The sequence below is a fragment of the Camelus dromedarius genome, unplaced genomic scaffold (genome assembly GCF_036321535.1).
Source record: "Camelus dromedarius isolate mCamDro1 unplaced genomic scaffold, mCamDro1.pat HAP1_SCAFFOLD_97, whole genome shotgun sequence".
Classification (NCBI taxonomy): domain Eukaryota; kingdom Metazoa; phylum Chordata; class Mammalia; order Artiodactyla; family Camelidae; genus Camelus; species Camelus dromedarius.
In genome coordinates, this window is record NW_026989812.1 from 18581 (window position 1) to 90669 (window position 72089).

The following is a 72089-nucleotide window of genomic DNA, read 5'->3' on the forward strand; positions in this document are numbered from 1 at the left end:
CCATGAACCAAGCCCTGGTAAGACTTCGCCCAGGGATGGGCCTTGCTATCAAGCACTTTCTCTTCCCTCCCCACCACTCAGGCATCCATTTCAAAGGATCAGCAGCTGAGCTGTATTGAAGCCAGTAAGAGCACAGCAAGCCCTTCGTAGAATCAGTTCATCCACCTTCGCATTCTGTGCACAACTGTCATCTCATCCAAGGTCAACTTCTCTCGACTTAAATAGATGGGGATTGAATTCGTAGCTCAAACCACGAAATGATGACTTTCCCCTAGATTCAGCAAATGCTGGGGTTATGTCTTCTTTCTGGTGAAGGTGGTGTGGTGAACGAGGGTTATCTCTGACTGAACTTGAATATGTATTAGGCCTCAGGTTTTCAAGACAGTATAGGTAAGTATTATAAGCCAGTTATTGAAATGAACTGTTAAATTCGCCATAGACATGTAGTGACACATGTTTTGTGGATGGTCTTTTCCTTTCAGTCAAGTCCCGGGTGCAGGATGTCATGGGGGTGCTGTCTTGGGTGGGTTAAATTGCTTTACCAAACATGATTGGATGATTAAACATTCTCATAGTTGATAGAAGAGCACCTGGTTCTCCATAGTCTAGCAAAGCTGCAGCAGTGTTCTCATGGCTATAATGCGTCTAGTTGCTATTGGAACCAAGCCTACATGTAAATATGTTGTTTGGGTTTCCTTCTTTTTTCCTAGAGAGAAAAGTTGCCCCTCGAATCACCAACATTGGCCAGTACATGTCATTGGGGGGAAAGGGCACCACATGCAGTGGGAAACCCAGAGTGTAGTTATTTCATGGTTCCAATATTTATATCATGGTTCCTCTTGTTGTTGAAGGCGTCGACAGTAAAGTGTTCACCTGTCCCCTTCATCACTTTGGACTGCTATTTTACATTGTTTCTGCCTATTTTTCTCTTAGAGCTGACAAACTGGTACCTGAAAATGGCAAGTCTGGTTTGTAGCTTGATTCAGTATGTTTCAAAAATTAACTTCATTTTCATACAAATCCCAAGATATGTAAATCAATTCCATTAACCATTTGAAAGACTGCAACTGAGGTATCAACACAATTTCAATACTGGAGTCTTTGTACAAACCCTCCCACCATGGCTGTACAGATAAAAGAGCTAAACAAGAATCACATATCTGTGAGTTATGTCTGGAAAGCTTTGATTTGTAGATGTCCAGTTGGCAGAGAACCAGTGCAAACTTCGCTCACTCGCTGCCATGTACACAGCAAGATAAACGTCGACTCACCCAGGCCTTGGCTCAGGACACATGACGATGAGTGGTCTGTTATTTCCAAAGACAGAAAGAGGCCTCACAAAACCTGAAAGGAGGAGAAGGCAAAGTAGAAAATGGAAATCAGTGCAGACCTGACCTCTGGTGAAGGAGCAGCAAAGGTGAAACTCTGTTTTACTTGGACACACACTCTCAAGCGGACAGGATACATGGGATTGAAAGCACTGCACTGAGTGTTAGGAGAGTGCACAGCAGATGCTTGGCTGACAGAACTCAAAAATTCAGCACAAAATATCCCAATTGATTCCCAGACCAAGAACTGAGCTATCAAATTTGAGCTAGCAGAGTCTTCAAAAGATGTGGGACAGGGGTATGGATGATGGCACACACTGTGTCTCAGTGATCTGGAAAGTTTTGTGGATTGCGGTTGGTCCTATCAAGAGACCAAACTGGCCTGGTACCCCAATGAGAAAGCAACAACACTGGCGTTCGATGTTGAGTTTATCGAAAGGTCCCTTGGCCTCATCCACTGCATCTGCACGCCCAGGGAACAATTTCACATTTTGCCAATTGAGCACGTGTGGGGCTCAATCAAAGCCATCATGCATCAGGTCTGAGGGTTCCAGGGGGCCTTGTGGTTGAAATCAGTATCCAAAGCCATAGGATCTGCCACTTTCATAGGCAGGACTGGGATTTGGGTTCTGGGGTGGAGGGTCTCCCCCAAGTGTCTGGACTTGACTCTGGGTGAGTTGGGCAGGTGGACAGTGGCTCAGTGTGAGTCCAAGTCCAGTGGAGGAGTTAGTGGGTTAGATCTAGAAGGATTCCTTCTGGGGTGGGAGGGCACACAAGGGAGGCAGGAGGCCAAGTCCAGGTGTCTGAGAACAGGGCATATCCTGCATAGTCCTGCAGGGCAGGTGAAAGCATCCAGTCTACAGAAGGTGGAAACACGGTCCATACAAGGGCTCAGCTCAGATGTCACCCCCTCAGAGGAGCCTTCCCTGCCTGCACAGTCTACAGGGACAGCCTCCTCCACGCATATCTCCCCAGCAGACACCTGCTCCATTTCCTGCATAGCATTCAGGACCCGTGCCCCTGCTCCACACTCAGCTGTGGTTCCACTGTCCAGAGGGAAAGCCCTCACAGGAGCCATCAAGCCCTGCACGACCTGGGCCCCACATCTCTGTCTCCGCTGCCACCACTGTCTCCACCTCGCCCTCTTCTCCTCCACTCCTGCACTCCTGACTTCCCCCAGCCCTGTGTGCTCTCCAGAGCACGTGTCCCTCCTGACATGTTGTGTGCTCACTGTGTCTCATCCACTGTATGCCCCCCACCCAGGTCAGTATCCAGCACACAGTAGGGCTCAGTAAGTAGAGAATGAATGACTCTTACCATCACTGCTGGGAAGACCTTTGTCTGTGGCCTACAGTGATCACACACCCGTCACACATTCGTTGAGGTCGTACTGTGTGTTGGGCGGGTTCCAGATACTGGGCACAGCAGGCAGTGAAGCAGGCAGGTCTCCATTCTCATGCAGCAGACAGCCTGGTGGGAGACACAGAGAAAATTAAGTAAAATATACACAATGTCCGACGGTGATATGTTCCATGGAGAAAAATAAGGTCAGGGAGGACATTTGAGCAGATTCCTGGAGGTGTTTAAGACGCAGGAGGAGAGAGATCCTGGCTGAAAGAGCAGCCAGCGCAAAGGCCCTGAGGCCACAGTGGGATGCAAGTGGAGGGTCTTAGTTGTCCGTGTGAGTTCTTAGTCCTGCCTTGAGTATGTGTGTTGCTTTTACTTGTAAACCTTGATTTCACCTTTATAGCAAATTAACCTGCATCATCAATCTGCATAATTTAGCCAATTCTGTTTCAGGTGTTGTGGGCACAATGGCGGGCTAGTTACTTGGGTTGGTAAAGAACTACCAGCATCTTAGAAGGGTCTAGGAAAGTTTAATAGGGACACTGCTATAGGCAACATCAGGCCACACAGGCAAGAGGTGCCTACACGAGCGCCAAGGCTGAGTGTGTGGGGTCTGTTATTGGGGGGGGTGCTGTGCACACAAGGAGGAGGGGGCTGCATGATCAATTCATGCACAAGCACCTGGTTGGTTGTGAGATCTGTCAGGGGCTTCTCTGAACAACAGGCTTTACCACTTTGATAAGGGCAGGATGTGAGGCCTCTCTTCCTGGGGCAATGAGTTTTCATAGGGTAAACACACAGCAAGAGAAGATGTTTTATAGCTTGTAGAAATGCAGGTGTGCAAAGGGTCCTGCAGTGGGGAGTGGGAGGTAAGGTGCCACTGGGCTCTAGGCACACAGAGAGCCCAGGGGTGAGGGTGTATTTCTCTAAAGAGTGCCAGCTGGCTCCACACCAGGGACTTTATGTGGAAACAGGAGAATCTAGGTTGTCAGCACGTGTCTACTCAGTGACCTCCCTAAGCCCAGCTCTGTCAGGCACCAGGTGGCTGTGAAATGAACATGAAGGTCCCCACCCTGAGGGCCCCAATGAATGAACATCTTGACATCCTCAAGCCCCTTCCCCTGTACCACCGCCCCACCTCATCTGGGTCTCAGGCTCTGACCCTGACATCAGTGGCACCTTCGTTCCCTACATCCAGCTCCTCTGGACGTCTCTGTGATGAGCTGTTCCAGGTCAGTGAGCCTCAAACTGAGCTCTGCCTTTACCCCATGGTTGCTTCCTCCCTGTGAAGCCCCTAGTGAAGGAGCCACCACTAGCAGGATCCTTCAGCCCTGCGGCTCTGCCCTCCCCACCCCTCCGATTTCCCCCAGCCCAAGATCCCCTCTGGAGGTCCCTATTATCCTCTCCCTCCCACTTCAGTCTTGGGCTGCACACCAAATCCCTCTTCACATTCTCCCACAAGACAGGTCCAGGTCCACTTGGGGACACTGAGGTGACACAGGCGGGTGTTGCTGGGAATGAAGAGCAGGATCCTGGAGCAGAGGAGAGGCAAGGGCTCCCAATCCACCAGAACACAGGCTAAAGTGGGGGCAAGACACCCATAAAGGGTGAGGCAGGCATCACACTGCAGCCCCGCCCTCTGCTCCCCCAGGGTGCCCTGTGTTTCCTGCTTTGGCCTGGGGGACTTCCCCCTCACTCTCTGTTAGAGGGGCACCTATTCATTCATTCACAGCCTCATTCACCATGTACATGGGTCCTGCTCAGTGCCAGGCTTCAGCTAGATGACAGCTCATCCTTGGGGACACAGCTCAGATCTCACCTCCTCCATGAAGCACTTCTGGATTCCCACCCCCTCCTGCAGCTCCTCTGGCCTCAGCTGGGACCACTAGGGCTGTGACCACACACTGATTACCTCCCAAGTCTGTGAGCTCTGTGAAAGCCCTGGGCCCAATGTGGAAAGAGACTCAGAAAAATGGGGCCAAAAGGGGCCAAGAAAAATGTTACTAGTTCTCTATTACAGAGAAGGACACTGAGCAGAGAGAGGGTAGTGTCCAACCAAGGCCACAGAGGAGGGTCTCAGTGAGCCCTCCCATGGCCCTGTTACTATTTCTCTGTTACAGATGAGGACACTGAGGCACAGAGAGGGAGCAGGGTCCTGCTATAGCCTTGGCCCCACAGCCTGTGTCCTTTATGACTAGCTCCATGCTGCCAGCAGGGGTGTGGGCCTGGAATGGACGTTGAAAGCAGCCTGACCCCCAGGGCCCCTTCATACACAAACTCAGTCTCAGGAAACACCCCTCAAGACCTACTCTACACCCCTGGGATTGGGACCTGATTGCTGTTCCTGGAAGCTGGCTGGGCTTCCCTGTGAATTGGCCCAGGAGATGCTTGGGACAGCCACGGGGCCCCTGAGGCTCCCTGTCCACAGCTGAGCAGCTCTGGTCCCCTTGACTGTCCCTGGCAGAGGCCTGATGACACGACATGTTGGCCGGGTAGCCAGGTGTGCTGTGGAGATGAGGGAATGGGGGCAACATGCAGGTACATGCAGAGGTTCAGGTATTCACTCAACAATCATTGATTCAGGCCTTGCAGTGTGGCTGGCCTGGGCCCAGGCCTGGGTGTCCAGCAGTGAATACAGTCAACCCCTTGAGACATCTGGGAAAGCAGTGCTCAGAGAGATGGCCCCCAGTGTCCCCACCCTGCTCCCCATGAACAATCACACTGAGATGAGGCTGCGGCCATGGGTCCCAGTAGAGGGTGAAGGGAGGAGGGAAACCCAGAGTGGGCACTGACCATGAGCCTGGACACTGGAACCAGATGGCCTGGGCTCTGTAATCTGGGGTGGTAACCTCACCTGTCCTCTCTGTGCCTCAGCTACTTCTTCTGCAGAAATGGGTGATCATGCCTGTTCCTGCCCCACAGATTTCCAAGAGGAATCAGTGAGCTTCTCTTTCTTAGATGTGTAGGACTATGTCTGGCCATGGGTCAGGATCCCGCTCACCTCACAATAGTCTGTCCCACTTTAAAGATGAGAAAGCCAAGGCTAAGGGGTTATGAGACCAGCATGGGCTAGCCCCCTCCTCATGCTCTGCTGCCCAGCTCTCCTGCTTTCACATCATCCCTCTGCCCCAATATCCACCCCGCAAAGTAGGTGCTGAGAATCTCTGAGCAAATCAGATTATGAACGGAGACACGCCCTCTCCCCATCTTGGGCTCTTGGGGCGGTGGGCAGGATGGGGATATCGGGATCTCCCAGAATGTCCAGGAGGCCCAGCATTTCCGTCACTTCATTTCCACTCAACACGGAGTAGGTGTGTGGCCAAGGGCCAGAGGGCACTGGAATAACCCAGGGTGGGTGCATGCCAGGTAGGTGTGGGAGGCACAGAGTGGCCCCTGGGAGACAGAGTCCAGGCAGCCAAGGTGCAGGGAATGAGGGTGCCCAGAAGGGGCAGAGGACAGAGTCCAGCATGAACACCACCCCCTGCTGGACCCTGAGCTGTGGTGAGAATTGGGACAAGCCAGGGCCCTGCTGGGACTCCTCCTTATCCAGCAAAGAGGCGAAGAAAAGTTAAGGAGACAATGGAGGCTGACCCCACCGTGCTCCTTGTGTGAGGGCACTGCTTCCAGGATCCTGGAGGTTCCTTAGAACCTTGTGAAGTGGCTACTGGTTCCAGCCCCATGTGGGCAGAAGAACTGAGGCAGGGAGGACAGAGTGACTCAGGACAGAGCTAGGATTCGGCCCAGAGCGTGTGCTGGGCCTCTCGCTGAGATCAGCCTCTGGGCATCATGGACTCAGGAAGTGTCTTGTCCTCCCTCTTAAGGCTCCTGGCATGTTAGTCAGGGAAGGTCCCAGTGCCCATACCTGGGCCTCTCTGGGTGATGCTGACATGTGGGATCATGATGGTCCTGGGAAAGGAGAGAGAATGTGGGCTGAGTGTCAGGTCTGCATCAGACCCTAATGATGCCCCTAATGTTGTGTGACCTGGAAACTTTCCCTGACCTCTCTGTGCCTGGCTTTCCAGCCCTGACTCAGATGACTGTTGTGCTTGGCACACAGTAGGACCTCAGTCAGAGGAAAAAGCCAGCCCTCCCCTAGGAACCTCTCCTCTTACATGCCCAAAGCTAAGCCCATGTGCCACACATCTCCAGAGCTGATACTTGACAAGCAGGGCAAGTGAAACACAGCAGCTCCTCCCTCCTGCCTGAGGCCTTTCCTCCTCAGTGACAGTGGCTCAGAGCAGGTCTCTGCATCCCAGAAGTCTGAACTGAGCCTTGTGACCTGGGGGAGTCCTGGTTCCACACAACTTGGTTTCCAGGTCCTTCCAGTAAGACACAAGAGCACCTGCTCAGTGTTTTAGCTGCAAGGTCCTCCCTTTGCAAATTGCCCCATCACATCCGGGCTAGAAGATGTGAGTTCCAGAGCATGTGACCATCTAAATGATGACTTCAGGGAAACATCCCTGCCCACACTGCACTATTCAGAGCCACCTCCTAGAAGAAGGGGTAGTGACCCACGGTTATGCACAGTTTTATCAGAACACAGCCCTCACCCACCCACCATTGGAAACACGTGAGAAGCAGAGATTCCCAAGAGCCTGGACCCCTCTCATCCAGAAAGCAGAGGTCAGGGTAACAGACAGAAGGGGAGAAAGTACTTTCAGACTATATATCTGATAAGGGGTTAACACCCAAAACATATAATAACTCTTACAACTCAACAGCAAAAACAAGCAATCTGATTTAAAAAGTGGGCAGAGGAACTGAATAGACATTTTTCCAAAGAAGGCACACAGATGGCCAACAGGTACATGAAAAGGTGCTCAACACCACTCATCATCAAGGAAATGCAAATCAAAACCACAGTGCGATATCCCCTCCCACCTTTCAGGATGGCTGTAATCAAAATACAAGAGATGACAAGTGCTGGCGGGGTTGTGGAGAAAAGGGAAACTTGTGCAATGTTGGTGGGAATGTAAACTGGTGCCATCACTCTGGAAAAGAGTAAGGAGGTTCCCCCAAAATTTAAAATTAGAACTCTCATATGATCCAGCAAGTCCACTCCTGGGAATATATCCAAAGGAAATGTAATCACTATTTAAAGAGACAATAGTGCCCTCATGTTCACTGCATCATTATTTACAATAACCAAGATACGTAAACAACCTAAGTGTCCATCAACAGGTGAATGGATACAGAAAATGTGATGTGTGTGTGTGTGTATATATATATATATAGCATATATATATGTATATGTATATATGGTTATATATGTGTATATATGTGTATATATGTATATATGCATCATATATATGCATCATATATATGCATCACATACATATATATATGTATATGTGTATATATATGTATAATGGAATCTTATTCAGACATTAAAAAAATGAAATCCTGCCATTTGTGACAACTTGGATGGACCTTCAGGGTATTATGCTAAGTGAAATAAATAAGACAGAGAAAGACTAATTCCCATGATCTCATTTGTATGTGGAATCTACAAAATAAACCGAAACCCATACAAACAGAGATCAGGTTGGTGATTGCCAGAGATGAGGGAGGGGGTGGTTGAAATTGGTGAAGATAATCAAAAGGTACAAACTTCCAGTTATAAGACAAACAAGTCCTGGGGTCATAACGTACTGCAGGGTGACTGTAGTTAACAACACTGTGTTGTGCATTTGATAGTTAAGAGAGTACCTCTTAAAATTTCTCATCACAAGGAAAATAGTGTGTGACTATGGGTGGTGACAGATGTCAACTAAACTTAATGCGGTGATCATTTAACAATATGCACATGTAACAAATCATTATGCTGCACACCTAAAGCTAACAACATTATGTGACAATTGTATCTCAGGAATACACACTCAGGAAGCAGAGGTGCGAGCCTGGACTACCTACTGCAGGAGCTGCCTTTGCCCTGCAACAGCAGAGGGTGGTAGTTGTGACAGGGACTGTAGGTCCCTCAAAGCCTAGAATGTTTACTGTCTGGACCTTCACAGGGAGAGTGTGCAGACCCTGCCCTGGAAGACGGTGGTCATGGCAGCAACAACAATGGCCCGCCTGTGTGTAGGCTCAGCCCAGACAGCTCCTGTGCTCTGCTGTTGCCCCATTTACTCCCCTCCCCACCCTCAGAGAAGGAGGCTTCAAAGTTCCCATTTTACACATGAGAAAACTGAGGCTCATTTGCTTTGAATTATTGACCAAGTGGTGGGGGAAGCTTTGAACCCCAGTGTTCTGATTTCAAAGCCACATCTCAGTCCTGATTTTTAGAAGGTGGAGGTCCAGGCACTGGGGACCCTCCACCTTCCTCAATTGTAGTTGTAGTCTGGGGCCACCACCCCCGAGGCGTCTGGGTGAACACACTTAATCCACTTACTCTGCACCAGCTGAGCCCTTGGCTGCCACTCTGCTGTCGCTGCCTGACACCAGCTGAGGTTTTACAAGTGAACCATCACTCCCCTGCCAGCCCACCTGCCCTGCCATGTGGGGCAGGCCCCTTCAAGCCTGGTCATTCTAAATCCTTAGCTCACACATTTGCACAACTGCATCAAAAGAGCCCCACTCCCTATGTGGAGGTGTTGACAAGGGGAAGGGAGGAGAGTTTGGGGCGGTCCATTACTCTGAAGGTGACACAAGAAAAGGACACATTCACGTCCATAATGGCACTCAGTTTGAAGCTAAGGACGTGGTCCCAGCGAGGTGTAAAAGCTGAGAGACTACAAGTCTGCTTAGAAATGGGCTTGACTATTGGATTGCAAATGTGTAATTTAATTTAAAAATCAGCCCCCTGGATGATGAGAATTTGCCCCTAAGGCCAGAATTGGCCACCTGACCCCTGGATACCCCTCAGTTCCAGGATGTAATCATCTGAGCATGGGGGGGGCTTAACTTGTGGTGCTGTCCTCTCAGTCATGGCACACCTGCCCACGTGTGCACCCATGGACTGCCGTGCTCACACTTCAAGTCACCTTTGATGCCCGGCCAAGGAGGTCCAGGTCATAAGGAAGGAATGACAGACTGTGAGGTCACACGTGTGCCCTTGCAGGGGTGAATGTTGTATAGAGAAGAGCCCACCTCTCCCCTCCCCAACCTCACCTCCAGGAGGAGTGCTGGAGTGAGCAGGACTCCTGAGCCCCTAGGCTTAGCAAGCATCCTGGTTAAGGGTGGGGAGGCTGCCCACTCTGAAGTCATAGGTCAAATGGTAGGTTGGAGTCCCACCCCCACAGCTCACCAGTGAGCCCCTCTAGTCTGTTTTCTCCTCTGTAAACTGGAACCCAGTCACCCTCACCCTCAGACGTGGGAGCAGCCTGTGTAAATTACAACACAAAGCCCTGGGCTGTTTCAGGTGCCCTGGGGTGTCCAGCCCCGAGGCCGGGCAGGTGGGAGAAGAGAGGTGTGGGTTAGCAGGTGTGACAGCAGAGCTGAGACCCGGCTGAGTGTGTGCACTGTAATATCCAGGAACTGGGATCTGCCACTAGCAAATCTGTTCCCTGAGGCCATGTTTACTCTCCCTTGTCAGTTACAATCCCCTGTTTGAACAGAGGCCTCTGGAGTCTATTAGCCACATCATTGCCTGTCACCACACTGTTGCAGTTCCAGGGTCTCCATTTAGCCAGCTTGAAGGAATAGTTAAAAATTGTTCTTAAGTGACAGAAAACCAAAGTGACTTAAAGAAACAAACAGGGCAGGAGAGAATGACTTACCTGAGATGTCCAAAGGGAGATAGCTTCAGGCAGGGCTGTACCTGGTGCTCAGAGACATCAGCAGAAGTCATCCTTCCCCACCTCTGGGCTCTGCCACTGGTGCCATCTTCACATGGCTCTGCCTTTATGAGAGCAAGATAGTCACCAACTGCCACAGGCTGACATCACCACCCCTCAACTCCCAACTGAAATAGAACTTCTCTTCCCCCAGGATTCCAGCACCAAGGCCTGACCTCCATGGACCCTGATTGGGCTGGTGCCCAGCCCTGAGCAAATCACAGTGGCCAGGGAGGATGGACAATGCTGATTGACCAGATCAAGGCCATGTGACCATCCTCTCCAGGAAACCTGTGAGCTGTTCACCTGTTTCCAGGTTGGGAGAGTGTGATATCTCCCAGAGGATCCTGCTATTAGCACAACCTGCAGGTGGCACAATGAGCTGGAATGAGCCTGTCTGCTTGGTGACAAGTGACAGGTCACTTAATGGTTCCCTGCTCCAGGGAGGGAGGCATATCCACACAGTATTGGGGCTTCAGGGCCAGAATATAGCAGAAAAGCCTCCCAGTCTCCCAAAAGGTGGGAAAGTGAGCAGTGACACTGGAAAGGCACTCCTCTCTGTGGCCCTTGGCTTTCTCCTTGTTACAGTGGAGAGTGCACTGCTGCCCCTCACAGCCCACCTCCCTGCTGGGAGGCCTTTGCAACAGGTGGAGAGTGCTTGGAAAAGCCCACTTATTCTGAGGAACTGTTATTGCTTCTGGTGGGATTATTATTTCATGTCATTTGTGAGGTGGGCCCTGAGGGGTCCCTGATCTGGGGGCACAGACACCCATAGAAACTTGGCCCAGTATTACTGTTCATTAAAAAAATGACTTACCGAGCACCTACTGTTTGCCAGATTCCCAGGATAGAGCAGTGATGTTGACAGCACAAGCCCCTGCCTCACCTCATCTCTGCATCCCAGGTGGGGTCACCAATCAGAGTGGGAGTTCAGCAAGCAGAGGACGTGGACAGAGCCTTGTGGGAATCCCTGGGGTTTTCTCTGTGCTGAGGGCACTAGAAGAACACCAATTGTGGGACTCAGTACCCGCAGGACCCAGCATTGATGGGTAAAGGAGAGGGGCATTTCTAGAAGCCCATCCTCACTAACCCCAGGCTCCGGAGGGCAGCTCCACTCTGCTCAACCCCAGGAGGCATCTTCCACCATCCTGATCACCCTCTGGTCTGACTCCCTGCTCAGATGCAATTTTCCCTGTGGCAGCTACACTCAGAAGATGTGTTTGTTTCTCTCCCATGTGGTTAAGTGGACTTCAGATGCGTGATAGTGCTGGAGTGGCTAAGCCTCTGGGCAGATTGCTGGGTGACCCGCGGACCTGGTTGCACACGGTGAGCTCCCTTCTGCCAACCAATGGGCCAGGCCCCGCCCACTATTCTGTCTGTTCTTTCTCACTTAATCTGCACAGACACTCTGTGCAGGATATCCTGTTATCCCCCATCTCTGCTGACCTTGGGTGGACAAAGCTTGGGTTTGAGAAAGTTGCCCAGGTCACATGGTTGACAAGTGGGGAGCTGGGGATTTGCACCCTGGTCCCAGGAGTCTGGATCATGGAAAGGCCTGGGTGGGGCAGCTTATTGCAAAGGGAAGCCCTGCCCCAGCCCCTCCCATGACAGCCCACCCACCCGCACATGTAGCAGAATCAGCATTTCCTGGACCAGGTGGACAGAACCTCAAAACTTCTTTGCAAACAGAGTGTTTTCATGTCCTTTTGCAAACATAGAAAGGCCACAGGCCAGGGAAGGATAAGGCCAAGAGTGTTTTCATTGGGGAGAGTGAAGGACAAGTGTGAAGACATGCAGAACTCCCAGCAACCCTCTCAGCAAAGCCTGCCACTGGGTGAGCATCTACCGTGACTACCTACCATAACCCTGTGAGGTTCATGCCTGTACAACCCTGCCTGTGAGAAGAGCAAAGTGAAGCTCAGAGAGGGGTGGGAACATTCCAAAGACAAACAGATAAGGTGGGATCATCACCACCATGCTGTGCTGGGACAGGCAGTCACCTGTCACACTGCTCATGCACAATCTGCTGGGAGTAGTGAAGGCCTGATAGGAGCACAGAAACACTGTGGTGAAGGTGATGTTTCTACCTGGGACAGCTGGTACCGGGGACTCTAGCTGATTCTTCATTGTGCCTGCTTTGAGTGTCAGCATGCTGCAGCCTCATTCAGGGGAATGGGCTGTCTCCTTTCCACACCGGTGCACAAGGAAGAGCATGTACACACTGGCATCACTATAGACCACCGGCAGGATCAGGATCTGGGGCTCAGAGCAGAAACTGCCAGTACCTCAGGAACTGGTGCTTTAAAAATATATTTGATTAGAGGGGAGTGATAAACAGTTGATCCCTTCAAAACATTCTGTTATCTGAGGAACAATAGCACCTGCGCATTGTAAGAGCATAACTCAGTTAGTCATCAATAACCATCACTATAGGTATGAGAAAACAGAGCTAGGAGTTACAAAAGTGTCTCAAGATCATGCAGGTCAGAACTGAGGACCATCCAAAGCATGGGCTGCATGATAGCCCTTCTAAGCTACCTGAGGCTTGGTCTGCTCCTGACACAGGGCAGATGGTTCTGAGAAAACCACACTCCTCAGGGGACCCAAGGGAGTTGCCAGATTTGAGTTTGGTTTCCTGATCATCTTCTAAGTCAGGAATTTTGAGAGTCTAGGGCACCTGTTCTTACTGCAGAACAGAATCTGATTCAGGCGGGATTCCAAGGACTGAGGCATGTGCCAGGCAAGAGAGCAGGCATGGCTGGATGAGAGCATCACCAGTGCCATCAACAAAGAGGCCAGGGCACTGAGATTTCCAGTGATTTAGCATCCTGGCTGGGAGGGGTCATGGGTTCTACAGTGAGTTCTGAGTATCCTGCACTGGCCTCAAGGATCGGCAGGGGGCGCGCGAAGCCAGCGTGTCTTAGGTAGCGGTGCGCATGCACAGTCCGCGTCAGCAGCCAGCGTCTTCCCTGGGGGCGGAGCTTGTTTTCCTCAGGACGGAGCGGGGGGGGGGCCATGGCGGCTCCGGGACCGCACGGGCCGCGTGTCCGCTGGAGGAGGACGCTCCCCGCCCGCGTCTGAGTTTATGCCGGTTTCCCGCGGCCTGAGCTGGCTTCCTGCCGGGGTGTGTGTGGACCTGACCGAGCTGGGGTCCCGGCCGGCTGGGCAGGAGGGGACGGGTGTGCTGGCGGGCCCGCTTGGACTGTTCTCCTCGCCTGCTGGGAGCGGGTGAGTGTCCGCGTCCATCCGGGCCGCGGGGGTGTTCGCGCCCCTGGTCCTCACCGCCCGGGTCCCCCCTCCCCCGTGTGATCGGAGGTGTGTACACCGCGGGTCGGGAGCGGGGATGTGGGTGTAATGAGAAAGGGGCTGAGAAAGTACCCAAAGAGTTAGAGATGTGTGTAAAAACACATTATGTTAACTTTTATACTTTAAGTGTGTCGAAGTCAGAGTTTATCATGCTTTTACTTTCCTGTCTTTAAAGGAATGCAATCACTTATTTTATACTTAAAATATGCTTCTCAGCTTATCTCGTTTTCAAGTCAAAATACTGCCAGGGTTGACATTTTCTCATAATATAATGACAATCTTAAATATGTGTAAATATAAACTCATTAAAAAAAACTTACAGCATTCCAGGGTGAGTAGTCTTGTTAAAAATAATATCCAGGCCACTACCAAATTATTACAAAAAAACAATTAAAAATTTTTTGAATCACTTTCAGAAGTTCCAAACACAGTGATATTTTAAAAACACCAACCACTGCATAGTGCTTAAGACCATTTAAGATGAAATATATTCAAACCTAAACCTTCAGAATACTGAAAAGGCAGGACAATGGCTGCTTTTTCATTGCAAATACATTTTCTCTTCATAAGTGCAAAATATGAAGGTATTCAGCTTAATTTTGTATATCTTTATTCAAAAGGTGACATTAGAATATAATCCCCTTATTTTTTATTTTAAGCTTATTTCCCATAAAAATTGGTATTTTTATCTGTAGGATCTTAATTGTCCATTCGTTTTTTCCTTTGGTTTATTTTCTTTAACAGAGAGTGCATTCTTGTGTCTTGTTAGAGTTTTTAATTCTCCTAACCTATTCCAAGTGACTTTCTGACACTGATAGTAAATAAGGGAAGAGGCCTTATAGTAAATGTGCATCTTTTCATGTAGTCAGGTTTTTTGTTTTTTTTTTTTTTGGATAACATTTTTTTACAATTTCTACTTGGTTCACAATATTATCCCATTATGATAACTCAATAAAAAATTGTAATCTGTTTACACCAAGACACATGTCAGCACAGTGCTTTTGCTGATACAATTTTACATTAGATTATAATATAATGTTCTACTTGATTTACATATATACTAATACACATTTTATATATGCACACATATATGAATATCTGCTAAATGCCATTAATTTGCATGGGGTGGTAGCTGATTGCATGTGATCTTTCTGACCATTGGCTATTCTTATGTGTGTCTAATGCACTTCTTAGAACAGATATTAGAATATCACACTTCTCATTATACAGTATTTCAAGGTTATATTTTAAATTATAGAAGCAGAAATGTTGTCTGTCAAGTTTATGAAATAATTAAGTCACAATTTGGTGTAATCATTCAGTGGAGGAGTGATGGCTTCTACATCTTCATACATCTGCCACAGTTGCTTCTCTATAGTATCTGTGACCATGAGCATTTTTATGTCAACGTGATCTTTTTCCAATTCTGTTTTTTTTTTCCTTTTATTTTCAGTACAATCAGTAAAGCTTTCCTTTGTGGTGATGGCGTTTTTCTTAACATGAAGATACCTTGTCATCTGACATATTTGTACATGATGGACTACTACTCATGTACAGAGCAAGGAAAAGCATTTTCATATCTCCATCTGTATTCCAGATCTAACCTGATTTGTTCAAAGCATTGTGTAATTATTGTTAGTTATTTTAATTGTACTAAACACAGAGGAACAGACCATTTTTTATCTTCACCTACCTCATCAGCTAAATGGACACGGACATTATAATAACATGAGTTTAACAAAATTGGGAAGCATTCCAGGGCTTGAGCTTCAAGTATTTTTATGTAACTTTCTAATAGATAATTAATTTCTGGCACAAAATGTAGCAACATCTATAATCACTTACAGGATCATCTGCCATTTTGGGTTCTCTGATTTTGTCACTTTCAGCTGTCACCTAGGAACTGGTGAGTTCAAATATTTTTAAAAACACTTCTGATTAGAAAACATCAGGAAGAAACTGAATCTTTGTGTTCAGGATTCTGTTATCATTGTTCTAATGTGCCATTTGTGTTGGCTCATATTTGATTTTGTTCCAGTAGTGTGAAATGTAAGCATGGGAACAAAAATTTTAAAACACATTCTGTGAGCCATTCACAATGAACTATTAGTCATTATATTTTTATTTTATACACAGGCCATTTGAATATGTTCACCCATGAAGTGAAACAGACTCACTGAATTCTGAGTCCTGAGAGACATCTCTGGTGAAATGCTTCTTAGACAGTGACCCAGGACACAGCCCTACCAGTAAGTAACGTGGTGACTTGATACACATATATGTTGTGAGTGATTTTCACAGTAAGGATACTTCCATAAACTCACCTAATTCCCTTTTGTGGTGAGAATTTTTGAGATCTGCTCTCAGCAACTTTCAGATAAATAATACAGCTTTGTTAGCTGTAGTCACCGTGCTGTTCATGAGATTTCCCAGAACTCACTAACCTTAAACCTGGACTTTTGTGCTCTTTGAGCATCTTCTCATTTCCAGACTCCCAGGCCCTGACAACCACCACTCTGTTCTCTGTGTGAATTTGGCTTTTTTAGATTACATGTGTAAGTGAAATCATGCAGTTCTACTTTTTCTTTTTTCACAGTCTGCAGTGTGTTGATTTGATCCACTTACATACAGTGATGTGATCACAAACAGCTTTAACTAACACCTCTCACATGACTCACAAGTATAATTTTCTTTATTTTTTGTGACAAGAACATTCACAAGATAGTATCTTAGCAACTTTGAAGACTGATGTATCACTGTTTTCTGTAATCACTGTGCTGTGCATTTGATTTGCATGACTTATTTATCTTTGGGTTGCAAGTTTGTACCCTTTAATGTCTCCACAGTTCCTCCACCCCAAAACCATTCTACTCTTTGTTTCTAAGAGTTTGTTTTTTTACATGTATACCTGATATCTTACATCCATCTTTCTCTGTCTAGTTCATCTCACTAAGCATAAAGCCCTCAATGTCCATCTGTAATATCACAAATGGCAGAATTTCTTTCTTTCTCAATGCAGAATAATATTCCATTCTGTATAAATGCTACTTCTTCTTTATCTGTTTATCCATTGTTGTACACTCAGGTCATTTCCATATCTTGGCTGTTGTGAATAATATTATAATAAACATGCAAGTGCAGCTATCTTTTCAATACCCTGTTTTCACTCCCTTCAGATGCACACCAGGAGGGAGGACTGCTGGAGCATATGGTAGCTCTGTCTTTAAGTTTTGGGTAACCTCTGTAGCTTTTCCATAGTGGCTGAGCCAGGTTACATCCCCACTGACAGTGCACAGGGGTTTTCTTTTGTCCTCATCCTGGCCAGCACTTGTCTCTTGTCTTCTTGGTGATGATCATTCTGACAGGAGGGAGGGGATATCTCGTTCCAGTTTCGATTTGCATTTCCCTAATTATTAGTGATGTTGCACATCTTTTCATGTACCTTTTGTGTATTTGGGTGTCTTCTTTGGAAAAATATAGATTTAATTTTACTGCCCAATTTTTATTTTGGATGTTTGGCTTTTTTTTTTTTTTTTTTTTGGCTATTGTGTTGTATGAGGTCCACATATATTTTATTAACCCCTCATCCCATATATGATTTGCAGAGATTCTGTCCTACTCTGTATTAGGCTTTATATTTTGCTGATTGTTACTTTTGCTGTGCAGGAGCTTTTTAGTTTGATGTAGTCCCACCTGTTGATATTTGCTTTTCTGACTTGTGTTTTTGGGGTCATGTCCCAAAATTACTGCCCAAACCAGTGTTAAGTAGCTTCTTCTCTATGTTTTCCTCTAGGAGTTTTATAGTGTCAGATCTTACGTCTCAGTCTTTAATCCATTTTAAATTATATTTCTGAGTGGTGGAAGGCAGCTGTCCAATTTCATTTTTCTGCATGTGGTTTTCCAGTGTAACCAACATCATTTGTTGAAGACACTAGCCTTTCCCCTTTCAAAATAGCCTTAAAACCAATAAAATACTTAAAAATAAACTTAACTGAGGAAGTGAAAAGTTTGTGCTTTAAAAACTATAATTAGACTTTTGTGGAAAAAATTGAAGAAGTCAAAACAAGTAGAAAGATATACTGGACCAGATGTATGGTTAATGGACCAGAAGAATTAATGCTAAAATGTCCATACTACCCAAAGGCATTTACAGGTTCAGTGCAATTTCTATCAATATTCGAATAACATTTTTCAAAGATAGAAGTCCATCTTAAAATTCTTTGATGTGACCACAAAAGACCCAAATACCAAAGCAAGCCTGAGAAGGAATAAACTGGGAGCCATCACACTTTCTGCTTTAAAACTATATCACAGTGCTATAGTCATGAGACACCATGATGCTGGTATTAAAATACACACGTAGTCTAACAAAGGAATAGAATAGACAGCCCAGTACTAAACCCTGGCATAAAATGTCAACGGATATTTGAGATGGGACTAAAGCGCATTCAGCGGCCAAATGACAGTCTCTTTGATAGATGGTGCTGGGACAGCTGGATACTACTTTTAACTTTTGGCAGAACCTCCAAACTGCTTTTCATAGTGGGTGTGGTAATTTACATTTTTACCAACAATGCTCAAGGATTTTCTTTTCTCCACATCCTTGTCAATACATGTAATCACTTGTCTTTTTTGACTGTATCCATTGTAACAGGTGAGAGATGGTCTCGTGGTTTTGATTTGCATTCCCCTGATGATTAATGGCATTGAACAGCTTTTAATGTTGGACATTTGTATGTCTTCTTTGGAAAAATTGTCTATTCGGAGCCAGTATTTTTAACTTAGATTTTTTTTTTGGCTGTTAAGTTGTATGATTTATTTATATACTTGAGTAACTACCATTCATCAAAAGATGGTTCACTAATGGTTGCTCCCATTCCATAGGATGCCTTTTTATTTTTTCAATTTTTTTCCTATGCTAAAGTTTTTTACATTGACTTAGTCCCACTTGTTTCTTTTTGCTTTTGCTTTTGTTGCCTGTCCTGTGGAGTCATATCCAAAAAATCATTATTCCCAAGACCAAGGTCGAGGAGATTTTCCTCTGATTTTTTTAGGAGTTTTATGGTTTCAAGTCATACAGTTGACTCTTTAATCTATTGTGAGTTAATTTTTGTGAGTAGTGTAAGATGGACTCCAGTTTAAGTCTCTTACTTTCATTCGATTTTACCAATTTACATTTTTACCCAAAAAGTGCACGAGTTACATTTTCTTCATATTCTTGCAAATATTTGTTTTTTATAATAGTCCTTCTAACAGGTGTGAGGTGATGTTTCATTGTGGTTTGGGTTTGCATTTCCCTGATGATTAGTATATTTTCAATATCTGTTGGCAGTTTGTATGTCTTTTTTGGGGGGGAAAAGAAAGTCTACTCAAGCCCTTTAGCCCATTTTTAATTTTTATTTTTTATTTGATTGCTAGTATTTTATGAGTTACTTACATATTTTATCAAAAATGTTTTTTTGTTAAAAAATGAAAAAATGGTTTGCGTATATGTTCTCCTGTTCTGCAGCTGCTTTTACATTTGCTGATTGTTTATTTTGCTATGAATTTTTTTTTTAAGTTTGCTGTAGATTCAGTTGCTTATTTTTGCTTTTGTTGCTTGCAATTTTGGTGTCATATCCAAAAGATATTTGCCAAAACCACACTAAGGAGCTTTATCTTTATGTTTTCTTCAAGTAGTTTTACAGTTTTAAGTCTTACATTTAAGCCTTCAGTCCACTTTGAGTTAATTTTTGTGAGTGCTGCAAGAACAGGGTCCAGTTGTGTTTATCTGTAGGTCATTATCCAGTTTTTCCAGTACAGTTTATTGAAAAGACTGTATTTTCCCCATTACTTCTTCTTGGCTCACTTGTGAAATATTTGTTGACTGCATTTGGATGGGTTTATTTCTGAACTCTGATTGTTTCATTGGACTTGGTCTCTGTTTTTCGCCATTCCCTACCATTTTGATTACTATAGCTTTGTAATAAAATTTGAAGTTAGGGAGTGTGATATCTCTAGATTTGTTCTTAACCAGGTTGACTTGACTTGACATTAGGGGTGTTTTGTGGTTCCATAAAAGTTTTAGGATTGCTTTCTCTATTTCTGTGTAAAAGTCATTTGAGTTTTGATAAGGATTGCATTACATCTACAGACAGCTTTGAGTGGTATAGACATTTTTCAGTATTATTCTTCCAATTCATAACCATGGAAACTGTTAACATTTGTTTCTGTTTTTCTCAGTTTGCTCATTACCGTTTTGTCATTTTAGGTGTATGGATATTTTATCTACTTAATTTAATTTATTCCTAAATGTTTTATTTCTAATGCCATTTAAAATATGATTGCTTTTTAAGTTTTTTTTTTATTGAGTTATAGTCAGTTTACAATGTGTCAATTTCTGGTCTACAGCACAATTTTTCAGTCATACATGAATATACATATATTCATTTTTATATTATTTTTCACCATGAGCTGCCAGAAGATCTTATCTCCTTTGTCAAGGATTAATTGACCAAGTCTGTGGATTCATTTCTGGGCTCTGTTTTGTTCCATTGATCTACATGTCTGTTTTTGTACCAGTACCATGCTGTTTAGATTACTGCAGCTCTGTAGTATCGTCTGAAGTCTGGGAGAGTTATTCCTCCAGCCTCTTTCTTTTTCTTCAGCAATGCTTTGCCAATTCTAGGTCTTTTGTGATTCCATATAAATTTTATGATTTATTCTAGTTCTGTGAAAAATGAAGGACTTTTATTTTTAACTTACTGAAGAAGTTGCAAAGGTTATTTTATCAGTTAAGGTGTTTAACAAGTGTATTTGAAAACATGGAAATCTGTTTCCTGAGGTATGTTTAAATATATTCTGTAATGAAGAAAGTGCTTTATTTTATTAATTGATGAATTTTTGAATTTTAAAGCAAGATTTCGGTGTAAGAACACCTGTGGCCAGCATGGAGATTTCTCCTGCCCCTCACCCACCCAATATATAATACAAAGAAGGATGTAAAAGATATTTACTAATCATTTTGATAACTGCTAACTATTGGTAAACCTGTAAAATTATGTCATATTTATTACTGAAGAAATTCCAAACCATAAATATTCACCTACTTTCCTTTGAGGGTGGCCTGCAGTTAGTGACTTGAGTGCACAGAATAAAGTAGGGAAAGTGAAATGGAACTTTCAATGAAGAAATCTGGCACAGAGGTCCATGACCAAGTGATCAAGTTTAATGTCACCAGTGATGTCATGTGGGGACTCTGACTTGATGTGAAGAGTAGGGTGCTTCAACACTGTGCTCTTCCTCCCAAAAGTTTATAAGCCCAATTCAGTCATAAAAATATAAGAAAGTTCAGAATTGAAGGATGGTTACAGAATACCTGACCAGTACTTCTCAAAACTGTGAAGTTCATGAAAAACATGGAAAAGATCAAAAGGATAGTAAGGAGACATGACAATTGTGCAGTGTGGCATATGGATTGGGTTCTGGAGTAGAAATAGGACATTAATAGAAAAACAAGTGAAATCTGAATAATATCTGGAGGTCGAGAGTAGAATGTACAATCTGGGTTCTTAGTTTTGACAAACCATGAAAATGCAAGAAAATAACATTAAAGAAAATTAAAACTTGGTGAATGGTATACCCTTTTGGTACTATCTTTGCAATTGTTCTATAAATCTAAAAATATTCTTAAATAAGATTAAAATCTTACTAAAAAATAGTCTGTCAATAATTGAATGGTCAAGGAAACTGTTACATGCATACATTGCAATATTTAGTAGAGGCTGAAAAGACATTCTCTATATATACTAATATGGAACAAGGTTACATGATGTATTTATGTAATGGAAGTACAATTTAAAAAATAATATAATTGTACTTTTGCAAAAATACCCACGTAAACTGATGATTCTGTCACAGGTGGCGTGGTGATGTGTGGAAGCCTGATTCAGACCTGCGTCTCTGAATTCCCATGGCTGATATTGCTTTTCTTCTCAAGTTTGCTCTATGTCCGTCTTTCAGAGGTCCTGGCCTCTCTTGCCTACTGCCTGGGGAGAATTAGCCCACACACCTGAAGAAGTATGTGAATTTGAATCTTACGAACATAGGTAGCTTCGTCCAGCAATTTCTGCACTGAGTTTTTCAATACATATCTCTACAACACAGGACAGGGAAAAATACCCACCTAACTTCAGATAAAGGGGCACAGGAAATCACACTGCAGTGAACATTAGGGTGCATGTACCTTTCCTAGTTGGTGGTGGTTTCTCAGATACCCAGAAGAGATGTTGCCAGATCATACGTAGATGGGGATCACATGGCAGTGGCCTAATTCACATTTCTGTTACATAGTAACCCCCCATCTTCCCATCTGATTACACTTACATTTAATGAGCTTTTTAACAGTGATACAGCATGTTTTTATTCATGACCTTGTACATGTATTAATTTACTCAGATATATTTCCAGCAGGCAGGTCTTTGCTATTTCTTTGGAATATATCTGTACATAATGTAGATATAAACCTTCTTTTAATAGGTCAAATACATGGAAAGGCCAATAGTAGGCTCTGAGTTTTAAAAAAGAGAAGTATAAGGTGTGTTGAGTCCCTACAACAAGATGGACTCATTTAGTCCAGAGGTTAACAATAATACCATGAAGGAGATTTTAAAACTGAGACTTGATGAAGGAGCATAATTTATAAGATGCACAACAAGGAGAAGAGAATTCCAAGACTGCTCTTGGGAAGAAACCTGTGCTCTTGCCTTAACCTATTAAGCTGGGGAAACACACCCAGGTCTTCTGTTACCTCCAGCCTCCCTCAAAATCAAGTGAAATACCAAGACATAGAATAAAGATCAGTGTTTCAAGAGATATTATTTTTATTTAAAGAAAATGGAATTTAAACAATTAACATATCAACCCTTTAAAATCAATCAATACATTTCACAAAGGAAGGTGAAGTTAAAGAAAATCAGGCAGGCACTAACTTAGTGATCTCAGTCATTGACATTCCTGATGCCTGTGGTCAGATTTCTCACTTGCCCCTGATCATGGGTGTCCAGAGCAAAGAAAAGGCTTCAGAGGAGATAAGGAGCATGAGAAAACTACAAATGAGGGAACTGCTGGCCACATTGACAAAGCTCACCACACCACCTTCATAATCTAGGAGCACCCTGTGTGGCCGAGAGGCCTTTTGACATATTGAGGTAAATACTGAGGTAATGGTGGGGAGGAGGTAAAGAGACAGCACTGATTGTTCTCTTTGATACAAAAAAGGAGAAAAATTCCCTCCAAGTCAACCACCATGTCATTCTTCCTTGTCCGAGAATCATTACAAACCCCAATTGTCAAGTTATCACAGTCTGCCACCTCCCAGTAATGCTGACCAGAAGTGAATGCCTCAGCTCCCCAGGCAAGAAAATACTTAGATCTTGGATTGTTGGCAGCATCAGGATGATCAGGACCAGACAGCAGACATCTCAGATCTTCACACAGAGGGACCTGACAGGTGACTGTTTCATCATCCAAGGCAATACACACTGCAGGAAGAAGGGGGAGAGTGTATTAATGTGTCATACATTTCTGATGGGCCTGAGCTTTACATAGTGCCTGGGTTTCCTAGCTTATTACTAGAAATAGGAGGCAGGACAGCAAGAGAGATCTAGGTTACTGGTCTGTCCCCATAATAAGATTTTAACCAGACAAGATGGAAGAAAATCATGATTTTTAAAAAAATATATATAAAGAAGAGACATATTGCTAAGTTTTGGCCATGATTTTCCATGGGACATTTGAAACTGGCATTTAATTAACATTTCACAGTCAGGAACAAAGTAGCCTGCCCACCTCCTCAGAAGATGTACAAGAAAAGTAATAGTAACTCCTAAGGAGTTTGTATTTTCCTAACATAAGGATTTTTTATTAAAAACTACAAAGTTAAAATACAATGAAAGAAAAATTACATTTTTGAAGTGGTTCTTTGTGAGAATTTTCATCCCTTCCTTGAAAAGAGTGAAATCTAATGATATGGGTTGTCAGCTTACTTTGCCAATGTTGCGTATAAACTGTGTATAAAATTTCATATTGTTTCTAATAAAATTGGTCATACTATATTTTTACATCATGTGAATAAAGTATGTTCTTTGTAAAATGGATGCATTACAGAGAGTTTTACAAACCAAGTTAAAGCTCTCTAAGCATCTCACAACCAATGATAAGGTCACTTACCTAGAACTTGGAATGTACTGAATGTGCATGCAGATACCTGCTCCATGTGAACAGCCAACACTACACCCCAGGGAGCTGCAGGTCATCAGTTATCTTTCCCTGTTGTTTACCATCCAGAAACCTGATTACTAATGACCATAAATGGCCTTTTTCCCAGAAAACAATTAACTTTTCTTCCATACTGACAAACCTCTGCAGCTACACCCCAGTCTGGTTGGCCATCACTGCCCTTCAGCTCCACGTATGGCTTCTCATGCACTCAGATGAGATCTTCATGAAGACCATCCAAGAGAAAAGCCAGAAGTTCCTGGGAGTCCTGTTGCTGGAACCCATTAAATTGGGGAGCATATGTTGCTATGGTCCACTATAAACATAAGAGGAATAAAACTCATTATCTCTATATATGTATATATCTATGTATCTATAAAATTTAGAATGAACATGCCCATAATTCAATCCGAGCATTAGAAGAAGGTAAATAGTATAGTATTTAGTCTGTGTCTATTTCAGCAAACATATTTTGGATAATCATGAAATCTTCCTAATCTTAATCTCAGATGACCCCTCTTTTCCCCCTAAAAAGTATTATAGCCAATATTGGGTTCCAGTTTAGTATCATGTGAGCAAACATTTCTTTAGGTACACAGATGGTACTTAAGACAGAAATATTAAAATAGCATTTTCTCACACCAAAAGATTCCCTTATAGTATTTCTTTTACAGTTGGCTTTGCTGGTCTTGTTGCATCCTAACTTTTATTATTAGAGGCAAGATAGCCTTGTGTTTACCTGTGAGGACTTATACTAGCTTGCAGCTTTGGACAAGCTATTTAAACTGCTAAAAGCCTGTTTCCTGAGCCACATGGTGAAGATAATAACACTACTTTATATTATAGGGTCATTTAGAAGATTAAATTAGTTAATGCACATAAAGTAATTAGAATAGTGGCTGGTAAGTTGTAAGTAGCCAATTTTAACCTATTATGATTATTAATTTTTGACCTAAAAAGCTTTCCTCTTGCTTTTAAAGATAAAAAATAATGCTAATTTCACTAAAAGTCACCGTATATGATACTGATGTCAAATTTCTATCCATTAATTACATTCTTTCTTTCTGCTACATTTTACCCTATAGATAAAATTAATTATCTTAGTAATGTTAAAAATGGATTGAGAATCATTAATTAGACTCAGAGGTCTACCTTACAGTTAGAACACTGTAATAGTGAAGGACTAAGAAAGGAAGGTTTCCTGTATATACAAGACACTTGATAAATTAGTAAAGTGAATGGCATTCTAAATTTAGACTGTACTTTTGATCTTTTCCTACCCACTAATCTGTAGCAGTATTTTGCATATATGTGAACAAGTAAAACTATCTGACATCCAGTTTATGCCTTGTGAAGGACCCAAAAACATTAAATTAAAACTAAAAAGCTAACTATAAAAATCATGTAGAGAAAAATAATTACTTAACCACCTAGGACTTAAATACCTTTATATTACTTTAACATGCTCATCTGAAGCTTTCATGGGGTGACATTCTTTTGAGTTCCACTCCAAAGCTCCTGTACTAAATCCCCATAGCATTTAGCCATATGCCCCTTCATACCAATGGGATTTGTCCTAGAAGTTTGAGAAGAAAATTTGTTGCCAAAGATTTTTAAATTACAATCACATGGGCAGAAAAATACCTAGCATCTGTTTTCTCACATCAAAATATCTTTTCAAAATGAGAGTAGTAACTCTTGGTCCTTCATGCTAAATAGAGCCAATAAGATTAAGACTTTTCTCTCCCAGGGTGAAGAAAGAGGAGATTTAGGTAATATTGGGTTTATAACAAATTCGCAACAGTTGAGAGGTCAATGACTCAAGAAAATTACCTGTTGAGTTCATAAAGACGTCTCCCTGAGAGAAAATACTGTGTCAGTGGCTGTATGAACTAATACACTGGATGCTTGAATCCATGAAGTATGTGTTTCCCAGGTTACTCAGATCCTTGGTTCCCTTCTCTTTCAGAATTGGAACAAACAATATGAGAACTGATGCCTAGTTGTAGCTAAATGTTATAGACCAGTTAGCTGTATTCAGTGCAATGATTTTTATGACTCTTCCAATCAGCTAAATAGAGCTAACATTTCTCTATCTGGTCTTGCAAGGCTAAAGTAGATGTTTTTCATGGAGCATCATTGGCAATCATATCTATGTTTATTTGTAATCTAGAAGCAGCAATGATTCTAGCTGTTATAACAGTTTTCTAAAATTCAAACAATTCTCTTCTAGTATTGTATCTTTACAAAAAATGTAAACTTATTTAGTTGCAAGGTTAAAAAGAAATTTGATGCTTCAGGAAAAAGAAAAGAGGAGGCCTAATCACTTTTGATACAGAAAGCCACAAGTTGTTAACACCTCAATAGTGAGAGAAGGAAAAAAAATAACAGAATGATTTTAAGATAATTTCTTTAAAAAGAATACACTGGAGACTTACGCTTGTGTCTATCTATTTTACTACTGTTTGCTATAAAGGACATTTCCTCAGGCCAACTCATATCTTTATTTCAAACTGGAAAGACAGAGATAGCAAAGTGTTAATTTCTTATCCATTCAAATCACAACCACTCAATTACTTTCAAAAACAAAGTTCTTATTTCTAAACCAGAAACTAGAGAAAAAAATCAAGTTAATTTTAGTAACTGACTCTGAAACCATTTCAATTGTTTATACTGGAGACTTTATAGTCATTGATAAGAATTAATTAGTAAGCTAATACATCAGTTATGCACCTTAAGTAAAATACTTAAATGATGGAGGGTACAGCTCAGTGGTAGAGTGCATGCTTAGCATGCAGGTCCTGGGTTCAACCCCTAGTACCTCCATTAAATTTTTTTGAAAATATTTTAAAAATTTATACTCAACCATCTATAAGACTAATTAAAACTCTTAAATTTAGTACATTAGAACTATTACTATTTTTCCTTACCTTGTGACACATGCCAGAGTAATTATTCATTTTAATACAAAAGCTGTTAGCAATATTTCATGAATCGTGATAATTAAAGGCACACCAGGTTTTCAGTGACATGTGCATGCCAGTGTGTAAATCTGTGCTTATACAAGTTAAGTTCTGTTGGTGAGTGATCAGTGTTGATTAATGAAAGCCTGCAACATTAACTATGCAACAAATTTAGTCTCATTTTTTGGGGGGGAGGGTTAGGCGGTAGGGGTGTGTGTGTATATCTGTGTGTGCATGTGCTCTATCACTGAGCTATACCCTCCTTGTTAGTCTCTTTAACTTAAAGAGGCAGCTTGAAATTTTTAAAAAACTTTGTCAATTTATAACTGAATTCACCTGTCTTTTAACTCCTGTTCTCACCATTGCCAGCCAATCAATGTAGACATATTTATCTTTTCAAGCAATTTAAATAGTATTACAACAGGATCACATAAAGGTTTCATGGTTTTCATTACCATGAAGAATATAATGATCTAATAATAATTGGAAAAATTATAAAATGGATTATCAGTGAGTAACTAAACCTTTAAATTCTTCCCCTTCATTTGTACCTTCAATTACCAGGTGCTGCTCATCCTGGATTTTCAGATATTCCAATCTATGATCCGCATCATCCAGAAGAGTGAGGCAATTCTGTATATGGAGGAGGAAATGGTTTGTTAATTTAACTACTAATCTTGAAACAAATGCAGATATAAAAATGAATGACAACTAAAGATGTCCTTGTAGTTATATAACTCATGTGACATATTTAGCATATTATAGTTATTCAGAAATACTTGTAATTCTGGTGGTAAAATGATGGAAGGAAAATGTATACTTTGTAAACATAAACTTTGTGTCTCTAAAACAGTTATGTAGGATTATGGGGAGATCAGAAAAGACTTAGCACATATCAAACCAAAATTCATTGAGATTTAGATTTTTCTGAAGAGCTTACAGAAAAATTTTTTTAGTATGTAGTATGAAATTCAGTAAGTGTGCTTGTGATCAAGATGGAACTTGACTGCTTACTAGGAACTGAAAATGTAAAACCAAATGTCAAATAGAACTATACATTTTTGTTGATGCTCACCCTGTCTAAGGCACTCACAAAGTTAATTCATTTAAATCTTAAAATGACCCTAAGGGAGAAACTATTATTTTCCTCATTTACTCATAAGAAAACTGTGACAAGAGAGTTAAGTGACTTGCCTTTGGTTATTCAACTAACAGATGTCAGAGCCAGGATTTGGTTCTTGGCAGCACGGCTCCAGGAGCTGCGCTCTTAAGTCACGACACTACACTGCCTCTCTACGGTGACCAAAGGAGGGTACAGGAGAGAAAGAACTAGGGACTACAGAATTGGTTAAAACTATGTATAATCCAAATTCACAGTGCAATGAAAACCTACTGCATGTGTCACAAAGAATATAAGCAACTGACAGCACTACCTCTGAAGAGAATGGAAGATAGGGGTCAAAAGATGGGAAGGCAGAATTTTCACTATATACTTTTGTGTTGCTTGAATTTTTTTTAACGTGTATGTTATTTTAAAATAAATCCAAAATAAACTCTATTAAAAAAAAGATATTTGCTGTTACTTTATAATAAATTTCAGGTGACAAATAACTAACTGTGCATACAGTACTTTAAAAGCTGAAGTTTCCACTGAGATCCTAGATATGGCTTTCAGCAGAATTACTGAAGACAAAAACCCCAGACACATGAAACATGGCTTTGACATTCAGGTCTTTTCAGGACCCTGAGATCCTCTCACATAACTGCTATAAGCCACAGGTGCATGCCCTCCTCTGTGATGCGCAGCCTCTGAGACAGATATTCATGACTTTCCTTGATGGTCTGCATTTGACTAACGCAGCCTGTACAGGCTAAGACCTGCTTTGACAGCACAATTGGAGAGGGGACATTTCCTATGGTCACAGTGACCACATAAGGAAAAGGGCAGATGTGAGTATGACAGCACCCCTCTCAGTAATGGAGGCCAGGCCACTTTAGTAAATAATGATGGGAAATGAGAATTACAGGTTTAATAGTTTTATAAAGAGACTTTAAAAGCTTTAGAATGAAAGTAGGCAGCTCAACTGTCTTAAGAGTGAGACTTAACTTTGAAAGGGAGAACAACAAAATCATAGCAGCCCAAAAACAAAAGGCAGTATTTGGATCCCCTGAAAAGTGGCAAATGTCAGTGGGCATTGGTGTCCTGGCTGCCCTCAGCTGGGTCACACTCAACAGCAAAACCACAACTCAGTGTAAGAATGGGGGAGCTAAAATGGGACTGGACTTGAATTTCAGATAGATAACTGGATTTACCTGATCTGCTTCCTTAAACTGTCTTTGAATTATTAATCCCATCACTCTCATTAAGTGGCCCAATTACCTGGCACACTGGTACAATTAACACAGGAAATTTTTACTAAAATTTGAAGTTGGCATAGACTCTAAATGGCCAAATAGACCTTTAAAGTGAAGCCAAAAGGCTTCCCATAACAACAACAACAAAAAAAGCCCTATTGAAAGTTAGTGTGTGTTGGGGGAATCATGGCCTGCTTACCCAATAAAAGGACAGCAGACGACCTTGAGCTCTCAAAGGGCTCAAGGTGGAAACAAAGAGTGGCAACATGAGCAATGAGTAAAGACTAAAGGAAGAATATATAAAGTCTAACCACATCCTTCAAAACAGAAGGGAGAAGAAATGACAACAAATTATGGAAAGCAAAAGTAGGTTGCTAAGAAAATCTGCTAAACCCTGGTTTCAGCTAACATCTAGAGACAAAAGCTGTAGCTTAAAATGGTCATCTCTACCTATGGAAGGTTATAGTTTACTGAGCAACCCAAAACAAAAGCACATGTAATGTATCAATATAACACATCTATCTAGGGTACAATTATACACTAGATAATTTCCCACCTATTTAATGGTGACTTAGCTTTTTTCCTCCCATTAAATGTGCTTTGAGTCTTCACCTACTAAAAGATAAAAATGAAGTACTGGCATCATCTGCTTTTTCAGAGCTTCCAAAAAGAATTAACTCACTGAAAACTGGCTGAAAAATCATCTAACAATGACTTTTGCAGCCTTGTCTGTTGAAAAGGCTATGTTTAAGTCAATGTAACTGTGGCAAGGTTTGTATACCTGTCACTTCAAAAGGAATAAAACAGCCTAGTAAATAGTTGATAAATAAGAGTAATGAGAAAGATAAAAACTACATTATGGAGAACAAAACACGACTATGATCAATTTTTAAACATCTAGCAAAACAAGTCATTTACTATTAGCAAGCAGAAGATAATCCCTAAAGAAAAGAGCAATTTCTCCAATTATACATCAGAGGATTAGTTATAAGATTACAAGAAAGCATATTTTTTATAAACTTCAAAATGATTAATGATTGATTTCACAATGAATTAGTAAGAAATAAAATTTCAAATTAAGAACAAATTTGTAGCATAATTGTAGTGGAGAACAAATCTGACTCTATATTGGATCTGTTCCTTTAGCTTTAACCACTGCACCCTGTTTTCTAGGCTTATTCTTCCTATCTCTGCACCTTTTGTAAAACAATGTTGCCTTTAGCCTGTCTCGTAAATAGAAGAGCCTTTTCTCAAGGCTCTGACCTTTAAGGATATTAACACTTCCGCACATAAAGATAAGTTGCAGAATAGAAAATAATCTTTGTTTTGTTGGAGGTTTACAGGGACACCACAACCTGACCCACGTGGACAGCTGCAAGAACAAAGAATTCCTACAGCAAGAAGTTTGCAACAACCAACCACACCCCCCCTTTTTTTTTTTTTGCATAAAAGAAGCCTATATTCTGACTGGAGCAGGATGATTCTGCAAAACGTTAGTCTGCCATCCTCTCAGTCTGCTGGATTTCCAAATAAAATTGCTATTTCCTGCCCCAACACCTCATCTCCTGATTTACTGGCCTGTTGTGCAGTGAGCAGGATGATCTTTGAACTCAGTAACACAGTAACGACCCAGTTCTAGGATTCAGAAGCATTTGCAAGTGTAGTGTCCAATTTCTATTGTCCTAAGCCACATAAGAAATGTATTTGAATTCTAGACAGTTTTTGTAGCATCGTTCATTAAGCAGGCAGCCACTTATTATACATAATTTTGCGCATCTGAATAGCACCAACAAATCTAGTGGAATTTACAGAAGCAGCAAAAATTTAGGCTCAGCAATAGTTACAAAGGATACTTAACTAAAAGCGCAACAACACATCTTGCCTCTCATGTTACCTTTCAAAGAGAATTTTAAAAGATATGTGCTATGGGTACATGAAAGCAATGTAAAGCTATTATTCAATGGAAAATTAAATCAAGAGTGTTCATAGAGATTCTTACTTCTCTGTTCCGTGATTTTGATGTGTTCGCTGAAAACGAAGTTTAGCTAGGCAGAGGCTACTGCTCTATAATTCTTACCAAACAGTGTAAAGAGTCTCCATGTAATATCTGAACATAACCTTCAAGACTTTTATAAAACAAACCCTATTAAATTCTAAAGGAAGGATTCCACTTACAGGGTTGGTTTGGGTCCATAGGTAGTTCTTGCATACTATTATATTATAATGACATTCTGGCACTAGTAACATGAAGTTTTTGTGTAAATGGATGAACTCAGAACTACTTCAAATATTTGCAAGGCAAAAGCATTGAGCAAGTCCTGCCATCAATAAAATTTAACTTCAGAGAAACAAAAGGGAGATTTTTGCATGTAATACATTAAAATGAGAACTTATTTACATGTCATTTTGATAGGTTTGATGTTTTTCAGAGGAAATGTGTCATTTTCAAAAATATATCCTTTGTTTTGTATTATCTGTCTTTTTAAAGGCACCTTGGACCTAATATCATGTTTTGCTTAAAAAAAAAAAAAAAAAAGATGATACTGCCCAGGAAACTACTTCTTAGAAATCTGAGTGGAGATGAGTAGTCATTGACTGGCAGACTGTAATTTAGGTCAAGCACATAACTTATAATGGCTTGTTCTCAAGGAAACAAAGTATGTATAATTTACTTCTACTCATTATCTTTGTATGTTCACAAACCAAAATGGGATCATTCTCAGTGTGCTGCTGAGATTTTGCCTCTATCCCATCTAGTCTTGTGCATGCCCACAGATCTAAGCCCCACAGTGATTTATTGATTCTGTATGAAAATAGATGGAAATGTGTTATTAGTACAGTGGCAGCAGACTTTGAGCACCAGACTTTGAGGCTTTTGTTTTATATTTTTTTAAAGGAAACACATGGTATTCTTAAGTTACCTCTTGGTAAATGTTGAGGAAACATTCTCAGGAACATCATACCCATATTCATCCAGATGTTAGACTGCTGTGTCCAAGTGGCAGGCTGCTGTCACAGGAAGAGAAGATACTGAGGAAATAATTCCAACTCTGGGGTTTCTGTCTTATTATTCTTGACCACCTGTTGTTTTAAAAGATATAAAGTGATCATTATAAAAGAAATAAAACTTGCCATTTTTAAACAATTTCTGAGATTTATTTTTCAACTCAACTGTTCAATAGGTTCACTGCCTATACTGAGTTAGATTACAGAAATTCACAGGTTTAAATTACATGGCTTTGAAGACTCTCAAGCTCTGCTTCCAAGATTCAGACTCCTGTGGGTATTTTATCCCCTGTCATTTAAAAGCAAGTAACATCAAAACTAAGGGGAAAAAATCTTAAATATTATCTGCAATTTAGTACCCTCACACAATAACTCTTCACTTTTATTTATTTCATACATAAAAAATGATGGTCTTTGAAAGGACAAATTCTTAGGACTGATATTACAAGTAAAAAAGTACAGAAGTATTCATGTCATTAACTATTTTAAAGTCATACTGCCACCCAAAATGTAGCAATTTGCAATATTTCCAGAAATGTATGTGTATTACTTTCATAAAACTTTATCATTGGACATCACTTTAAAACACCCCATTTCTTTAATACACAAAAAGAATACTGTAAATTTGATTAAATTGTATTTTTTTGTATTAGTAGTGAGAACAAAAATGTTTCCATATAAACTTTATTTGTGTTCTGTATAACTGGACTATTTATGTATTTTTTGTCTATGATTAAAACAAATTAGATGTACAAGACTGGGATTCACATGGTTGAAACAGGGTTTTTTAATAACTCCTCCAATAACTTGCTTGCTGGCCCAAAGACAGAGGAAAATATTTTATCATCAAAATAGTGCTTTATGAGTAGCACATTATCAATTTAATATTCCAAAAGGATAGCAGAGTTAACACTCAAACTCTTTAAAACATAAAATCTTACAGAATCTTTCATAGCCTCAAGTGGTTGGACTTTATTTCATTTCCTTTTGCCCTACTAACCAAGGTATTCTGCAATAGAGCATTTTCTAACATCAAGAGGTGGCAGTAAAGAGCCAGGTAAAAACAATGCTACAAATCATACCTTCAAGATTATTCCTGCATGTTCTGATTGCTGTCATATGGCACTAGAAAAGCTCCACTTGGGAGTTTTTCCAACTCTTATTTAAATGGTAAGCAATAAAAGGAGCTCTTCCTGACACTAAAACCACTGGATGAAAACAGTCTGACCACTTCTAGACAGTCACTGATAGCTTCAAAGCCAACAGTAAAAATTTCTTATGATTTCAGTTTAAATGTGATTTGGGGAAAGATTAATAATTCTGCATCTGTAGTTGTCGGGTTACCTAAAAACATACCTTTGGCAGAATCTGAACTGAGTGAGGTAATTTTTATAATATGAAGCTTGCTTTCCAAGTTGAGTGATTTTGTGAGCAAATTACAGATTAACAAATTCTTCTACACACATGCAAAATCATACATAAATACATACTAATTTACAGTTTAATTATTCTTACCATAATGTATTAAAATGGGAGAAGTAAAGACTATAAACTACAGATGGCAAGGGCTGTGTCTACTTAATTTTTATTAAATGGCTAGCTTATAAAATATAATAAGTGTTTTTATGTAAATAACACTTAATGGAGTTGTTTAAAGATGGAATAGGCTTTCCTTTGAGACAACTTGGAGGCATTGTAACCACAGATCCAAATAAGCATTTAGCAGGGATGATGTAGAAGAGATTCAAGTATCTATATGTAAGGTATATATACCAATTCAGAATATAACGTATTTTTAGAAAAGAATAAATTAGTCTCTGCTAGACTCACCTTTGTGGTGTCATGCACATTCAATGTGTCTTCTACAATGTTGGATAGATCCACATGTAATTCCTTTAAAAACAGAAACCCAAATCAGTAGTTAGGAAAGAGCAGGTATCATTTTATTAGCCAGTAGCCGAAGTATAAAATATTTTTGGTCAAGTATATATATATTTTTTTAAATTACCAGAAATAGATTGCTTGTTTGCCTTAAAAATTTATGAGAATTTTCCTGTGGTTTCATTTTTTTTAATGTAATACATTTAGTTTATTAAATTTTCTAAGGCAAATTCTCTTCCCAATTTTGCATCTTTGGCTATGAATATTTTGAGTAGCATAATATAGCAACTAGAAGTAGTAAGAAATCTTTTTCTCAACCTCTTTTGAAAAATTCTTCACTCTATGTTCCTGTTGAAAGTTTACATGCAAGAAAATGTATACAATCAGACTTTACCAGGATATGATCGGTGCTGTTGTCCATCCAGACCTCTAAATGTGCAACCACGTGTCTCTCAGTTCAACCTTAGAGAGAACTCCATCACCGTCAATGTCAAATACCTTGAAGCAAACTAAAGAAAAGGCTCTTACAGAGGAAAATTACTTTTATATTCTGACATATAATGCATTTTATTAGAAGCTGCCATAGTAAAATTACTTGGTTCCTTAAACAAATACATTCTGGATTAAGTTCTTATTTGGAGGAGATTGTGTCATTAAAGTCCTTTGAACTTGTAGGAAGTCCTGTACACTTCACAAGTCTCTCTCCTTCTATCATTAGCCAGGTTAGAGAACACTATCCTTCACCTAAATCTATAGTTAAATTTCTTGCAAACTGAAAAAGGGCCAAGTTACTATACAATATCTCACAGATTTTAAGAAGGTAATTCCAGCCTTTAAATTAATTTCTAATATTTAAAACTGATCAGTTGATTCTTATAATGCTGAAAATATTCCATCTACTTTAAGAATCAACAAAAAGCTGGTACAGTTAGCCCTCTGTACCTGTTACAAACAACCACAGATCAAAAAAAAAAAAAAATTTTCCCAGAAACTTCTCAAAAGCAAAACTTGAATTTGCTAAGCACTGAAAACTATTTACATATCATTTACATTGTATTTACAACTAATTACATTGTATTAGGTATTATAAGTAACCTACAGATGATTTAAAGTATACAGGAGGATGTGCATAGGTTATATGCAAATACTATGCCACTTTACATAAGGACTTGAGCATCCATGGATTTGGTATCTGAGGGGGTCTCAGAACCAATCCTCAGCAGATAATGAGGGATGACTGTATAAAGAGGCTCTCCAATGTAGTTAACGTGCACCCAATGTTTTTGCCGAAGAACAATTTCAAATCTTCAATGAAGTTTATATACAACAAGCTAAGAATCCAAAATATCAGCACTTTGCTAGTTAACATCAATATCAGCAAAATTACTAGTTAGTCTAGTTGGTTAACTTCCACTAGTCCACTGGAAAAAATAAATTAAAAAAAAATTAAGGCAATAATTAACCTCAATTGAGAAACAAAGACTTCAGCCTCTTTAATATCAGAACTTTAATGTGAACCAATAATCTATCACAAAGCCAGGTTAGAGTAATGGTATACTATCAGGGAAGAAAAAAAGAAATCTAAATTTTTAAGATTAAATAATTATCTACTTCACACACTCCTGTAATAATTATGCTATTAAATTAACTGAGTGCATCACAGTACAACATTACTAAAGAATATCAAAATATTAAGTATCATACCCAAAATATGCAATATTTCTGAAGTTCTATTTTAGAAAGATGCAGAAATAATGACCCTAGTGAATATATAAGAATTAGGTTCCAATTAAATGTAAACTGCTGCAGTTTTCCAAATACGGTTAAGATTTATTACTGTAATATGCTTATAAATTACACTATAACATTTTGGCTAGGTTTAAAAGACAATTTTAGTATTTAATAAAAATGTTTTATCATAAATTTAATTTTGCTAATAAGATATCAGTACACACAAGTGATAGAAAATAAGCTGGAATTCAAGTTAAGCAAGACAAATTTTCTATATATACTACCAGAAAATATCTTCTATATGCTTAACATTTTCAAACACATCATGACTGATGTAGTTCATTTATCATGAATTATACATTCATCTGGAAAATCAACCATTGTTAATAACAAAGATCCTAAATTACTCCACAGTAAAAAAGAATAGATGATTGAATCTTCACACTGACCTCAGTAAAACCTCAGGAAGAGATTGCTATTTGTCAAAGTGATGAAAATTCAAGCCTTAAGCAAATGATTTTTTACATGAATGAATGCTAATTTTTTTCTCTGTATAGTTTCCAAATTTTGTGATGTTTAACACACTTACATTTCTGTCTTTCAGCCAGAGGTCCTCTGCAACAGGCTGATAACCAACAGAATATCTCCTTAAAATCTATGTGGCTGTCATGATTTTCACCAAAGGCATTAAATAAACCTGTAAAATAGGAAAACACACAATAAATCACAGCCAACAAAGCTCCTGTTAATAATGGCATGCTTATGAAAGGAGGCATGACTCCCATAAACCGACTTAATTTTTAAAAGTTATCAGTAGTTTCCACTATCTTAGGAAGTTTTTTTTTTTTTTTTCCCAGCATAATTATAACCAAAATTTAACTTCCTAGAAGAAAATACTACCATTCAGTGTTTGGTTTTGTCTGCCTACCTGTCTCTATCTTATATTAGTTCCAAAAGTCAAAAATGATTGTAGTATTTAAAAAAGAAAAAATATGTTTTAAAATTTTAACTGGAAAAAAGTCAGAGACCACAATTATCCTAATATGGAAAGACTAAGAAGAAAAAGGAAAAAAGAAGAAAAGTTGAACTCTGTCAAATATATACTGTGTTGTTATTAACAAGCTTCATACAGCTTCTTCATGAAGCAAAGAAAACACACTATAAGAGAAAGAAATTCTGTACTGCAGTCTTCATTGTACCACTTAATCTGTATAAATATATTAAATTTCAGAAATAAAGGACAATTTATAATCTAATCCTGTGGTTTTTAAACTTTTCATAAAAAATAAATGGAATCATTTTGTTTTCAAATGAAATGATTTCTCAATCTCCAATTCTAAAAAGGTAAAAACACAACTGCACTGCTGAAGTGGAAGCCCTGTCTGTTCTAGCTCCCCTAACAAGTATTTCTAAAACACACTAGAAATCTGAAGAATACAGACTATTTCAAGAATCTAATTCTGTGCCCTCAAAGAACAGAAAATTGAAGCTAAGAAGTAGTTAAATGACTTGCTAAAATAATAGGTTTTTTTAAAAAGGTCTGAATCAGAAGCAGAACTCAAGCTTTCAGATTTCAAATACAGTTTTTGTGATTATCACCCACAACTACTCTTTGTAAATCTCATTTGAAAAATACATATATAGCAGTGAAAAGATCAGAGCTAAGTGGGGACCTTAGAGATGGTCTAGTCCAGCGGTTTCCTAATTTTTTAAGGGTGGGGGAAGGATACAGCAGTGAAAACTTCTATATAAAAGAAATACAGTAGAGACTCCTCAGCTGAGGAAGAGGTGGGGTCATGTGTGGAAGCTAGAGCTTTGCCTATTCAATGTCCATCACCCTGACCCCTGCACCAGACGCTGAGGCACTGCACTGGAGCACAGTTTCATAATGACTGTCTTGGTCAAACTGAGTTTATATATGAGAATATTCAGGTGCAGAAAGGTAAACCAACTTACACAAGGCTCCAAAGGTAGAACAGGGCTCACGTGTTTAGCAAAGAACATTTGTAGAAAATAGAAGGATTCCCACCTTCACTCAGAGATGGACGAATTGGTGGTGAAACCAATGGGCCAAATGTCTCTAAATCAAATCATCCAGTTCCCGATTGAGCCTTCAGCAACCAATAGCATTTCTCCAGATGAATGATGTCTGATTCCTCCACTGACAATCAAATCAAACAAGATTATAAAATCTCACTCTTCTCTTCTGGACAGTTAGTTCATCCTGATAATGTAACTTCTAAAGATACATTTAAATTTCCCAGTTAAACTGTTAAAAAAACCACCTAAAACAAAAACTCTGAAAGACAAATACATTATATCTAAAGTGGCATAAAAATTAAATTCAAATTAACATAAAAGAGGCTTTAAAATGGGAAAAATTTTTGCAATTTCCCATTAAGGAGGCTGTTTAATTCCAACGTGTAAAATGATAAAATTAGACATTTCTTTCTGGCTTCCCACACCACTTTTATCTGTATTCAGTTTGGTGATTTTAATCTCTATCTTGGATTTGAAATTTCTTGATCATAGTCTCTCCTGGCTACACAGTTAACACCCTAATAGCAGAATCTATGTTTGATTCATCCTGTCACTATGGTAACCACTTACACATTTAATACTTATTGAATAAATGTACAAAGGGGATAGACCTAAGCTTCTTCTTGGCCCTAAAATTCTTACTACCCCTCCTATAAAGGCAGGAGCCTCCTCTGTAGGACAGCGTGTAAATGTATCTCCTGAGAAGGATTCTCCAACAGCGACTGTCCTTACAGCGTGCTTTTAGATAAGATGTTTTTATGGGACATTTCAATAAAAGGATCAAGGACCTAAGCTTCCCAGTATGGTGGGAGTTGTGATGGGCATGGGAGGATGCTCACTTGGGAGGATGAGATGTTAAAGACACAGTGAAAAGGACAGGGCAAGACGAAGGGCAACTGGGAAACAGGACCCACAGAGATGTGACATCTACTTCCCACTGTCATCTAAGTGATAACTACTTGAAAGAAACATTTCTACACTTAAATTCTATAATGGGGGATTATTTAAATGAAGCACACATATACTCAATGAGTAGATTACATAATTTTTAGAGATTCAGAGTGCATTAGAGTTTTCAGAGTACTTTTTACATCAATAACTAGTAGTTATAAATTTCTGCTTGCTAAATAAGCATGTGGAATTACTTCCATTTTGCTTTTAGACTTACTACAGCTTAACCTATTCACTGCACTGATACAGAGTAATCTTTCTAATGAATAAACATGATAATGTACAACCTTGTTAAAGATTCTTTAATTTCTCCATCACCAGATTTATGAACATTTAGGCCTATGTGTCAGGTCCCATTTCTTACCAGCTTTTTCACCAACACCTTACATTTAGGTTATATTGCATTACCCAGAGATAGGGAAATGTTCTTTCACACATCCACATCTTTATTAGGTCCTGTGTCCTCTGATGAGAAACCTTCTCCCCACTTTCACATCCTTCCATTTTATAGCCTAACCACTAATCCTTCTGTAAACACCTTCTAATGCTTTCCAACCTCACCAGCTACCCCAAGGTCTTAGCTTCTCTCTTCCATAATTGTCCTCCACTGTATGTAGTATCCACTATTCAAGTGAAGTATGAGTCCTCATTTACAGGTCTGTGGCCTCTCTAGATGACAAAGTATTTGGATTCAGTAACCTTGTCCTTTTATCACTGTGACTGCTAGACTTCATTTCATAGGACCTGATATATAGTAACCACACAATAAATACTTACTGAATGAATGAATGAATGAATGAATAGCCAAGGCAATCTTCACAGCCAAGGCTTCCCCATCCCAGCTCAGTATTCTTTCTGTTATATCAAAGAGACTCTGCCCCATGAAATAGACCTGCACGTTATAACAAATGTATACAATTACTAGGAACTATTATTCAAAGAGACTAGCACTACTGTTCTCACAGTTATGTCACATAAGTACTGTATTAAAGCTCGTTCTGATTTGTATAAATAACAATGTCTGTCACCAGTTTAAATATCAGTGATTTAGAAAACAAAAGTTATTGATTTATCTACTTATCAGAAAACATTATGACAGATCTATTTACATACCTCTTTTGTCAGTTTATATACCAACTGGAAAAGAAGGGGTGTACAGTCAACTCTGAGAGTATAATTGCCTGCAAATTAAATGAGAGTATTTTAATACCTCCAAATGGACTTCAAACCTATATTTAATTCTAACTTTATTTTCTAATTATAAACAAGATATAATAGACTTCAAATTGAAGGCATCATTCCTGGAGAATAAAAAATAGGGTGGACCCTAGAGAGTAATCATATGAAGTATGTCAGACAAAGAAAGGCAAGTATCAAATTATATGACTTATATGTGGAATGTAAAAAAAAAAAAAAAGATACAAATGAACTTATTTACAAACCAGAAATAGACTCACAGACATAGAAAAGAAACTATGGTTACCCAAGGGGAAAGGGGGAAGGGGAGAGATATATGATATACTAGGAGTTTGGGATTAACATATATACACTATTATATATAAAACAGATAAACAACAAGGACCTACTGTATAGCACAGGGAATTACATTCAATATCTTATAATAACCTATAATGAAAAATAATCTAAAAACAATGTATATGTATATATATAACTAATAACTTTGCTGTACACCTGAAACTAATTTTACAAGTCAAATATACTTCAGTAAAAATAAATAAATAAAATTTTAGAATAGATAGATAGATAGGTAGATACATAGACAGACAGACTGTCTGGCTAAAACTAAAACACAAAGGTGGAAATAACTCTTCAGGAGCCAGAGAGGCTGCAGCACACACTCAGGATAGGAGACTGCAGAGGTGGACTCTGCTGCTAAGGTCACAGCTCCCACAGTAAAAGTAAGGGTTATTGCTCATTACGGCAGCAGCACTTAGGGGTCTCTGGCAAAGGAAGTGGTAAGGCCATAATGTTCATTTTTTATTTATTCATTCAATTCAATATCAAGACATTAGACTAGAGCATGTCAGTAACTAACATGTGTCCTGTGACACTTACCTAAAAATAAATGTAATACGATGAAAGCCTACAGATGCATATGTCACATGTCAGGGTTAAAAGGAAGTCTGTAGTGGGTGCTTATTTCAGAGTCATTCCAATACATACAGGAAGTATTTCTGTATGAAATACTTTAGCCCAACTTAAAAATAGCTCCGCAGGAAGAATGTGAAAAGTACTAAAGTTTTAAGTAGTAATCCAAGATAGGCAAATGGCACACATACTAAAGAAGTCAGGATCAATAGCTTAGTTATGAATCATAATCATTTTCTCTCTGGTAAAATGGAAAAATGGAGGTATTATTGAGGCATCTCACAGAAAGAGGATAATCTTAGTTTATGAGTTGGAGTTGATAGACTTAAATGCCGGTATACTATTTAATGACAATCTGAAGTAAAATTTACCTTCTGTGGATGAGTTTGCATTGATATATGCAACCCCTCTCTCCTGGAGTGTTTTCACATTCTCCTGTAGTTGAAGCAAAGTGGTCACTTAACTCACAGCATTTACAATTGTGGAAATACAAACAAAACAAATTAATTCAATAAAAGAGTGGTCTGCAGATACCATTATAAATCAAATGCCTATGCCTCTGACCATAATTTTAAGAAAATGCTATTAACTGGTTAACAATATTAATGCAATTAAAACAAGAAAGAAAAATATTAATGATGCTGTAGCCACTGTTCATAGCAACAGCAGGGAGACCCAGAGGAAAACTGTCCCTGATCCCCTGCACCATAATATGAAGGGGGAAGGCTCGGAGATGCTCAGCCTCACTCTGTATCTACTGGATGAGAACTGCTCAAAGTAAGCCCTGGAAATCTGTATTTTTAAAAGGTGTCCTTGGCAATCATTAAATACATTAAAGTATGAGATCCCTTGATGTTGGGGATCCAAGTATTATACTTATTTTAAAGTATGAGGAAATGATGCAGAAGGAAAGCATTTTAAAATATTAAAGCATTTTACCATATTAAAAGTGAGGAAGCTGGAAATTTGATTTATCCAGAATTTTTTGAAAAAGAAGACACTGATGAAGAAAAAAAAGAAAAAATAAAGGAGAGGATAGAGAAAAAACTAGAGGGAGAGAAGAGTGGCTATCAGGACAAAAATACAAAAATAAGACATTTCTCTCTCACACACATGTGCACACACATTCTAGAAAAATACAGCAGAGGAAGACTAACGTCATCACACACAGATGGGAATATGCGGAGAGAACTCTTTTCTTCTCTTTCTCTCTCTCTAGCTTGCTACCTTATAAGAGCAGTTACAGTAAAAACATTTAAAGCTGTGAGTGGTCATCCCACAAATGAGGATTCTCGCCTCTGCACATGGGATAGATGACAGCTGATTCTGCTGAGAGTTTCCATTATGACAGAGTTACAGTAGAAATAAAGAAGATTCCTTAACTATATGTAAAGAAAGTAAATGTGCTGCTGAATATGATCAAGAAGCTAGTAGAAAATGGGAAACAATATTCAAATTGTCTTTTAACTCACATGAATTTAAATTAATGCAAGGCATATTATCTTATATCTTGGTTTATTTTACTTATATTTTAAGTTGCTTAGATTATAGAAAGACACATGTATTTCTATATACATGTATTCACAAGAAATTACATATTTCTAAAAGTGAATGACCTTAATGAATAAGATCTGATTCATCTAAATAAGTGTATTATGAAATGCATGTTCGTAACACCAACATAATAATAACACTTTGCAATGTAAATGGAATCAAATGTGATACAAGTAACTTTGATTTTATTCCCATACTTATTTGATTCATATTATTATTTTAAAGTATGAGGAAATGATGCAGAAGGAAAGCATTTTAAAAACCAGACACAATGGCAAGAAAGATATGACATACTTTAAATCAATTCTATAAAATTTGGACTCATAAATGATGAACAAATCAGAGGATAGTCAAAGGAAAGTGCACCTGCCTTTAAAAAAATACACAAGCCTACCTTGAACATTTAAGAACTAAGAGTTACTGGACAGAGAGCCTAAGGGAAGAAGATGAAAGAAGGGGGCCTATGAGAGACACTTTAAAATAAAGCATTAAGAGCCAGTGACAAATGAAAATTAATCATAATTGAATTAAAAATAAATCATTGAAATATTAGAGTAATACAATTTACAAAATCATTGTATTATACTCCCCAATCAGGCACTTTTGTAAATGGTAAAATACACCTATGGTTACAATTTAGTATGGAATCCATAAAGGAGAGACTATAATCAAAGTATAGTCATCTTAAAAGAGCATGTTGTTTTCCTAGATAGAAGAAATCCTAGGAAACTGTAAAAACTTGAAAATTAATGCCAAGGATCTATATCAGCTTTTCGATAGGCTAATTCACGTGTCAGAAGCAGCTTCCTAGGTTTGACTATTTTCTGAGCTTACAGATTTTACTTATTATTCACAAAACAAATACAAATAGAAACTAAAATATTTTAGCAATAATGAAAAAATTGGTTTGTGCCCAGTAACTAAGAGGTTGTTCTGTTTTGCCAAACTGATGTAAAAGCAAAAACAAACTCTATTTCTTAAATTTTCTTGAGTATTTATACAAATTAAAACCATATCAGGTAATGGAACACATCTGTGATTACCCTGAGATACATGTTGACCAAAAAAATAAGAAGTTTTCTATCTTAGTTACCTCAGCCCATTTGTGGAACCCAGAAGTCCAAATTCTTCTTCATCCCAGCTGGCAAACATGGTAGTTCTTCTCGGTCTCCAGCCTGTAATCATTGTTAACATACATGGTTAGGTACACCTGCCTAAAAACAAAGGAAAATTCACTGAGTCACTTTCTGTCATCACTTGCCAAGGAAACATTATTTACCTCTACTAATCAGTTCTCCAAAATTCTAGACAACTTCTTACAAACCGGCAGCTCCACTGGTTGGGTCAATACCTCCAAATAGCCAGGAGTCCTGATGACCTCCCAGAATAACACACCTGTCTGGAAAGGAAGACATTCAAAACAATGACAACTTAGAATGTATTATAAAGAACAGTAATTTACATTTTTAAATTAAACTTTCTCCTGCTTGAGTTTCCTCCATAGAAAACCACCAAGGCAGAGTCTCCTTTTAGAATTTACCTTTTTTTTTCACATTTAATTATATCACATCAACCACGAAAAAAATATCAAGAGTTGATTAAAATTCACCTTCTCTTACTCCTATAATCATTGTAAAAACAAAATGTTTTAAGACATTTTAAAAAATTCACCAACTCACCAGATTTCACAGCTCCTCAGATAGTTCTGATTACATCGTAAATGCTTGTGATTTTCTTGATGTTATGAACATGCATTTTAATCTTCCTAGAATTTCACAAAGGAAACAAATTACTTCACATAGAGCATTATGTCTAACAGATTCCTTCCAATGTTTTATTATGATAAATCTCAGAAGTACAGAAAACTGTTTAATAGGATGATAAATTTCCATATGCCCACCACCTAAATTCAATCGTTAATACTGTTGAACCATTTGCAAGTGAGCTGCACACATCATGACATTTCTCTCCTATGTACTTAAGAATGCACCTTAAGGTCAAATTAAAAAAAAAAGTATCAGTATTTTATATTTTTTCTCCCTCATAGCTCTATTGTTGGTATTTATTTAAACTTCAAAATACTCTATTATTCAACGTGACAGAGAATCTTGTTTTTAGCAATTTAAAAAAAAAATTGTGTATTTGTCCATTTAGAGCTCAAATCAATTAAGAGATATGAGCCCCAGGTGCTTTTTTTTTTTGATATTTTGACCAGGGAATATTTCTGTTTCTGAGTTTTCTCTTGAACTGTTACTGAAGCTACATGCTCTTTGTTTTCCCTGTGTCTGTGTGTCTGTTTATAAATCAGAAAGGCCTACACTTTTCATTGCGTACCTCTAGAGGGTATTAATACATGAGATACTAAAGTCTCCTATGTTAAAGGAACTCTGTTCTAATTGAGTTAAATAAGCACTTACATAAATTTTCTTTTAAAAAATTCTTATAAAATAAAGTTGAATTTCTAGTATCTTAAGAGTTCTGAAATTAAAAAAAAAAAGCCTCTTATAGAACTTATAAAATACTTGCAGACTCCAAATTCACATAGCTAAGGCAAATCATTAACGAACAAGACTATTTAACCATTTTAGTTTAAAAAAAACAGCCGTATCCTCTCTGATTCATCAGTGTGAAGTTTCCCTTTCCCTCCACATTTCAAGCCAGTCAAACTAAAGTTCTGATCATGCCATGATGTTTCCCAACCCTGCACAAGCTGTCCTCTGCAGCTGGCATTTACTGCCTGTCTTTATTCCGTGGAAATCTTACTGTTTGTGTAAAATTAAGCTCAATGAGCACATGTTCCATGGTCATGCCTCCTCTACACCAGTGCTGCCCGGGGTTAGTTAACAGTAATGACTATAATGTATATGGAGCCATGTGACAGTTACGCGCTCACCACTGTGACCACCTAACCCACCCCCACAGGAAGTGACAAGTGAATTTCACTCCTTTCCTCTTCTCTCCTACTCCTTCCCTTAAGTTAACCTAGTGTTTTGCATGCATAGCATTTTGACAGTTATCTGAAACACTGTTTCAAAACGTCAGTTGAAAAGGGAAGATAAAATCTTACACCTGGACCCACGAAGAGAGGGGTGGGGAGTGGCCCAGAGGAAGCCGAACCGGAAGCGCGGCCTCCGCTCACAACACAGCCCCGTTCCTTTCGGAGTTTCGCAGCCGGGAAAGCAGAGGCCTGGGGCCCGGACAGCCTCGGGGCCTTTGGGACAGCCTCGGGGCCGAGGGAGGGACAGAGACCCGGGCAGGATGGGGGAGGGGCTTGGGGACCGCGGGTGGGCCTGCGGCCGTGGGGTCGGGGTCCGCAGGGACTCACCGTCTGTGCAGCGGCTCCTGGGCCACGGCGGGGCGAGCGGCGGGAGCGGCGGGAGCGGCGGCGGCGGTACCGGCTGAGGGAGCTGAGACGGCTGAGGCGGCGGCAGTACCAGCTGAGGGGGCTGAGGCGGCGGCGGCGGTACCTGCTGAGGGAGCTGAGACGGCTGAGGCGGCTGTACCGGCTGAGGCGGCGGCAGCACCGGCTGAGGGGGCTGAGGCGGCGGTGCCGGCTGAGGGAGCTGAGGGGGCTGAGGCGGCGGCGACGGTGCCGGCTGAGGGGGCTGAGGGGGAGGCGGCGGTGCCGGCTGAGGGGGCTGAGGGGGCTGAGGGGGCTGAGGCGGCGGCGGTACCGGCTGAGGGGGCTGACGCGGCGGCGGCGGTGCCGGCTGAGGGGGCTGGGGCGGCCGCTGCTGTTGCCGGAAGGACTTGAGGGACTCCAAGGCCTTCACCAGCTTTTCCAGGGTCGCCATGGCGGCCTTCCGCCCCGCGGGGACAGCCCCGGGTGTCGCCGGGCCGACTGGCAGCTCCGGTCAGCAGAGGTGGCAGTGAACGGGGCTCGGGGCCGCCAGCAGGCGCGGAACCCAAGCGTGCGGCCATTTTGGAGCCATCCCGACAGCCCCCGCGGCCCTGCGTCCTGCGTCCTGCGTCCTGCGTCCTGCGACGCTCCGCCGGTGGGGCGGGGCCGGGCTGCGGGATTGACAGCCGGAGGCAGCGGCCTCCGCCAATGGCTGCCGCGCCCGTTCCTTGGGCTCAAAGAGCCGCCACGGCTGCTTGAATCACTGCGTTCTTCCCGGCGAGGGGCGAGGGGTACTGCACGGAGATCAGGAGGGCGGTTCGGGGGCGGGGTTGCATGGCACGGCGAGGAGGGTGGGGAGGGCGGGGTGACTTCGGATTGAGGGTCTCTCTCTCGGCGAGGGGCGTCCTCTCTCGGCGGAAGCCCCTCTTGGAGATGGGCGTCCCCGGCCGATGCCTCGCGGGTGGCAGGGAGGGCGGGCAGTGGGCTGGGAGCCCGAACCCCCGCGGAGCCCTTCCCAACCCCGCGGCGCGGGCAGAGGGCGGGCTTGCCGGACAGCCTGCAGGGGAGGGAGGGGGAAGTGAGCTCGTCCCGCGTGGAGCCAGAGGACCCTCAGGGCGGAAGCCCAGGTGTGGAGGGAGAGGGGCCCTGGGGGGCGAGTCTGCAGCCGGAGAGGGAGCGGAGGGGATTGGGGGAGGCCCTGGGTCAGGCATGGGTGGTAAGAAGTTCCCTGGTCAGTGCCTGCTGCCAGAGAGGCTGGGCAGGTGCAGCGAGAAGCGGCTTTGACCCCTGAAACGCACCTCCCAGCAGATCCCAGCAGATAGGTGCTGACACGGTTTTCCTCGGTGCCTGTCACCGAGGGTTTCCGGTCTCCGGACGAGTGCGGGACTCTGGGCTTTCCTCTGCGTGAGCCCTCGCCTGATAGCCAGCTCTGCTTCTGACACTTGAGCCGCCCGCCTGGGCCTGCGCGCCGGCTCTCGTGTGAGCGTCCGGCTAACGTGGCCCGTGGTGCCACGGAGCGGAGTCCCTTTGCATCTCTAAGGCTGGGGTATTTTCCTAGAGAGAAGTTTGGCTTGCCCCGAAAGTACCACCTTCCCCCATTCCCATCCACAGCCATTCAGAAGTAGAGGACCAGCATTGAGAGTCTAGGATCAAAGAGCTATGCTTTGCTTCCTTTACCACAGCTTCGGTGAATGTGCAGCATCTCTCATCCTTCACTGCATATCTCTATTAGAGTCCTTTCATCACAAAGGCAGCAAGATGAACAGTGGGCTGGGCTGTCCCTCCTGATCTAGCAAAATATGATTTCAGTTTTTTGGACCTCTGCAACCCTCTTGGACTAAACAGATTTCCGCTACTTAACAAGATGATATTCCTTTGGGCTCCAGGAAGGGACTGCAGCATTTCCCACAACTGCAATTAATTTCTCACACATGTGGTTAGTTAATTAGCTTCTGTCTTTCCTGCAAAGCTGTGCGTGCCTTAAGGGCAGGGACCCATCACTTGATGCTACTTTCAAGGCACAGCCAGCTCCTCGCTGTCACCTGCTGGCCCACATGATTCCTCCCCTCCTGCCTAAGGGCCTCTGAGCTTGCTCTTCCCTTGGCCTGCAGAGCTCTTTCCCAGACACCTTCATAGCCTGCATATTCCCCTCACCTGCTGTCTTTTTCTCCTTAGCACTTACCCCTGTCTAACAGATTGTACATTTTGCATATTCTCTTGCTTTGGTTTCTCTCCCAACTAGAATCTTTATAATGTCCCTATATTTCAGGAACTACAACCTTGAACAAATAATTAGATATGCCAAAATATTATTGCTATAGTTCCCTACATGTAAAATTTGGATTATTTTTGACATAATGTGATTAAATAACAATCTCTTAACTTTCAGGTACACAGTAGGACTCTATTCTAAAATTATAATAGGCTCACCCTATTTGGAAATGGCTATGGCCCCAGGTTTTATCAGCCTGATACTACTAATGTTCAAATTAAAAATTTCCCTTTACTCACTCTTTGGATGAAAGCTGGCTTTCTTTATACACCAGGCTACATGCTAACAAACTCATAAGCTACAATAACAATCATAACTGTCACACAGACCAGAATATCCCTATCAGCCCAACTCTTACTGATGCATATTTTAGTCTGGGTGACAGTTACAATTCTAACTGTCCATTAGTAAACTGGCATTCTGGTTTTTAAGAAATAAATTACTTTCTCATTCACCTTTGTTCATCTTGCCATGGAACCACCTGGAGCGAGGATCATCTTGCAGCAAATGATACTGACATTGTTTCTTGTGGGCTGACACATATGGTGGCAATGGCCGGAGCAATTAAGGACATGGATAAAAATTAGGTGGCTTGGAGAAGGCAAAATAGGAGCAATTAGGTTGTTGGAAGACACTCCCATCAGGAGACGATGAAAAACAACATGGTGCCCCATTAATTCTTTCACCACCCTGAAGAACCCAGGAAAGCTGATTCCAAGTTCAATTCCAAAATCAAGTGATCTTTAAAAAAAAAATCAAATGCTGGATATTGTCCATAGTTGGGAAAAATAATTTGCAAATTCATCATAGTTTCTTGGTACACAGTTTGTCGAGGTTGGATTACACGTTCTCTGTTCAAATGAAGCTACTAATATTAAAACAAGTGAAAAGGTTTTTGAATTTTGATGTTTGAATTTCATATTGATATTTTCAATAATAGAGACAGATTCAACCAACATTTCTATGTTGAATATAACTGTAATTTACTCATAAGTAGAACTTCAGTAATTGTCTCCAAAACAACACTTCAACTGAGTGCTAGCAAAATATTGATTCATTTCTGAATTGTTTTTTCCCAAATGAAGACTTTTAATTCTTGTCTTTCAGTAAAATATATAGTCAATGCCCCATTTTCTCTTTTGTCATTAGTTGTATATGGTATTCCATTATGTACTAATGACAGTAACTTCTGGAAGTTATTGAATTTTACAAATGACTGTTACTAAAGGAAATAAACAACTAGGCTATGGCATCACTATCCTGCTATTGTAATAAGTAGATATACTTTAATTATGATATTTTGTAACATGCCAGGAACTGCTTTCTAGTGTTTTTTGTAAAGCAATGAAATCTTGGTAATTTTATAGCTGACTATCATTCCTTACTATTAAGCTGGTCACTGGAAATGTAAAGTGATACTGCTGATGGGATTATGAAAATTAGATTTTGGGATCACTGAAGTTTGAGCCATTGTGTGACTATAATTTCCGTAATTAATTATCCCAGAAAGAATTTCATTTTGTTATATGCTGATGTCACTGCTTTTGTGTTGCTGCCTGGAATGACTTTTGTGAACATGTTGGTCATCAGTGAAAACCAGCTGCCTATTTTTTTAAAATTGAAACATAGTTGATTTATAATATTATGTTAGTTTCAGGTGTACAGCATAGTGATTCAATATTTTTATAGATTTTATCCCCTTAAAACCATTACAAAATAATGGCTATATTTCCCTGTGCTGGATCTGTCCTAATGAATGGCTAGTTTGAGAGGAATACTAGCTCTCAATCTGACAGTAGTCACTTGCATAACCTTGGACAAATAATTTCAGTTTTCTAGGCTCTTGCTATTCAAAGAATTCAGTTCTACATTCTTGCTGATGTCTGGTACTAGGTCCCCAAGCCAGAGAATGCCCCACCTGATAATACTGACCCTCTTGACCCCCCATTTACTTATAAGAAGCCTTGTGGTTGAGGAATACCTCCACAGTCATCCCTGGTGTCCCCAAGTTGTACCCCTCGGTTCACTACTTGTTATTTACTGTCTTAAGCTGCTATAACAATGCTGTAGGCTGCGTGGCTGATAAACCACCATCATTTCTGCACATGGATTTACTGAATCCCTTACACACTGCTTTGATTTCTTACATAGTGTGGTAATGGGCTCATCCCTATGACATTTGTAGTCCTCTCATTTTCAGTGTCATCCAGAGGTAGATGACTTTTTAGAAGGATGACCCTGACCTTATGACTCAGCTATAGTGATGATTCTGGGATACTGTCTTGAGGGATGCAATATATACTCTAGGCCTACAGCCCAAATATATTGCCATTTCTTTAATGGTCAGAATATAAGAAATCTGGGAAGCCATCTGGGTAGGTGGAGCTGGTGCTTCTCGTGAACATACTTAATGATTCATTTGCAAAGTAACTGCTTCATGGCCAAGATTTTAAACTCTATTGATTGAAGACTTTAGTGCGCAAAAGAGGAATTTTTCTTCCTAGAGACAAATAATGATTCCACTTCATTAGTAGGCAAGTCTTCCATATGCTGTTTCAGGATTTGGGGGTAAGGGGTCACAGATCTTTGTTTTGCTGGAGTATTTCTCATAGCATGGGGAAAATATGGTTGCTACTTCCCCACAGGATGTAAGAGGAATACAGATGAAACCTGAGGAGCCTCCATAGGGCACCTCTGTGTACTGTGATGCCAGCGGTAAACAGTCAGAAGACCACAATTATCTTTTATGTGCAGAATCTCAAGGGCCTTTGGGGAACAAACTTGTCTCTGGTTCCAGTCTCCTCTTCCCTAAATGGAGGCAGCAGAGATGGAGCAGGGAAGGAGGAGAGGGGTTGTAGTTCTCAGACTTAGGCAACCATCAGAACATCTGTAGGGGTTGTTAAAACACAGACTGCCGAGCCTCATCACACAGTTTCAGATTCAGTAGGCCTAGAGTGGGGCACGATAATCTGCATTTCCACCAAGTTCCCAGGTGATACTGATTACTGGTAATCCTGGGACCACACTTTGAGAACCATTGCTTAGGGCCACCTCTTCCTAGACTCCCAGATATGAACATGATAAAATCCACTGTACCCTCAAATTCCCATCAACTGATATGATGGTCTCCTTTCTTCTGAACTTTGGTCTGAGAGAGAAATTGGGCAACTTGTGTTCCATTCCAAGCTTCCCTTAAACGTGTCTGTCTCCTCACAATACCTGTGGCCAGAAAGGGTGGACTTGCAGTTAAATCCTCCAACTCTCTTGGGCTTTTCCTCTACATTACAGAAGAAAGTTTATCACTCAGAGGTGGCCACACTGTTGATAGGCTAAAGGTGGATAAAGGAATTCAGAAATCTCCACTGTACCTCTACAGAGGCCAGACTCTAGATTACTATCTGAATGGAAAGGTCCAGAAAATCAGTTCTAAGACTCAAATTTAATCTATGATTCTGGCTGGCCCCCAAGTTTTCCTTTCCTTTGAGCAGTTAGGTTCCGCTTGGACTCCATGGAAGATTTCAGAGGGAAGTTAGATTAATCAGTTTAATTCTAACCAAATAGCAGTTTGTATCCGAAAATAGGAGAAGGTAGGGTGGGCTTGTGTGAACACAAATGCACAAGCAAGAGCAGGAGCATCAGGAGCTATGTGGTGGGACACAGTAAACGGTTCACTGCCTGACTCCCCCTCTGAGGGAGGCACACTTTACACACAGAGTGGGGCCCCAGGAGCTACGTCATCAGTGTTTCCACACTTCCTGGCCAAAGCTGATCTACATCTGACCTAGATGAGCTCATGGGATTTTCTCCCTCAGAAATGTAAACAGAGACTGGCTAAACCTGAGCTTTATTAATGTAAACCCTTGTAGAAAATAATCATGCAATCCTACTGCTGAGAACCCCAACACTGCCCTGATATGTTCTCTGCCCAAGACATAGCAATAACTTTAGATTTTAGAGAGACATAGAGACAGAGACAGAGAAACTGTAATAAGTTGATTTTATGTGAAGTTAGCTGCAATTGATTTACTTTTCTTATAACCAAAAGTATATTATCTAATATACAGGTCCTATGCCAAATTCTTTACAAAAATTATTATACTAAATCATGACTGACTAGCCCCTTGATGGCAGGAATTATCCTCATTTCATAAATGAAGAAATGAGTTTAGTTCCTGCATTTACACACCTAGAGAGCAAGACCAACCTAAGACCTGGCCTTGGGTCTGATGGACTTCAAAGTTCTTAGTTTTTCTACAGCCTCCCTCACTCCTGAAGGAGGTGGAGCTAGGGCCCTAATGCCATCTAGGCATCTAATTTTAAGCCATCTGGTTTCCAGGACCTTTAAGATCCAGTGCCTCTTTTTGGAGTTTAAAGTATGGGGAAATAATTTTTTTTAAAGGAAATAACGTAAAGAAGACCACCAGCACCAAGACAGTGTCTCATACTACATAAGGAGAAGTCAATACATTTGCCTAACTTCTGAATTATAAATTCTTTAATGAAATGTTATGATTACTTATAAGTACACAATGGAATTTGAACGAGGTCAAGAAACAATGCCTAGAAAATGTCATAGTTTACTTACGAGTAGGCTTTATAATTACTGTATCAAAAGATAATTCAAAAGGCAAACCTCTGATTACATGCACTTAAACTGTAAAAGCTAAAGCAGATGCTTCTAAAGTTGTTAAAAACAATACTCTAACATCATTAAGGACTTTGTCTTATAACTTTATTTGCAGCATTAACATTTTCTAAGTCCTTTCAAATACTTAACAGACTGGTCAACATCTAACCAGCCCCTGACCAGATTATCATAAGTTCCAAATTAATCCAATTTAAGGAGATTTTATTTTAAGTTCAGCTTTTCATTAGCTCTTCACAGACATCTCTGAACATAAACATTGGAAGCCCTTGAAATTTATTAATACATTGTAACTTTTGACTAGGCTGTCGATCTTCTGATCTTTAGCCAAGTTAATACTGAAATGAAGCTAACACAGGAACAAAGGAAACAAAATCGTCTTCAAAACATCTAAGAAATTGTGTTCAAGGACACAGAGGTGTTCTTCAAGAGCTATTCACAGGCTGTGAATTATTGATAAATTGAAGAAATGAACAGATAAAATTTCAAACTATTGGATCAGAATAAATAAAACATTATTGCTGTGTTGACTAAATATATGACAGATGATTTAAATATTTCCCTCTTCTAATTACAATTCATTTTAAATTGAATTTTAAAGCCTTACACTGCTCTCTAATTGTTTTATTTGTTTTTGTTTTTCTTTAAATAGATTATAAGCTTTTTAAAGTATTAGGTCTCACACTCATGTTTCCCTGCAATGCCTAGAACAGAGCTGAGTAAATAAAGTAGGAATAACAAATGTCTTATTTCCCATTTCCACTTTAGTGGCAGTGTCTGTCTAGGGAGAAGTACACAGAGAAAGACTGTGAATTCATGACTAGACTACACCAAGCAAGACTGCAGATGATTGATTAGTGATGTCTGCTCTGAGCTCAAGAGGAGAAAGTACAGCATGCATGCCACCTGTTTTTCATTTCATACTTGTTAAGTAAATAAAAATGTATGCAGGAGAAAAGGATGACATCAGGTAAATTTTCCCATTGAGTTTCATCTTTATCCACATTCGATAAAAATCACACTGCGTATAAATTCATTATTAGGCATGGAATCAATAAACTTTGAAATATAAAGGAAAAGCGACTAGCTTACAAAATCATGAGATACTTTGTGATCATATCAGATCTGTTCTTTCAGATTCTTTATTCAAAACTAATTCACTTGAAATCTTCACACCTCACACTAACGGCAATCAAGAGGCCACCTGCTTTGACACCTGCCAGTGATGCGGAAAAGCTCAGCATCGTCTTGGTACATGAAAGCTGCTCTCAATAAATTCCCCCAAAGCTCAGAAAAAAAAAAAGCCCTCTATCTAGAAAATGACAAAGCCAAGGATTCTCAGAGATAAATACATATGAACAGAATTGTACACACTGAGGCTGGTTCAAGGGCAAAACATGTGAGCAAATGGGCTAAAGTTGATCAGCCTCAAATCACTATGGGAGTTCTTCTTGCCTTCATAGCCAGTAGTAGTTCCAGTAAGATCAGAAGATATATAATTACATCTATCCCCTCACACACACAGAGCACACATACATCTACCCTGACTGTATACCTCTAAGCCACACCTATATGAATATGCATATCTCTAAGATTTGTAAAAGTTTCAGGGAAGTCAAGATCCCCATTAGCTTCTCTCCAGTGAGGTGTATTTAAATTCAAATAGTATGTCAAAGAAATTAGGAAATAGTTGTGTAAAACTCTCATAGAATTTAGGCTAAGAAATACAGCAAGTTAAAACAGAAAAGAAACAAAACAAACAAAAAAAATTGATGAGTCTTACAGAAAATAATTAAAAGCTGTGAGTCCACCCATAGCACCTGCTACCTGACACTGGGAAGTCAGCACTCGGTGAGGTGGGTGGTCAAAAGAATCCCCAAGGCCATTGGGTTTGACCCCAATTATCTTCTATTGTAAATAGGCCATATGTCAAATTCCAGGATAAATTGGAAACATTTCATCTATCTCCTGTTCCTAGATTAATTTTAAAGATTCATTTTCTATTCTTACAGATTCTTTATTTGGGCTGCTTTACCCTTATGCTTTAAAGAAAAGACATCTTATATTTGCCTTTATATATTCAAGAAGATTCTCTCTATAAGACTAATTTGGGAAGAAGAGAATTTAACAGTCAGACAGATTTTGGAGGAAAAAAATGGCAGGAAATTATCATACCCAGAATTTAAGGAAATGACTATCCACTGAGTTTTTCATAAGAATCTATGGTAACTAAGGGGGAAAAATATCTAAGAAAACATTTATTACCATGCTTAACAGAGATGGCTGCTTTAACACATCTCCTCATTTCCCCATGCACATCATTGCTATATCCATGCAAACCAACACAAATAAATTTATCACACGTGAAAAAAACAGTCCTATGAGCCTTTGAGACATGTTTGGGGAAAAAGCTTCCTTAAAACAGACTATTAAACCTCTGAAAAGATCCTGATTTATTCAATATTGAAGATAATATTAATGTAAACCAACATGGCCTACAACCAAATAGATTCTGCATGAGTGATTCATGACAATGTGATTTTCATAAAAAAATTTGGCATTAAAACTAAACAGCATAACAAAATAGAAGCTACACTGCCCATCCCCCACCAAGTACTCACGCTCCTAAATAACTTAATATGTACTTCTAAATTTTGCACACAAATAATCTATTGGAGAAAGAAGTTCTGTAGAAACCAGTGTTTTTTCTTCAAATTAATCAAAATGAAATAAGATTTATTTAAAGTCTAATTTTGAAGGGTTTTATCTAGTTAGTAAAATAACCCTGAAGTTACAGAATGGTAGAGAACTTTTTTTTCTTTTTCTTCTTTGGAAAGATGAGTCCATGGGTGTTAGCCTAATAGATGAATTGCCCTTGAAAGCATGGATAGCACCACTTTGTGCTCATTCATATATGACCAGGGTTCTAGTTCTAAAATCAGAGATAACTGTTTCTACTCCACAGATAACAGAGCAACAGCTTCAAGCAGTGGAAAGACGAAACAAAGCAATAAAGGGCTGAATGAAGAAAGAAGATCTTACTGTAATGGAAAGAAAACAGCCTCCTGCTAGTCCTGTCTGACCTTGGCTGCTACTTAATTTTGAACTTTGTGTAGTGATACTGAAGAAGTGATGAGAGGTAACTGATGAGGCAAGGGCCTCAAATGCCCCTAAGGTCACACTCAGGTCTCTCACACACAGCTCCGCTGACCTCTCCTTCTCACTGTCCCTCTGCCCCTTTCCCTCACATGACCCCCATCTCCCTCCTTACAATGCACTTCTTCCCCCAACGGCATCCTTTATTCTCTCTAAAGCCCTAAAAGAGCATCATTTTATGTTGTGATAACAGCTAAGAAAGAAAATGTAGAAACATTTATCTTAGCCTGAAAATACATATATTGTATATACACATATGCATATACATACGGTCTAATGAACTTTCCAACTTTCCACAATAAAGCATTAATAAGACCAAAGCAAGATCCTCAGAGTATCAATGATCATTAATGATGTATCCATTGCCAGTAAGTGTTGGTGTCACATCGATGATGCATCCATAAATACACCCAATTACAATATTAAATAGCTGGCATGTATGATTAATTTACTTTCCTCAGCGAGTATACATTAAGAACTTGTTTCTAGAAAGTTTTTAATGACAGTCTCTTATTACAATGTTATACCAGCTTTAGCCACATGAGAAGTTCATCTACACCTCAGACTGACTCTTAGAAAAAGAAAAAAAATTAAACTATTTATTGTTCATAAGATCACTGAGAAGACCTGACCACACTCAGAAGACAGAAAAAGACAAAAGTTCCCTAGACTTCTATTTATATATTCAGCCAAGCTTCAGTTTTCAAATATAATCTGAAACATATAACGCATGAAAGGTGGTTCCCTGAAAGTTCAGAGAGAGAGTGAGTTCTGATGGCCATTGTTACCATCCTTGCCCCCATCACCAGCTCATCGGCCCAGAGAAGAAAGTACAAACGTGGCCTTCAGGGCAATCTCAATTACGCAGCATTATTATACACATCGTGACCTTTGATGAGCTTCCTCCACATTCCGCGAAATGTCATAGAAATGGTCACCTCAACTGTAAGCTAGAAATTACTGCTCACCCACATGATACCCCACCAAAGCCACCAGGTAACCGTGGGGTATTAGACAAATCACCCTGTTTTCTGGATCACTCTTGCAGCCATGAAATGAAGACCCCTAAATATTCCTGGATTCTAAACAGGTGTTGCTCAATGGAAATTAGGAAAATTAGCCAGAACATTTTTTCTACATAATCTAGTACTTATAGTCAACTTGATCAGTATCTGAATCTCCAGTTTTAAGAAGACTGATGGCTTTTCTTGTGGGTATTGTTTCTAGTTTCTTTTATAGTTACATATTTTCCTGACACTAAGGAAAGAAGGGTTTAAGACATAAAGCATACCATTCCACTGTTTATAACAGTACTCCTAAAAGGTTTAGTATGGGGGAATGTTGAAGCTAAATGTCCTAAAATGGGGCTTGGGGATTTAGTACTCCACTTATCTGTATCATTACCTTGTGTATTTGGGGACATTTAAAATTTAATTGTAATTACGGCATTTCTGAAGTGATCAAAGCACATATTGGGCATAATCTAATTAACAATTTTAACTTCCTCAGGAAAGAAGAGGAATGAATTGCTACATAATGTGGGAAGAAGAAGAAAAAGAAGGGGGGGAGAGGAGGGAGAGAAGAGGCAGGGAGAGGGAGAAGGAAGAAGAAGGAAGAGGGGAGAAGAAGAAAAAAATCACTGGGACATTGTGCTGTACACAAGAAATTGACACATTATTATTGACTGTACTTCAATTAAAAAAGAAAAAAAAGAATGGACTAACAAACAGTAAATTCCAGAGTGATACATTCCATCAGCTGCCCATGTCACCCCTACAAACAAAGTGCACAAATCTATAAAACTATTTATAAACCAAGAAGCCTAGAACCTGAGGGCTCTACTTTACTTCAACCCAAGCTTCAGGGTAAAAGCATTCCTTCACTCTGATGAGTGACACATGTATAATAGTACCTTTTAAACTTATTTTTAAATGTTAATGAATCTTTAAAAGGAAGTAAATCTTATACCTTTTTTGCTGCTGTTTTGCTCCGTCCTCTAAAAGACAGGAATCCTCCATTCACTCAGACACAGTTATCATTACCTCAGTTCCAAATACAAATGCACCTGTTGAGTGCCTGCCATGCTCCGAGCAGTGTTTCAGGTGCTGCATAGGTTACAGAGGTGAGCGGTTTAATTAGGGAGAAAAACAGCATGTGGATTACGTTGAATGGAGCACCGGGTGCAGGAAACTGCCTGCTGGAAGGAAATGGGAAAAAGTAGGCTGGAAACAAAGCATGAAGAACACATCTTCCTTGAAAATAAAATGGACATTTTGTTAGGCAAAGGAGAATTATCAAAGTTGTGTGTGTGTGGTTTTGTTGTTGACTTTGGTCAGTTGGTTGGTGTTGTTATTGCTTGCCTAGAAAAAACATGATTAGATGATCTGAGTTTTGAGAGAATGAGTTGGGTGTCCACGTGCAGGATGCAACAGAAGTAGGAGAGACAGGTGGTGGAGAGGACAGCTGAGTCATATTGAAGGCGCAAACTAAGACAAGGGTAGTGTAAATAGGAAAGAAGGGAAACAAGATTTAGCAAGTCTTAGACATGTAATCGTCTGAACTTGGCAATGATTTTGGATGTAGGCATGATAGAGGAGGTGTTGAAAATAATGCCTCAAAGCATCATCTCACTTTAACTGAGACAGGGGTCTTTGAAAGGGCTGTGGAGGGCCAATTAAATATGTTGAATCTGAGGTCCCTGAGAGCACCGGATCTGGCATAGATGTGTGCCAGGAACCTAGACATGCATACCTGGATCTCAGAAGAGAGGCTGAAATGAGAAACATGAATCTGGAAACCTTGCCAACCGAAGTCCTTGAATTAACTGGCATGAGTCACTGGTGAGGTATTAGCAGGGGAGATGGAAGTTGGGAAATTAAAGACAGTCTGAAATTCCTATTAATCACAGATGCTGAACCCAACCTATCTCAAAAATCACCCCATTCTTTCTTCCTCCTCACCCCCATTCAGTTATCCTTTTTCACCACCAAATATATCCTACCCTCTGTCATCACCACTTCTTATATTGCCTTCATTATTCATATTCTTAGCCAAAAGAAAGAACTCTTGTAAGTCACTCTTGGCTTTCCTTGGTCCTCAAATCCTATAGATGTTTCTCTTTGAAAATCTCTTTCATCTAGCACTCTTTTTGCCAACCTAGTTCCTGAGTTTTGCATCCTCCTTATGTCTGACTTAAACTATCAAGACCTATTCCTAACTGGAAGCTGTCTCTGGTCCCTGCCTGCTCTGTCCTTTCTCCAAATTACCTCTAAGAGGTATCTTCCTAAGAGATCAAACTGATCACACCCTCACCCTGCATTAAAGCCTCTGAATGCTAACTCTGCACAGAATGACAGCAGCATCCGGGTGTGATTTTTAATGCCCATGTCTACCTGTAGAAATGCTGATAATCAAACATCACCTTTTCTGTGAGCCTTTCCTTGTTGGTCCCTTCCTTAGTACTCTCCACCCAGCACTGACGTTAACAATTTTTGTGCTATCTGCTATATCTACACCAGCTGTGAAGGAATAGTGAGAGATGCTGAGGAATCATGAGGCCAGTGATTGAGAACAATCAACAAAAGGGAGATTGAGGTCCTGACGAGTAATGGTGGGAGATGGTAGAGAGTGGAAAATGGTGACCCAATATGATAAAGGCCAAAATTCTTAAGGTGGCTCTAAAGGCCTGATGACCCTACTCCTGCCCACCTCTTCAGACTCATCTCAAACCATCCACCTTGGTCTCTGAAGCCACTTCTCAGTGACTTTCTTGCAGTACAACCTCTGTCCCTTTGACGTGCTGCTCCCTCTGGCAGAAACACTTTTGCTTGCATCTGACCTGCTAATCTAGATCCATCCAATCTCCATTAGAGTCTCCCTCCTGCAGGGACCAGGGCTGATGCTCAGGCTAGGTCAGGTGCCCTGCACGTGTTCTTGAGCCCTGAGATTTTCCTTGACAGCCCTTGATGTTTGCAGGAAAACACTGACATGCTTTCAGTGACACACACACAAATGCACACAAAACCCTGGAAGATCTTTGTAGTTAATAAAGTAGTCATACATCTAGTTTATTTCTATACATTATTGAAAACATGATTAACAATCTGTTTTGAAACACTGTCCTTCAAAATTCCAAAGACTGACAGAGCAACATATCATTAACCTAATATCAGCCGAGGGGGGCTGAAGAGGGATTCGAGGAGGTGAGCTGCCCAACTGGAAGAAGGCACAAGGAGCCAACATGGAGCAAAACAGTACTTTATTGCAGTACAAGCAGGTGGCATGCATGCCTCAGGGGCACGCACTTATCCTTTTATAATGCTAGTGGCACATGCGTAGTGTTCATAACGCTGACTCATGTACTGGCGCATGCATATTATTCATAATGCTGACTCATGCTACTAGCGCATGCATATATTTACCTCTTACCAGGTGCAAGCTATTGTGAACTTCGGCCTGGGCCCCACGGCCTACTCACTTAAGGCTGCCAACACCTAATATAGCTTTTCAGAAGGTAAAACCAGATTCTCAAATGTGTGCCCCTGTTACAGACTCAAAAATCCAAAGCAATTCTTATTAACAGTCAAGACCTGTCAACATTTATAAATTAAATTCATTTTTTTAATGATACATGGAACACTTGCACGTGCATAGCTTGGATGAGCATGTGAAAATTATATGCAGCTGAATCCATGAGAAACACAGATATGGATGAGTGAACAATCAAGCCTGCCAATCTACACTTCAACAGAGCAGGGAACAAAATTACCAGCTTTTCTCTGGCCCTGTTATGGTAGGCCTACAATAAATATTTATTAAATGAAGGAAGGTGCTGAAGTCCTTGAGAAATGGGCACTATTTAGTCTTTGGTAGCTGAGAAGGATGGAAAAAGTGTGGAATAATTGCACAGTGTAGACTTCCCAAGAGGAAAATGAGCAATAGTGGTTAAACAATAGCTTGGAAACAGGAATAGGGAGAAAGAGGGTTTCAATAGTAGGGAGCAGCACTGTTTAGCCAGTTAAGGAAAAAAACAAAACAAAACAGAAAAAGCTCTAATTATGTTTAAGTGGGAAACTAAGGTGGAATTTGGAGTGTGGTGTTATGACTTGATTTTTTAAGCCCAGGTGTAGACAGAGGATTTAGGTTTTCCAATAGTGAACCGAGTATGGGATATAAAGGCCCCTAATATTGAGGGACATTTTATCAGTCCTCCAGATCCTGTTTGTGCAGCATTTAGCTCATTCCCACCCCCCTTCCACCCCAGACAATAGCTAATGAAGAATTGCCAAGACTACCGTGGCAGACCTATCACCACCAAAATCTTACTTCAGTTTTAGTTGGTTGAGAGAATGGCTTGTTTTCTGAAAAGTGCCATTGAGTTGGTGTCTAGCAGGAGCTTAGTGTCTATTAAGTCTTTGGAGATGCCTGAGTGAAAGGTGCTATATACTAAAGTTATTAAGTTTCACCATATGCTCCTAGTTGCTCACTGAGGTGAGAAACAGCTGGTTCATCTTTGGAAGGCAAATTCTTAAGTCCTTAGAACTAACAGTTATTAGGAAACATACTTATCAGTTGTAGAATTCACTTCTGATTTTTATTCATAGTAGCCAACTATTCTAAGCTATTTATTTATCCACCCATACCTACTTCATTCTCTAATTGCATTTAAAATCTTTTGGGGAAAAACTATTCTAAAACACATCCTTGTTACATAAGGGAGCCATATACATACAAGTTAATGGCATACTAATTTATCAATATCTAAAATTATTAAGAACCTATTTGAAAGTACCAAAGTTTCATTCATTCAAGAAATGATTGATTGCATATACTCTGTAGAAATGGATTCATATTTCTGAATACATGTTACTTTATATCCCTCAAAGAGAAAAATACATTTGCATTCAATATGCATTTATAGGACAATATGACACAGGTGTGGTGATGGTGGAAAAGAGAAAGTCATCTGTAAAGAAGAAAAATAAAAGCTTTTCTAAGGAAGAAACTGATATTTCAGAATGGAGCTGTGGATCTGGAAACAGGAAAACAGCCAAACTTGAAAGCTGTTTTTCGTATTACAGGGAAGCTCAGTCTACCAAAATCTCACAAGCAAAGATCTTAGTAAGGCATGTGATAAGGCAAAATCAAGTTTATGAGAATGGAGATCTTGCTTTAAGCAACTGAGGCCCTTAAGACATGTTGAAGAGGAGGCTGCTATGCAGCATGGGGCTAATGTGAAAAAGACATGCAGAGGAGGCAACATAAAGTATCAGAACACTCACCCCCTGAAGAGTTTCATGTTCCTGATGTATTAAATGGCACACTGCTGTTGCTGAAGAAGGATTCATCATTGATATAAAAATTTCAATGTGTCAGTCTTTACGGTGGACACAAGACTTTTAGACACTATTACATTTATGCACATTTTTATTATCAACACTACTTCAAATTAATTTTTAAAACTGAATTCATAGCTTCTTAAGATCTGGTCATTCCTAATACATTTTTGGACCTTGCAAGATGGAAAAACAAATGTGCTAGATATCAAATGTTAAAAAATTGACCAGAACAGCTTTCTGCTGACACAGCTTAGAAACTATATAAAATACCTGTTACTGCAAAACACTGTGGTTGGAAATGCCAGAAATTTTTATTTTAGAAACAGCTGCATACTTTTGAATAGATCTTATGATGATAGTTAATGTGAAAGACAACTGGGAGTCCATTTATGGTAAATGTATCTCAGCAACCAAGTGAAAAGCCAATTAATGTTAATGGTGATGATAATAATAATAATTCATCTGCTAACATTAACTGAACACAAAGGTTCTCATCTAATTTAATGAGACAATTCCATTTATATGGACATTCTATTTAATTATAATAATAAATCCAACAGGCAGATTCTCTAAGATGTATGTTATAAGAGTTTAGCCTAGTAGTTAAGCAGTTAAGATCATAGCATGGATACTGGAGTGAGATAGGGCTGGTGCTGGTTACACCCTTAACTAGCTGCATGACCTTAAGCAAGTTACTTAACCTCTCTGTGTTTTTGTGTCTTTCATCAACAAAATAGGAATATTAATGAAAATTAATTGCTATAATATATGTAAAATGTTTGAAATAGTGCTGATAGATATTAAATGCTCAAAAGATGATAACTATTATGATTATCCCTGTTTTAAAGATAAGTAAACTAAGGCTGAGAAGTTCAGAAACTTGCAAAGGCCACACAGCTAGTGAGCAGCAGATCTAGGATTTGAATTCTAGCAGTATGGTCCCAGAGCCCAAGCTTCTAGCCACATGCCATCATGAACACAAAAACTTGAATTTGTTCTTATAAAGAATTTGCCATTCAGATTTTATATATGGTACATGTTTTAGTTATTTTAAAATTCTCATCCAAATTTATATAGAGATATAAAATTATGATCCATATTTAGAGTAGTCATTGATTTGATTCAATTAGTCATAGAATTTTGAATTTTACCCCCACTCTTAATTCATCCTATGACCTCCCAACATCCTATATTTAATTCCTTTAGTTTGAAAAACATTGTTGTTCTACTAAGACAAAACTGAAAAGGAATTATTATATAAATCAATTTGAATTTTGTAAATCATAGAAACAAAGATTTTTAGTGTTTTTAAGTTAAAACTTTTCAATCATATATCTAATTCAAATTTGTACCCTTGTAAAATTTTAAATCTTACCAGACTTTTAAAATCTCGTGAGAAAACTAGTACCTAGGATGTTCAAAGAGTTTGAGGATAAAATAATCTTTCGAGCATTTCATTTGTTTCTTTGGTCTATTTTTTAAATCACCAACAGCTAAAGACTCCCCAAATGAACTCAAAATCACCACAATCTTTTGCATTTCCTTCTAACATACCCTGAAGACCACTAACCTGCAGATGTTTGGATGCTTTTCAATATATCACAAGGCAGAAAAATTATAGCTTCTCTAGCACTTGAGGACTTTTTGTTGCTGACATTAGAAACATCTTTTATTACAAGCTTCATTAAACACTGAAGGGCACACATTACAGAATGGGAATCACCTCCATTCACTGAAAGAACACTGCACTGAACACAGCTTGAAAGTAGCCTGTACTAGAGAATTTTAATTAAAAAAATTACTTACCAATGAAAATGCAAAGTCACTTCTCAGGGCCAAATAGATTTCTAATAGAATTACAGGTCATCCTAAGTAAAGCACAAGCAGGTGAATGAATGACCATGATAAGAAAGGGGATGGAGCCTTTCTGAGACTGTTCTAGAAGTCTGTGTGAGGGCATCAGAGAATCACTGTCTTCCAGGCACCTCCCAAACCTGACCTGAGTCCCTTTCCCACGGCCCCTCTGTGGATCGTGGTGCCCGCAATCTCTGCTCATTGCACATTTCTCTGGGAAAACATACAGTCTGATGTCCAAAATATATTCCTCAGACCCCAGCCCCCTTTAATGGCACAGAACTCTCTCACCCCACCGCCACTGGACAGCAGGTACTTTGGATTGACCAGATGACAACAGTGAAGGTGGAGAACATGTCAACCAGGTCAAAGGGGCCCAGCCTGCCTGGCTTTGAGATGGACACTACTACCAAAGATGATGGCTGCCGGGGGAGAGGCAGGGTTAGATGGGAAAATAAACTGGAGATGAACTGGACGTACGTGCTTTGAGTTTAAAAAGCCTGGATGCATATCCACAGATTTTTTCAACAGTCTCAGAAGAGACTTTGTAATTAGGAGAGAAATTGGGGTTAGAAAGCCAGATTTAGGAGTCATCCATGTCGACACAACAGCCAAAGATTTGGGCCTAAATGAGACAAGTCGGGGGAAAACGTAGCCTGGCAAACAGGAGATCAGCACAGAACCCTGGGAAACACATGCCTCTGAGGAACAGATGGGAGACGAGGAGCCAGCAGCAGAGAAGATCTAAAGGATGGAGGATGAGGGGTCTGGAGGAAGGGTTGACAATATCAGGGTTTGTACAAAGTCAGCTCACATGGGCGTGGAGAGACTGCAATGCATCTGATCTCGGGGAGCCTCGGGAAACCTTCGGGAGAGCAGTTGTCTGAAGAGCTCGGAGAGGAAAGCAACATTTAGTGGAATAAGTAACAGCTTAGAAATACAGCCTCATCTCATCAGAAGTCTGGATATCAAAGAAATCAGAAATGACCATTACGTGTCTAGGAAGGTTTTTCATTGTCGCTGTTTCTTTGTTTTTAATCTTTGTTTGTTAAGACATGAAAAAAACAAGATGTTTATGAGCAGAAGGAAAAGATAAGCCAGTGGGGAGGGAAAGATTGTGGATACAAGAGAGAAAAGGGGTGTTTAATGGGGCTGTGGAATGGAAGACAATTGGAAAGTTACCGTGGGGAGTGGGGTAAAGGGCGTCCCAGGCAGCAAGTGAGGAACAACTCAGGTTTCAGAGAGGATGGTGGGGAGGAGTGGGGAGGAGACAGAGCACAAAGACAGCACAGGAGAGAGGAGAAAGCAGGGAGGCGTGGAGCTGGGGCCGTTCAGGGTTTATGCTGAAAGGTGCATTAAGCACTGAACCTTTGGGGGGTGTTCCTGGTGGACGGTGAGTAACTGGGGCAGCATGAAAAGGCACTGAATGGCACAGCCACAAAATCCCTTTTTTGTCTGTCTTCATCCCTGCAGATAAAGACCAGGAGCAGCTGAGATTGCTTGCGGGGGAGGCTCCTGGTGGAGACAGGAACTTCACATCTGCTTTGACTCCCTTCAAACTCAGCATGATTTAAAATGAAAAGCTTATACAATATTTACTTGAAGGGCCAAAGCCAGATGGAAAAATCTTCAAGTATAAAATTCCAGCCCTGCCAGAAGAACTCAAAGCCCTGAGGAGAAATACAAAGGCCACTCCAGGCCCACAATAAAACTGAGATAAAAGGGGGACGTAGGTCCCCCTTTAATTTGGTATATCTCTCCATGTTTCTGCCACCAATGTTTTGAGAAAGAAAAAAAAAGTTTTTTGTTTATTTTAAGCCTGTTAAGACCCTATCACTATGTCATAAAACCAGGCTTGCTTTATTTTAGGATTGAAGGTGTTATGAACTAAACACAGAATGGTGGATTTATGGATCCTTGACACTGTTAACACTGGTAACATTTCTAGAAAAACATTCACTTACCCTCCAGAGAGATACTGGCCTTCAGAAATCTGTGCACTCGGTCTATTTAGATTTATGTATTTAAGCTTCAATAAATAAGCTGTAATCTCTTGCACTAAAAAGAAATCCCATTTTTGTCTCCTGGAAGAGTCTGCAGTGTGTGTCTTGGGGAGCCCTAGTTCACTAGTGGTTCCCTTTTCTGTTCTTATATGTTAAAGTCATTGAGAGTCATATTAGTCCAATGCTGCTTTTTCAATAACAGAGTATGGTTTTATTTAGGACCTACTTGCCTATTACCTGGTTTACTGCTACCCAACACGTGATCTTCTAACCACAAGGAAGGAGTTTTCCTCTCCAAAAATGTCCCAACTCTCCACCCCTGGATTTAGCATTGCCTTCCTTGGAATCTCCATGGCACTTGGTTGTTATACCTCCTAAGACATTTCTCATCAAGTAATTTGTAGAGTAGTTATTTCCACACTTGTGGTGTATGCCCCTTGTGCCCTCCCACAGAAGCTGGGTACAGAGTGAGGAGCCTGTGGTCACCTCTGCCTCCCCTGCAGCATCTGGCCCCTTTGTAATCAATCCATACTGAGGTGATAAGATGAAGAAAGGAATCAAGCAGCCAGTATGAGTTCAGCATCAAGTATAGTTTGCAGGCAATTGGGTGCGCCCTTTACTCCGGAATTGGGGCCATCTCGCACAGGAAATAGCATCTCAGGGGTAAACAAGCAGTGTGCTAATACTTGCTGCCAGTCAAACCCCAATAACTTTTCTGCCTGTTTTTCCAAAAACAAAATAGAAAATCCTGAACAAAAATATCTAGAGTTCCCATCTCTACAGCCAAAACATGTACAGTAGTGAGCTCCCATAAAACCCTGCTTCATCTGGTACCAAGACATCTGACCAGCTTGCACAGTTATGGAAGGAAGTCTTTTCACCATCCTCAGGCACAGTTTGGAGACTGACATTTCACAGGTAGGACCACAACCTTAGAGTGATTGTCTACCTCTAAGGCAACCAATTGCAGCCCTGTTTGGGAGATTCTAAAGAGAGCAACTTCTGAAATCCATTCTGCCCAGGCTCACCCAGAGGATCATGGAAAGAAGAGAAAGGTACTCTTTGCCACATACATAACTCATTTTAGACAGCTGAGCCCTGACCATGAATATAGAGGATTATACCAAAGCCCTGCTGGCAGATTCAAGGAAATAAATGAATCAGTAATTTATTCAGCACCTACTCTTGGCCAGATATTATGTTAAATGCCTTATATACATCACTGCTAATCACTATATCCTACAAGGTGAGCATTTTCCTCACAACCTGATAGACAAGGAAACTAAGGCTCAGGGAGTTTCAGTAACTTGCCCCAGAGTCATAGCACTACCAGATGTCCTAGCCAGGATTCGAAGACAAATCCCACTTTGGAGTCCACTTGACCCCAAAGCCCACACCTTTTACATTACATCAAACTCCCTTTATGAAATGCAGACTCTAAAACAGGAAAAGTCATCTTGAGAAACTATGATACTCATTCATTAAAACCAGAAAATGTAAGCATCCACACTACCTGACACTGAATGATCATGATGGTTCCTAGGCAGAGAAGCCCCCAAATGCTAGCTGGCTGTGTAACGTAGGGAGTAGGAATTTGAAGTCCCAGGCAGGCTCAGCTCAAATCACAGAACCATTTATTAACTCTCCAAGTGCACCAAAAAAGCACTTGGAACAACCTTCCATCTTTGTCCATCCCAACATCCTAACTCCATCAACTTCTCAGCGGAGGAGCTCAATCGCCCCTCCTGCCTTCCTCCCTTCCGGACATGGCTGTGTTTGGGCATCTGCAGGAGTACCGTCGACAGCCTCCTGGGATAAGTTGGTCAAGAGCTACGGTTCAGCTGGAGCAATGGTTTGGACACTTGTAGGAGTACAAGTTCAGGCTGCTCTGTCTCCTTCCCTGCAAGAAGTCACCCTAATTCCACTTCAGCATGGGGCTTCAGTGCAGACTGACTCGGTGTCAGCAACCTCCAGTGGTAGAACTCCTGCCAGGACAGCCTGTTTAAGACCAAGATGCCTGCTTCCTACTCCCCTCCCCCACCCACCTTTCCCTGGTGCAAAAAGTACATTCCTGTTTTTAAGGGAATGAGTGCAATAGCTGACTGGATCCAAATGGGCTATGTAGAGAATTTTTTTTTTTTAGTTGATTGTTTTAGTTATTCTCTAATACTCCAAAGTTCTGATTCTCAGAAGGCAGTGTTCTTTGTGGTTTGAGCTGCCTCAGCTGTGGGAAGATAGAGGGCACAGTGTGAATCAAAGTGAGAGGGCAGTCAGGGTGGCCACACAAGAGAGGCAACAACTGCACTAAATGTTAAAAAGTGAACAGTAGACCAATAAAATAATTTCCAGAGGGATTTCATTTATTTTGGAACTGCTCTGTTATATTAGATGTGAAAATTTTAGGAAAGATGTGAAAATGAGATGCTCTCTGGTCACTCCATCAAGGCTGGCATTACTGTGTTATTCACCCCCTGGTCACTAGCCACACCTACTCCACCTTGTCCTATGTCACAAGGGGTATTACAGTAAACTGTCTTGATATTGGTCAACTGCACTATGATTTCTTTACCACAAATTCCCTGGGGTTAATGAAATATTGAGGGTGGAAACCTTAATTTGTTCATTCTTATCACCTCCCAGCATCCAGCACAGTGTCCCTGGAACAGTTTAGGTCTTTAATCAGTTATGTCGAGTTGACCTGGACAATCGCTGAGTCACTTCAGGAATTCTAAGGCAGTCCGAGGCCGCTCTCCAGAAGAGCAAACGGGTATTAACAGATTTTGATAAGCACAAACCATTGCTTCTTAATATTTCATCTTATGATGCCAGAGGGCATCAATCCCTTACAGACACTCTAATATTTATGCATTCTCAAATTTGAGTACTGCTGGAGTTTCACATTCTATATGAAATTAGCTCAGAGAGGTTTCACTCTGCAACACCACAACCACTTCTGGACTCACATGCTTACAATGGTACCAGTGATAAGCACATTAAAAGCTTTCTCCCTGTGGATCAGAGAGCATTCTTAATTATGTCACTGTGTCCACAGCACATACTTTTATTGGATTACTTTAATAGGTATTAGTAACTACTCATTTGCATAGTAGGAGCAAAGAAAACCAGAGTATCCAGGTCATCTGTGCAGACTGATCAAATCATAATAAGTTAATTTATTTCACAGAATCCCAATGGCAGATGTCCCTATATATGGTGATGAAGAGATATCTGAAAAACAACTGCATAAGGATGTTCAAGCTGTTCACCATTCATCCATCCATGGGGTCATCTGTCTACAAAGCACACTGCTCAGAGAAGTCTGATCATCATTCTAGAGAGTAGTCATTGTGCTTCCAGGAGCACATCAGGAGATGGTCACATGACCGCTCTGGCTGGAAGCCACATCTGGGGCCTAAAATTAGCTCTGATATTTGAAAGATCACAGGGAACTTAGCACATGCCTGGATATTGGGCAAAAAGGGGCAAAAGACACCTACTTGTCTTTAAGAATGAACCAGGGAGCCAGAGTAAGAAGCCCTATACATTATACATCTACTCTAGAAGACAAACCCGTCAGTCCTGGAAAGCTCTCCATTAGAATGTCTTAAAGTACTCCAAAACAGATGATAATATTGACTTAAAGATTCATCCCTTTATTTCTCTTTGGTCTTGAATGCTCCAAAGGAACACTTTTCTGAGTTTGATCCCCCAGTTAGACTACTCATTCCCACAATAGCTTGTATGTTCTTCTTTGTAGCACTTGATAGAACTACAGTTTGCAGAGGACTTGACAATTAGAATGTGAACCCTCCTGGGGCAAGGACCAGGTCCACCTTGGTTGCCTTCATACCCCTAGGACCCAAATGCCCGCCCAGAGTCAGACTCTCCAAAGACGTCTGCTGCAGGCACATATGAACCTTCAATAAACATGTATTGACTACATGCATGAGCTGGGAACTTGCTAAGTGCAGATCAAGCCAGCAAAAGGAATCAGAAGCCAGCAGAGCCAGGCCAGCTGAACCAATTAATAGCAACATCTACAAACTTGATGAGAGAGCTGAAAAACTCCGAGACAAACAAGAGCAACTTCTGGATGCCCCCTTTCCCTCCTTCCCTTCCCAAGCCACAATTACATACTGCAGTTACGGTGCTGTCCCTGACAGTTCTGCCAATTCCATTGAGGTTACAGGGGTCCAGATGGTATGAAGTGCAGAGAGCAGTTGGAAGGGCATGTGATGTGGCCACACCAAGGAGCTTCAGTGGAGTTGTTTACAGGTGACTGAGTGATCACCAGGTGAATAAAATCCTTTCTTAACTGCCATCAGTTTTTGGCTTTTTAGCTGCCCCTCCCAAAGCCTCATTACAGCCTAAAGGCTCCATCTTAGATCTACAGGATGAGACCCTACTGAGGAGACCCCACAAATCTTTTTCACAATGCTCTGGCTTTTATACACACTCCAATTTGAGCATCACAGTCTGCTGATTTGAGACAGGACTAGCCTAGAGAAGTTTCTCTGTCAATAAGGGACTGTGATGACAAGCTCATCCATTGTTTGTTCAACTTTGGGCTAAGAAACAGGACTCCACAAAAGCCTGGAGGGACGTGGAGGGGAGGAGGAGGAGGGTATTTTCACCTGGCAATTAAACAGTGAAAAGAATGGCAGGCCAACTGAAGGAAGAAGGTAGGTCATGTTATTCAAATATAGATAGCACTTCATGAATGAGGCTCCTGGAAACTGCCTGGGACTTTTAGGTTTAAATCCTGTACTAATGATTTGACAATATAATAGATGATATTACCTCTCAGAGGGCCGCCAAATTAAAACTTTTAAAATATCCAGCTCTGGTCAGGGCTTGGAGTATTGAGCACTCTCAGACACCTTTAGTGGGGAGTCAAAATTGGGGCAGCCTTTTTGGAGAGAAATTTGCTAATAATTGTCAAATAAAAAGTATACTTTCTTGTTGACTCAGTATTATCACTACTAAGAACCAATCGTGCACATTTGTCTAAATCCACTGAATATATGACACCAAGAGTGAGACTTTAGGTGAACTGTGGACTTGGATGATTGTGATGTGTCAGTGTAGCCTCATCATTAGTAAAAAATGGACCATACTGGTGAGTGATGCTGATAACGAGGAGGCTATTCATATGTGTGGGTGTCCAAACTCTAATCTCTGTACCTCCCTCTCAATTTTATTGTAAACTTAAAACTGCTCTAAAAATTTGTCTTGAAAAAAATAAAAAACCCTATGCTCATTAAGAAAGAAAGGAACACCCAAGAGCATGAATGCTTCTAGAAACGTCGGCACTGTCGCGATTCTGAATAAGCTTACCTTGCTTCAGTGTAACACTTAAAAATCAAGAAAGAAAGGGAAACATTATTTTGACAGGTTACAGTAGGAGAAGCCATTTCAATGAAAAATCACTCTCAATAGTTTTAGCCAATTTTAATGACTTGAAGGAGTGGAAAACACTCGTAATGATTTTTCTTGTCCTTTTCAGCTGCCTTCCTCTTGGCTTAAAAAACTTCCATCACTGTCTTGCAGCAGTGGAAGAATTATTTTCATCCTGCAGAAGACTTGAAGATTTCTTCCTAATAGCTCTGTTCAGTTCTTGAGTAAATGGAAATAATTCCACTACCTCTTTAAAACTTAGTCCCCATATGTATTCTAAGAGATGCAGAGGGATGTGTGGAAATTATGGCTCAGCTCAGATTCACAGTCTGAGGTTATAAAGCTCCTCGCCAAGTTTTCACCTATATGAAATCATTCACCAGACTCAACCACTCTGCCTCTACCCAAAGGAAAATACTAACATGATTTAACTGCAGTCAAGAATTCCAGTATGTCCTCACTAAATGTGGCATAATCTTTT

General features: G+C 40.4%; 1 protein-coding gene and 1 long non-coding RNA gene across 7 annotated transcripts; one reads left to right on the forward strand and one right to left on the reverse strand.

Moving 5' to 3' along the window:
- Positions 1–13424: 13424 nt before the first annotated feature.
- Positions 13425–57883, forward strand: LOC135320827 (uncharacterized). 3 transcript variants are annotated; one of them, XR_010380168.1, is made up of 7 exons: positions 13425–13678; positions 15893–16005; positions 21656–21814; positions 27541–27630; positions 53629–53830; positions 55826–55999; positions 57526–57883. It is a non-coding gene; the product is annotated as an uncharacterized LOC135320827 (long non-coding RNA). The 3 variants fall into 3 exon arrangements; XR_010380169.1 differs by lacking the exons at positions 53629–53830; positions 55826–55999; positions 57526–57883 and adding an exon at positions 30667–31886 and having other exon boundaries at positions 13429–13678; XR_010380167.1 differs by lacking the exons at positions 53629–53830; positions 55826–55999; positions 57526–57883 and having other exon boundaries at positions 13430–13678; positions 27541–28587.
- LOC135320826 (uncharacterized) lies at positions 26470–46545 on the reverse strand. 4 transcript variants are annotated; one of them, XM_064483881.1, is made up of 14 exons: positions 45929–46545; positions 44283–44368; positions 43883–44002; positions 43697–43778; positions 41421–41484; positions 40054–40121; positions 39718–39832; positions 37979–38110; positions 36539–36646; positions 34613–34727; positions 34168–34230; positions 32253–32412; positions 27528–27609; positions 26470–26526 (listed from the first exon to the last, which is right to left on the reverse strand). In XM_064483881.1, the coding sequence occupies exons 1-2, from the start codon at positions 46522–46524 to the stop codon at positions 44299–44301; spliced, it is 666 nt and encodes a 221-aa protein (XP_064339951.1). In that variant the 5' UTR covers positions 46525–46545; the 3' UTR covers positions 26470–26526; positions 27528–27609; positions 32253–32412; positions 34168–34230; positions 34613–34727; positions 36539–36646; positions 37979–38110; positions 39718–39832; positions 40054–40121; positions 41421–41484; positions 43697–43778; positions 43883–44002; positions 44283–44298. The 4 variants fall into 4 exon arrangements, with proteins under 4 accessions (XP_064339951.1, XP_064339952.1, XP_064339954.1 ...); XM_064483882.1 differs by lacking the exon at positions 39718–39832 and having other exon boundaries at positions 37906–38110; XM_064483884.1 differs by lacking the exon at positions 39718–39832 and having other exon boundaries at positions 45929–46541.
- Positions 57884–72089: the final 14206 nt, after the last annotated feature.

Coding starts and splice junctions, on each gene's coding strand:
- LOC135320826 (XM_064483882.1), bottom strand. CDS start 46,524: ATGGCCGCACGCTTGGGTTCCGCGCCTGCTGGCGGCCCCGAGCCCCGT. Junction 44,369..45,928: donor CAGGAGCCGCTGCACAGACG/GTGAGTCCCTGC, acceptor GTGAAATTCTAG/GAAGATTAAAATGCATGTTC.